Source organism: Carassius auratus, chromosome 39 (genome assembly GCF_003368295.1).
Source record: "Carassius auratus strain Wakin chromosome 39, ASM336829v1, whole genome shotgun sequence".
NCBI classification, from domain to species: domain Eukaryota; kingdom Metazoa; phylum Chordata; class Actinopteri; order Cypriniformes; family Cyprinidae; genus Carassius; species Carassius auratus.
Window position 1 is genome coordinate 9525174 of NC_039281.1, and position 61233 is coordinate 9586406.

The 61233-nt window shown below is 37.9% G+C and overlaps 3 protein-coding genes across 4 annotated transcripts; all 3 read left to right on the forward strand.

Moving 5' to 3' along the window:
• The first annotated feature begins 9517 nt into the window (after positions 1 to 9517).
• Positions 9518 to 17916, forward strand: fgf2 (fibroblast growth factor 2). The gene is made up of 3 exons (XM_026225790.1): positions 9518 to 9912; positions 12689 to 12792; positions 15652 to 17916. Exons 1-3 carry the CDS (start codon positions 9630 to 9632, stop codon positions 15835 to 15837), a joined length of 573 nt encoding a protein of 190 aa, XP_026081575.1. The 5' UTR covers positions 9518 to 9629; the 3' UTR covers positions 15838 to 17916.
• A 4448-nt stretch (positions 17917 to 22364) lies between these two features.
• afg2a (AFG2 AAA ATPase homolog A) lies at positions 22365 to 55647 on the forward strand. 2 transcript variants are annotated; one of them, XM_026225720.1, is made up of 16 exons: positions 22365 to 22574; positions 23185 to 23309; positions 23408 to 23565; positions 24268 to 24326; positions 24409 to 24915; positions 25377 to 25506; positions 25816 to 25872; positions 25958 to 26081; positions 27818 to 28073; positions 30775 to 30929; positions 31069 to 31278; positions 32750 to 32803; positions 33494 to 33573; positions 34355 to 34475; positions 53032 to 53196; positions 55391 to 55647. In XM_026225720.1, exons 1-16 carry the CDS (start codon positions 22436 to 22438, stop codon positions 55553 to 55555), a joined length of 2505 nt encoding a protein of 834 aa, XP_026081505.1. In that variant the 5' UTR covers positions 22365 to 22435; the 3' UTR covers positions 55556 to 55647. The 2 variants fall into 2 exon arrangements, with proteins under 2 accessions (XP_026081505.1, XP_026081506.1); XM_026225721.1 differs by having other exon boundaries at positions 22568 to 22673.
• Positions 55648 to 56674: 1027 nt separating this feature from the next.
• Positions 56675 to 60611, forward strand: spry1 (sprouty homolog 1, antagonist of FGF signaling (Drosophila)). Its single transcript, XM_026225774.1, has 2 exons — positions 56675 to 57143; positions 59064 to 60611. Exon 2 carries the CDS (start codon positions 59116 to 59118, stop codon positions 60010 to 60012), a length of 897 nt encoding a protein of 298 aa, XP_026081559.1. The 5' UTR covers positions 56675 to 57143; positions 59064 to 59115; the 3' UTR covers positions 60013 to 60611.
• The last annotated feature ends 622 nt before the right edge of the window (positions 60612 to 61233 follow it).

Genomic DNA, 61233 nt, shown 5'->3' on the forward strand with positions numbered 1-61233 from the left:
CATAACCGTATAATTGTGATAAACTTCAAACAAGCTAACTGACACAAACTTCAAACAAACTAACGGTCAATAGGGTAAAACTTTCTGTCAAAACCGCATGATCGATGCGTGAGGAGTCTTTCATATACCGTTTTAATTTAGAACTAACAGGTCAATAGGGTAAAACTTTCTGTCAAAACCGCATGATCGATGCGTGAGGAGTCTTTCATCTTACGTTTAAACTAGCCGTCAAAACCATGATTTAGAACTAATTAGGTCAATAGGGTAAAACTTTCTGTCAAAAGCACATGATCGATGCGGGGGAAGGTCATAGGTTAACCCTTGATCTCATTTGTTCCGCCCATCCATCATAAGGTTACCGGAAGTTCAACCTGTCAAAAGGTCAAAGGTCAAAGTCATAAATCATCATGATAGGTAGTGCAGTATATTAACTACTAGCTTATAAAAAGTAAATTACTCTTTAAAAAAGAATATTTCTCAAACTTACCACAACAATATTTCCGTCAGAACATCAATTTAAATCAGCAGACGGGGATCAATCTTTTCTCGACGGCTGGATTCAAAAACGTGCACTGCACTCGCGAGACAGCGCTGCGTGAATATGCTCGCGCAAATGCAAAGAAATGATTTACTTTGTAAAATTAATGAAAATAATGAGTTTATTACTTCTTTTTGTTTGTGTTTGGTGTTTAAAAAGGATTGCAAATTTAATCCATGAAGCAAAACTGTTAAATTGTGGTACATAATTTCACATAAATGACAAAGAATGAAATTAAAGAGCAGCAAAAAGTAAGGGGCCGTTCACATATCGCGTCTTTTGCGCTCTCAATGTGCTCCGGATGTGTGTTCACTGCTCCAGGTGTGTGTTCACTGCTCCAGGTGTGTGTTCACTGCTCCAGGTGTGTGTGTTTACTTGGATGGGTTAAATGCAGAGAACCAATTGCGAATATGGGTTACCATACTTGGCAAATATTACGACTTTCAAATAAAATGAACAAAACATATAATGATGATAAAACAAAAAATAATCATAAAATCAAGTAATAATAATAAAAAATATACCAGCTGCTGGACCTATACTGATGATCAATAAAATATATATATATATATTTTTTTTTTTTACTGATTACTAAATACAAAGTTTTTGAGGAGACAGTGTGCAGAATATACTATTAAAGACTGTGTGTTCCAAAAACTCTCAAATGGGAGCAGAGGGCTTTAGGCAGTAGATGTCATATACAAAGAAATATTTGAAGCATAGATCGACTGCTTGAATCATTTGAGTCAGTTCGAGAGTTCGGAGCGGGTTCGCGAATCATTTGAGTCAGTTAGGGGATCGCGAATCATTTGAGTCAGTTCGGGAGTTCGGAGCGGGATCGCGAGTCATTTGAATCAGTTCGGGAGTTCATAGCGGGTTCGCGAATCATTTGAGTCAGTTCGGGAGTTCGGAGCGGGATCGCGAATCATTTGAATCAGTTGAGTCAGTTTGGGGATCGCGAATCATTTGAGTCAGTTCGGGAGTTCATAGCGGGTTCGCGAATCATTTGAGTCAGTTTGGGAGTTTTGGCGTGTTTCCTATTCAAGTATCTGGGGCAGAGTTCGGAAGTTCGGAGCGCGATCGCGAATCATTTGAATCAAGTATGTGCAGCAGTCATGGCGAGTCAAGGCGAGAGCAACACGAGTTTCTCAAAGTGGAAATATGCTCATTATTTCACTTTAGTTGAGCATAAAGACAAAAACCTTTCAGTCGAAAGTAAGCTGTGTCTTTCTGGATCGAATGTCCTATCCTAGCCCACGAATTACCAATATGTGCGCTCAGATTTTGTAAACCATACCCTCGGTTTTTTAATCTGTACCCACGAAGTCATAATCTGCGCGCACACTTTCTCATACAGGTGAAACATTGTTGAAAACATGCACCTGTCTCTACTGTCGCAGGCTTTCAGTCAGCTCCTCAGCATGATAACATAGATTTCATTTTTAAACAGCATTTATATATATATATATATACATTTTTATATATTTTATATATTTATTTATATATATATATATATATATACACACACACACACACACACATACATATGTATATCTATGTATGTATGTATGTTTCTCGAAATTGATTCTGAATAATTCAGATTGCTTTCATTTATTTATTAAAAAAATTTGTGTTATGTTGTACATTGTTGATAGTTTTCATACTTAAGCTGTGAAAGGAACAAGGGCTCAACACAACAGCTTATTCAGGTGTTTTGTTATTTATTTCAGAAATCCTTGTGATATACAATATTCAGTTTGTGCTGGTCTGACTTCATCAAAATAGTGTTTAAAAATTACTTTCTGTTTTACTTTGTGTTTGTATAGACCATAACGCATAAAAGTGCATTAATGGGAACATTAAAGAAAGTTCTTTAAAAAAGTACCTAAAAAGTTACTTTTAACAGTAATGCATTACTTTTTGGTGAAAATGTTTCTTTTTTGAGACCCCAGGAGCCCAAATTCAGACCCAGAACAATAAAACCCACAGGAGAGGTGGGAGTTCAAAGGAGGAATCTTTATATTACCAAACTGCAGGGAGAGGAAGAGTAGATATAAGTCATGATCTGGAAGATTAACCACAATCTGATGTGATCCGACCACCTCAGAGAAAACCAGTGTTGAGCTGCTGCAAGAGCTTCTGAAGCACAGCAGCTGTGGTCAGAGAGTTCTCCTGTGTTCCCAAACTGACTCAAATGATTCACGAACCCGCTACGAAGTCCCAAACTGACTCAAATGATTCACAATCCGAAGTTCCCATCCAAATCAAATGACACTGCCAGCACTGCTGTTGGCGTAGTTCTCTAATTTCACAACATTTACTGAAATTAATGTACGAAAAGTATGTTGTTAACAAATAAAATATCAATATTTCCATTCCGAACTGCTTTCCACGTCGAAACATCCACGAACATAACCAGGTGAGCAGATCACTCTCTCACTATTTGATTGCTCTGGTCTTTCCCTCATCATCATCATCATCATCATCCACCAATCAGAACACAGGAGAACTCTCTGACCACAGCTGCTGTGCTTCTAAAGCTCTTGCAGCAGCTCAACACTGGTTTTCTCTGAGGTGGTCGGAGCACATCAGATTGTGGTTAATCTTCCAGATCATGACTTATATCTACTCTTCCTCTCCCTGCAGTTTGGTAATATAAAGATTCCTCCTTTGAACCAGGGGCATAGCCATCTTTTCTGAAGTGAGGGGGACAGAAATTGTATATATATAAATCTACAATATAATATAAAACATTACAATATAACATTTCTGTAATCTATATAGCCTACCAGTCAACAGTTTTTCAATGTGTTTAAAGTCTCAACTTTAAAAGTTTAAAGTCTCTTCTGCTCATCAAGCATTATTTGATCCAATGTACAACAAAAGCAGTAAAATAGTGAAATATTTTCATTAATTAAAATAACTTTTCTATTTGAATATATTTTCAAATGTAATTTATTCCTGTGATCAAAGGTGAATTTCCAGCACCAGTCTTCAGTGTTACATCCTTAAAAATCATTCTTATATCCTGATTTGCTGATTATTAATAATTAAAACTGATGAGTACATTTCTTTATTCTTTGATGAAAAAGAAGGATCCAAAGATTATTATTTGTGAAATAAAAAGCATTTGTACCATTATACACTATACTATTCAAATGCTTGTTTATAGTCAGTACAGTACAGCAGTCAGCAAGTCTTTAAATGGATCAAAAGTGATGATAAAGACATCATTATATTTCAGATAAATGCTGTTCCTCTTTATTTTCTATTCATCAAAGAATCCTGAAACAATTCTACTTTTCAACTATCATACGTTTGTTTTTTTGAGCATTTCTGAAGGATTTTGTGACTGGAGTGATGATGCTAAAAATTCATCTTTGAAATCTCAATAGATTACATTATGAAATATATTCAAATAGAAAAGTTATTTCAAAGAGGCTAGTAAAATATTTGAAAATTGTACTGTCTTGTTGTATTTTATGATCAAATAAATGCAGGCTTGGTGAACAGAAGAGACTTCTTTAAAAAACATGAACAAGCTTACTGTTTAAAAACTTCTGACTGGTAGTGGATACTATAGACAACACTTTATTTTCTAGCTTTTAATTGGCTTAGAAATCTACAACTGCTGGACAATAACAAATAATAATGATTTGTTTATATACTACAAACACTTTTTTATCACATAATAAGGCAGAATAGCTGTAATAAATGACGTCAATAGCACTGAATTGTTCATATAGTTTATATATCACCTGCTGCATGGAGATGACTTGAAAAACCATATATTGTTGTAATCATATACTAATGTCTTCATGTTTCCAAAAATGTCTTTCTGTGAAAACAACTTTTAGCGCTAGCTGGATGCTGCTGTCCATATTAGGAGTTTCCTGATGTGTCTTTCTGCACGAGAACGCCCTCCGTCTTCCAGTATGAATGAAACACGTGCATGAGGGTTTAGCACTCAGTGATGTTCATCTGGGGCCTCATGTACAAAGACTTGCGTTGAATTCATACTAAAACATTGCGTACGGACAAAGCTGTAAATGTGCGTACGCACAAAAAAAAAAAACAGATGTATGAATCTCTGCGTACGAAGGATTCCACGCATATTCTCTTTGTACATCCCAATTAACGTAAAATTGAGCGCACATGCACGAGCACAACGCCCCACCCAGTCTCCTCCCCTAATTAAATCAATTTAAATATGGTAATGAGTCCACTTTGGCAAAAGATAGCAGTAAGGAAATGGCTAAGGCAAGCGGCAAGAAACGAAACTTTACTGAAAGTGAATTGGAGGTGCTACTATCGGAGGTAGAGACTAGAAAACATATTTTATTTGGAACGTTGTCCTCTGGAATTAATAACAAAACAAAAAATATGAGTGGGAGAGTTTGGCTGAATCCGTCAATGCAGTGGGATCTGAAAGTCGCACTGTAAATGAGCTTAAAAAGAAATGGTCTGATATAAAGGTGGATGTTAAACGGAGAACTGCTGCGCACCGACAAAGTGTGGGCAGAACAGGCAGTGGTAAAGGGGTCGATGAACTTACACCCTTTGAGCAGAGAGTTGCCTCAATTATGGGTGACACTTTACTCTCTGGAGTAGTATCTTCTGCTGTGGGAGACTCCGATTTACAGGATTGCGACGAAGGTAACCAATTTCTCGTTTGTTTTTACTTTGGTACATATAGCGTACCTATATTTCATTGTCAAATGCATTCGGTGTAGCGAACCAAAAGTATACACCAGAGATTTTACGGATCCATTTCATTTATTGCAAATGTGTGTGCCCCTTAAAAATGGAACGTACTTAAATTACAGTTAACATTTGCCTTTTTATTTAGACCCATATGGCGCAACAGCCGAAACATCCACTTCCCAGGAGGGGCACTCGGAGTCCGCCCCTCCTGAGCAGGCAGCGCCCACTGTGCCCAGCGTTTCCAGTGCTCTCCCCAGTGCTGACGCCCGTCCGTCTGGTCGCGTCTTGACACATGCTGTTTTGGAGTCACAACAGCAAATCATTATGGCCATCGGGGAAATTAACAGTCACCTGAAAAATATCACTGACGCACTCACAGACATAAGCCACTCATTAAAGGAATTGGTCAAAAAGTGAACTTTTGTCTCTGATTACCATTTATATTGTCGCAATCACATGTTGGCGGGCATGAACGGCTTGTTGGTTGGGCTGCACATAAATTGGTCCTGGGTCGGGGTCATCTGGCGGTGCTGCCACCTCACCAAGTGGTATGCCATGCCTATGCGCGACATTGTGCAGCACACCACAGGCCAGCACAATGCGGCACACCTTGTCAGGGCGGTATAACAACATCCCCCCAGTCCTGTCAAGGCAGCGCCACCGACATTTCAGCTGCCCAATCGCCCGCTCTACAACTGAACGAGTGCGAGAATGGGCATTAGTGTATATGCGCTCTCGGTCAGTTTGTGGGTTGGTGAGGGGGGTTAAAAGCCACGTCTTTAGTGGATAACCGCGGTCTCCTGAAGGGTTCATTAATAATTATATGCAAAAAAAAAAAATTTTTTTACAGAAAAAATACAATTAGATAGGATCATAACTTTAAAGGCACTTACCAAGAAGCCACCCATCACGCACCCTGCCAGCTTGGAGCCTCATCCCAACCATGCTGTTTGTAAGGATGTATGAATCATGGGTTGACCCAGGCCACCTTGCCACAATATTTGTTAGGCGCATTTGTGCATCACATATTATCTGCACATTTATTGAATGGAAATGTTTCCGATTCACATATGCAAATTCTTCTTCAGATGGCGCCTTTATAGCAATGTGTGTGCAGTCGATCGCTCCGATAACATTAGGAAAACCGGCTATCGCTGCAAATTGCATTTTAATGTTTGGCTGGTCAAATGCATCATATGGGAACCTGATATACCTGGTAGACATGCGGATGATCCCGTCCCATACCACTGGCATTGCCCGGCTCAAAGACGACTGGCTTATTCCTGAGCGGTCTGCCAGTTCCCTTTGGAAAGAACCAGTTGCCAGGAAACCAAGTGTTGTCAGCACCTGCAAGGGAACGGGTATTGCGTGGCTCCTCATTGTCTCTCTCTCTAGATTCGGACCCAACTCAGCACAGAGCTCCAAGAGGACAGCCCTTGGAAATCTGAAACGGCTGATAAGCCAGTCATCATCCTGGGCCAGAAAATCATTGTGGTCCCTAAAAACTCGTTCTCTTCTGATTCTGCCATTAGCAATGTCCTCTAATAAGGCCAACGCTGCCATTGCCATAGACTAAGGGTTGTTTCAACCGTTATGCTTTTATATGTTCTTATTTAATTGCATAATTTATATAATTATAAAAAGGCTCGTGTGACAATATATGTCAATTATTTTATAAATTGCAAATTAATTGCAATGCTTCCCACAGGTGGTGGTGCGAGACTTGTAGAACAATTTGTTGTGTAATGTTTGCAACTTCACTTTATTGCCTGTAAGAGTCGCCAACGGACAAAAACAATGAGAAATGAACGTACGCCAGACATGAAATTGGCTTGGAGGAACGCACATTCTTGCGTTAATTTCACTGTTAGTACATCCGACCGTGAGCGTGAAAGCTGGCGTACGCAAAGTTTTTGTGCGTAGGCAAGGTTGATACATGAGACCCCTGGTCTTCTGGGTATGAAAAAAACATCAGGTCATGCTATATTTTATTTTTGTTCAAGAGTTCGGAGCTGGTTCGCAAATTATTTGAGTCAGTTCGAGAGTTTGTAGCGTGTTCACGAATCATTTGAATCAGTTCGAGAGTTCGGAGCGGGATCGCGAATCATTTGAATCAGTTCGAGAGTTCGTTGCGTGTTCGCGAATCATTTGAATCATTTTGGGGATCGCGAATCATAGCTGTATATGGATAGGCATTTTTAACTAATTTAGTAGCTAGTTCTAATTACGTTTTCCACGCGTGTTTAGGTGTGATATGTGAACTGGTATTTTTTGTTTTAATGATGTGCCTTTTAACAGTATCAAGTATTTTCAAAAACGAAACAAATCCTGCCTAAAAAGTGCACGCATCTAGGCTAATGTAAAGTTACGTGATGAAGTCATACTAGTGCGCGTGTGCATTTTGAGTGCGTTCTTTCACTGCATTATTCAGTGTATTCAAATGCATTTATGAATACATGAGAATGATCACAAAATTCAAGGTATGGGGTTAGAAAATGTATATATTTATATCATTTTATGTAGTTAATCAGTATCACACGAAGAGTGCCATTTCAGTTTTTCTCCAAAAATCAGTTACAACAAATAATTTAATTACAAATACAAAATATCGCAGAATATTGTAATATATGGATGAATAATGGGCTAAAGAAAATTTGTGCCAAAAGGGTTCTTTCTTGTCATTATAGAATCTTTTTAGCATAAAAGGTTTTTTGGAGTGGAGTAAAGAACCCTATGGTTCTATATAGTACCCAAATGAACCCTTTTTTCTAAGAGTGCAGCATCACTGTGGTTTGTCAAAGGGTTCTTCTTTAATTTTCATATATGTCATAAAAGCGGATGGAGCGAGAGCACAGCTGATGTGGTCAGTGATGGGGATCCCTCAAACGCTCCTCTGAACCCAAATGTTCCTCTCTCTATAACAGAAGATCTGATGAGAGAGGAAAGGGTTTTCTCATGTGAGGTCACCAGAGGTCGTATAACGAGAGCAGAATGATAAAAAGCTCCGATCTGAAGATGAGAAATGTTTGGGTTCATATTGAGATCTCTTCTGATCTCCACATGTCTGATCACTGCAGGAGAAACATCTGAGAGGCATTTCATCTCATCCTCTTCATTTAATTGCATGCCGTCTCGGAGAAACAACTGAGATAACAGAGAGATCTTACAGGAAGTGCTTGTGGGCTGTTGTGAGGATTGCAGCCACATGTTCACAGTGGACTCTTCATTTACTCGTACAAACAGAATCAGAATCAGTAAGATGTGCACTCAAGTTTAAATAAATTTAAAGAATATATATATGTTTGAAATTTTGAACTCCACTGTAGAAAAACATTTAAATTAATTTATTCTTTATTTATTATTAGCTTTATTTTTTACTCTGCTTACTTATTTATTTATTTATTTATTTTTTTTATTTTTTGCATTTTATTATTGTTTTCATACAGGGAATGTATAGGACTCATCTGTCAAATGAATAAAATATATTACTTTTGCTCCAGGTGTTTAGTACTTTAATGTATTTGATAATCATTTTACATTTTGAAAATTTGTCTTAGAAACTAACTGAAATAACTAACACTAAAACTTCAATAAAATACATAAAAAATAAAATAAAGAAAAGGAAAAAAAAACATTAAAATGACATACTTAAACTTTGAATAAAATTAGACATTTTGCACATAACAAAATTATTAAAGCAGAAGAGCTAAAATGACTAAAAGCTAAATACAAAATATATTAAAAATTACTAAAAGTGAAAAACGTTAACTTAAAAAAAACATTAAAATGTTCGGAATTTTGTGAGTATTACTTAAACTTTAACTATTTAAAAACATTGGTATTGAAAATAAGCTAAAATGAAATATAATGAAAAACAAAAACTTTTGCCTTGCAACAAACTAAAATAAAATAAAGTGATTTAGAAATATAACAACAACACAATAATAATAATAATAATAATAATACAGTTATAAAAACCTATAAATAGCAAAACCACATAACAAAATATCTATATTTGCATCTAAAGCATCTGGAAAAAGTGAAAATGTAGATGTAAATGTTAATCATTCTCTGCTCATCGGTGATGAACACATTTTTTTGTGTGTTTGGGAGTGAGATGACAGATGCTTTGGGACAGAACTAGTTTCCTCTCTCTCTCTCTCTCTCTCTCTCTCTCTCTCTCTCTCTGTGTGTGTGTGTGTGTTAATGCAGTATGTTGAGGAAATAATGCGGTCAGGGGCCCAACGGGGAGAGAGAGAGAGAGAGAGAGAGAGAGAGAGAGAGAGAGAGAGAGAGAGAGAGATCTCATCCTGCTCCAGTTCAGTCCAGATCATCATCTCCTTCTGCGCTCAGAGTCCAGCAGCTTGAGGAGTTTCTCCGCGGTGTGATGAGGCTCCGTGGCTCCGCGGAGCGCCGGAAGGAGACGGGAGAGACGGGGGAGACGGGGGAGGGGGCGCGCGGAGGGGCTCCGGAGATGCCGAGAGAGAGAGAGATGGCGGCGGGAGGAATCACCACACTCCCGGCCTCACCGGACGACGGGGCGAGCGGAGGCTTTCCTTCGGGGAACTTCAAGGAGCCCAAGCGGTTGTACTGCAAGAACGGCGGATTCTTCCTCCGGATCAACTCTGACGGGCGAGTGGACGGGATCCGCGAGAAGAGCGACCCGCACAGTGAGTTCTGTTCTTCCGTGGAAAAACAGAGCGTAGCCTAAAAACATCCTGTAATGCGTCCGGTGTGGAGCAGAGATGAAGATCAGGCCCTGATGATGATGATGATGATGATGATGATGATGATTTTACAGGTCCATCTTCAGTCTCTTAGAGTTCCTGGTTATTTTCAGAAAGTGCCTCTAATGTAATCTGGTCTTTTAACCCTCATATAAATGCATTCAAAATCTGAATACTTTTCACATTCAGGGACCATGCAGTCAAATCTAAACTATAACTATATTGTGGCTTAATGTAAAAAAAAAAAAAAGTTTCACAGATTTGAATGTTGCCATTTGAATCCTGCATCTAGGCCTATTTCATAAACATTTAAATTAAGAAATTGTCAATTATATTAAAAACTACGATGCAATTTATTTAAATTTTAATGTTCAATTGTATGAATATCTTATTTATAATACGATATAATCTGTGAATTACCAGTTTAAACCTCATTGCAATTAATTGAATTTAATTAAATTCCTTTGAATTTATAACTCCTGATTACTCAAAAACAGTCCAAATTTATGAAACGTACATATTTATTTCTAACAAAACAACAAATATGACTCTAAAAAGTTTTCAGACTAAATGAAGTCATTTTAATTGTGGAAACATTCACTTTCAGATGAAACAACTGATCGGTTTTTCATTCCTCAGTGGTTCGTCAGTAGATTATGTTCAACAAATTCTAGTCCCTAAAGTGTGTGCGATATGGGGAAAGGTGAAATATAGTTTATTAAAGCTTTTTACACTTATATAATTTATTAGGTGATGTTATAGAAAGTATTTCTGACACCTCCATATACCTGGCTTGGGTTTATGACCTGAAAGCAGAACGTGTAATGTGTGTGTGTTCAGTTTTTAAAAGTATTACATCATGTTTTTATAAAGTTTGTTATAAAGTCTGGTGAGTGTCTGTAAATGAAGAGTAAATGGTCTCCTTATTCCAAGCTCAGTTCAGTCAAAATAGAAACTGAAACAATGATCTCTTTAGTTTAGACTCATGGTCATAGTTAAAAATCCTGTTGCTAAGGGCAACCACTGAGTGACACTTCACAAACCCCGCCCACCTCACACTTCATTTATTCTGACCTGAACCTCTGTGTTTGTCGTTCTTTACATAGTTTGCATAGTTTCTGAGGACAATCAACCAGATTTGTTTCTGATAAAAGCTTTGCTGGTAACCATTTACATTAAGGTCCTATTAGTAAATGCATTAACTAACAATGAGCAATGCATTAGTTACAGTATTTATTAATCTCTGTCAGCTTTTATCAAAAATTCAACTATTCACTGTTAGTTCATGTCAGCTCAGGCCCAATTACAGATGAAACTTTTGATTTGTATGTGTAGTAAATGTCAAACATTAACAAACGCTTCAGAAGAATGTTTCACAGTTCTGTTTAATTGATGTCAACAAGTGTAACTTTACTCAGGAACACTTTAACACAGACTTTCATTGCAAATATGATGTCTATGAATTATTTACTTTATTTAAATGTGATTTTAGACAAGGTTTTCAAATAGAGGCTTGGGACAAATTTGTCTTTAGATGTGCAGTTGTTGGTATACAGGGAGAAGAACAGTGGGGAGAGGACATAACCCTGGGGGGCGCCAGTGCTGATACTCCACAGTCCTCTTTCAGGCCTTTCCATAATGAAGCAGGATCACTGGAAAATAACTGGTTCTTTAGCTTTCCAGTACAATTCCTCTTTGCCCCTCTGATCTCCTGTTTCAGTGTGTACTTGGCCTGTCCCCATTTGTGCAAGCATCTTCTTTGGCCTGAAGGAGCTGTCTGATTTTTGGAGTGAACCATGGTTTGTCATTGTTGTAGGTTAGATGAATCCTGGTAGGAATGCACATATCTTCACAGAAATTTGCACTTTCTGAGCTTGATGAGTGGCTGGCTCGCTCACCTATCTGCGCGTCCTGAAGCACTTGATCAGCGCAGCTGCTACACCAACTTCAACGTTCAGTAAAACATCTGAATATCCATGCAGATGGAGAAGAGAAGTTGTCCGAGGACTGAGCCCTGAGGCACCCCAGTATGGAAACTTTACTTTTAGGCCACGGGAGACAATTTATGAAGGGCAGTGAAGTGATGCACCTGATGCTGGTACAGTGTAGGTCATGTGACAGTAACAACATGGTGGATTCATTCATGCTACCCACAAACTGCCCACAGCTTTCATTTATGTAACGAAGGGGAAGGGGCTATCAGACTCCGATTATGACTGATAAAATAACCTTATAATTCAATGTGAACATTTGAAATGGAGGTGGGTCCGGACTTTGAGAAGAGCTGCGCTACATGGTTGAGTACATAGTGCATAAGTACCTAGTGTATAAGTACATAGTGCATCATTTGGGACGCAGCTAAAGTTGAGCATTCTGAATTAAACGCCTCTGATTGGCCACAAATACTTTTGTGGTTGGCTGCAGTGCTCAACATGGCAAAACACGCTGTGAATATAAACCTTTGAAGCTCTTCACGAAAACACAAAACAGCGGCTACTGGAACGAACCGGGAAGGCTGGTCTCATTAGTATTAGGGGTGAAACTGTTCAGATCATAGTTCACATGTAGTAAGACTACCACCACACTAATCGTGGCTGATGTATCGTGGTTTTTCGGCTTGGTTTGAATATCGTTACATCCATAATTAGTCTCAAGTTGCTAGCGGGGCACCAGTACCTTTGATAGCACTGATATTTTGTGTGTGTTTGTTCTCTCGCAGTTCGGCTGCAGCTCCAGGCCACGGCCGTCGGTGAGGTGTTGATTAAAGGGATCTGCGCGAACCGTTACCTCGCCATGAACTCGGACGGACGACTGATCGGAACGGTACTGATCTCTTGATCTCACAGCTCTTGGTCTTTACTTTATAATCTTTACCTGTATGCACATTTGGGTGCTGACATGAAGTCAAGTCAAGTATAGCGCTTTTCACAATACATAGAGCTTCAAAGCAGCTTTACAGAAATTCAGTAACTTAAAGGGATAGTTCACCTAAAAATGAAAATCACCCCATGATTTACTCACCCTCAAGCCATCCTAGCTGTAAATGACTTTCTTCTTTAAGACGAATCCAACTGGAGTTATATGAAAAAATATCCAAGCTTTATAATTGGAAGAGAGAGAATTTTAGTTTTTTTCAGTAGTCCAAAAGAAGTTCAATAAAGTGCAAAACAAAACACTGGTCACGAGTTAGTACAAAATTAAGATTTGTAAATGCAAATGTGGAAGGATTTCAATATAACCCAAGAGCAGACTGGTTTTCCTTTGCTGAAGTAAGGAAACTTTGCTTCCTTTGCTCCTGTAAGACAACATCACGCGATGAGTGTTTCAAAACCGCTACATCAGGCAATTTGCAGAAAGAGAAAGCTGAAAAGGTTTAGGGTAATGTGTTACAAATAAATCTAGCATAAAGCTTGAGATATTATTTTAACCCGGTGAAATGTAAATGACACAGTGCAAGAAACTATATTAATTTCTGTTTTTAAACTCCATCTGGACCATAAAATGGGACTCTCAAAGCCTTGACATCCCTGAGAGAAGTCAGTAAATTAGAGGCTACTCTTATCCCTTGCGAATGCACCACATGAAATTCAGATGTTGGGGGGTCCCTAGATAATACTTATCCTGGCTTTAATTTTCATTTTGCAACTATATAGTTGCTATAACTATATAGAATAAATAACACGTGTAATTTCTTATGACAATATATTAATTAAGAGATTGCATATATAATTATAATTTAATTTACAAAAATTAACTTCATTGACCTTCATATCCCTCTAAAGTAGTGGACCTCAACAAGGGGTCCGGGGGCCACTAAAGGGCCTTAGAAAACCTCTGACATAAAATGACTTCAAATAAGACTTGCAAATCAGTGTTATTTTAGCATAATTCATAATTTATTATTATGTATATTTTTTGGGTTAATATTTTGAATTCGATTTTTAAATCTAATTCTAGTTGTAGTTTTAGTTCTATTGTTGTGTTTTTGTCTTTAATTGGCTTTTTATTTCCATATATAAAGTTTTTTTATTACTCACACACACACACTCACACACAGAAGCTGTTTCCATTGATGTGGTTTGGGGAATCATAAGCTCATCTGTAAACCTCTTTCAGAGTTCGTCATAAAGCACAGATCAGTACGTCAGAAGAGTCTGACTCCTCTGAACTCATTCACATTTTACTGCGGTATCAAGATGCTTGAGATTGTTGTAATCGTTTGTTTGTATGACACTGAAAAACTGAATCATGCCACAAACAGCAACTGAGTGTAAAGATCCTGTGCCTGTGTTTGCTTTACATTTGAACACACACACACAAACACAAACACTTACATAAGTAAATCTGAATGGGGCATTTCATAGACATGTTATTTTTATTTTCGTTCACAAATTTGACCCCGGAATTTGGTTAAATAGACACAGACTCAGAGATGATTAGCGCTGTGAGAGTCTCTGTGCTCCTGAAACAATGCTTACATTGATGACGGAGGTGTTGCACAACAGCTCTCCTTCCTCAAAACTCCTGAGGAAACATCAGCGTCGGCTCTAGAATGAAGAGTAACTAAAGTTTTTAAAGTCTGACGCCATCAACCACCTTCATATATAGAAATAAAGTTGTTTTGACAGCACTGCTGAACCATTTTTGCACTACAGAAACGAATTTTAAATGTTTAGCTTAAAAATGACTGAAGAGCACCAAAGACTTAAGAATATTTGAATATTTGCACTGGAAAAGAGGACAAAAATACTACTTTTTTTGAATTTTGGTTTGGAACCCTCCAGTGATGTTTAGACTGTAAAGACCCTTGGAAAGCTTCCATGGATGTTAAAGGTGCTTCATTGATAATTATTATTAAGAGTGTAGAGACACATTAATTCTCATTTAAGAGCCTGTTTTAAACTGAAAGACGTCAGATAGTGTTGGCTTTAACACGAGCAGCATGTCAACATTACAAAGGTCGCTCAAAGCAGCCACATTGGCCTGAAGCGCTGGGTTGACTCTCACATTCCTGTCAGGAGACGTTTTCCAGACATCCGGCTAAAAGCTCAGGGAAAGAGAGGCAGTGTTTCACAAGCTGGTGCAGATAATAGATGACAAATGTGAATATTTCATCACAGTTTTACTGAAATAAGACTCGCTGAGGTTTGAGCTCGGAGGGATCCAAAAATCTGAGAGCACAGAAAAACTGGAAACAATGTTTCAGGATCAAATCAAGCTGGAGAACACGATCATTGGGTTTAGTTCACATAGCTGCTGCTATTTACTTTCTTAAAAGGCTAATTATTTTCACTTTTGGTGTCAAATGTTAAAGTTGGTAAAAAAAAAAAAATTGTATTAACAAACAAATAAGCCACGCCCAGCTCAGCTGACAAAAAGTAACGCACAAGTAATGCATTACTTTCAATCAAAAGTAACTAAGTAAAGCAACTAGTTACTTTTTAATTGAGTAACGCAATATCGTAATGCATTACTTTTAAAAATAACTTTCCACAACATTTGAACTTTTACAAATTATTATTCTGACTATATATTATAAAATGTATAAAAACAGTTAAATTTGAGTAACAATCATGTGTTCCAATGGAATTTGTTACGTTGTGTATATATTTTCATGGTATTTACTGCTTTAGATGATGCTGAGAGTGACGTGTGTCAATGTTGTCATTCTTTCTGTCCCAGAGGAGAACAACGGATGAATGTTATTTCCTGGAGCGCCTGGAGTCGAATAACTACAACACGTACCGATCCCGGAAGTATCCCGACTGGTACGTGGCTCTGAAGAGAACAGGCCAGTATAAAGCGGGATCGAAGACCAGCCCGGGCCAGAAGGCCATCCTGTTTCTGCCCATGTCAGCCAAGTGCTGATGGAGAGATGCTGTCCAACCTGAAGCGAGAGCGACAGAGCACTGACTCTTCAGAACGTCTTGGAAAACCACTTCTATCTAGGAACGCTTCCCACACAGATGTACTTGGAGAGCATTACAGGGTTTATTTGTTCGTGTTCGGTCATCCGAGATATCAGCAATATAGAGACTTTCGTCAATTCTGACAAGCGTGATATGATCTCAGATCCAACTTTCCAAAGTTGATTCCCTTGAGCAAAGACAGAAGGGTTGGTTCAGAGAGTTCACTTACAGTATCTGCTCCTATACGCTCTTGAATCCGTGACTGCATTTCTCGCAGGAATGTTTTTAGTTTGGCAAAATGTGAGTTTACTTTAAAGCTGCTCCTTTATGCAAAAGTCTCGTATATATGCAAAGATGATGAAGGGATTCTGAGTACATCATGAATGTTTTTTTAGTTTTTTTTTTTCCATGAAACTGTATTCTCTTTTTCATATATATATCATCTTAGCTCGAAAAAATAGATTTTATTTAGTTTAGTTACATTGTTGCTGCGAGTAACAGATTAACAGTAACATTGTATCATTTTTTTAAAGGTTACTGAGAAATCAGATTAAAAACGCTAAAACCTCTTTGTAGATTGGGCGAGGTAACATATTATAAAGTGTAGAAACTAAAACTGGTCCATCTCTTAAAAAATAACGGCTCTTCAGTGGAGCAAAGAAACTTTATTAATCATTTTGCTATTTAATCAGCTTTTTAAAAATACTCCATTCATTATAGCACATAAAGAAAAAAAAAGTCTATTAAGTTTATTTTAAGAGCCAAGTTTTCTTCTTGGTGTCATTACTGAGATGCTTTCTTCTTATATATTTCACAAAAGTACTTTAAAATATAAATAATACTGTAATAATAATGTTTGTTTTATTATAAAAGGTATTTTTTACACGGCAGAGTGAATGACGGAGAAATTAAAAAATTAAAAAAACGTATTTCTAAGATATGTGTTTAGAGATTTCAATCTTCATGAGATCCAATACGTTTTCAGTTCTAATTGCAATCTAATTTATTTTTAGAGTGCACTGCAACTTTTTTTTTTTTTTTGCCTTATTATTTTCTAGTAGAAATATAAATTTTATTTAAAAAATTTAATCGGGACATATTTCCTAGAGATGCAAAATGACTTAAAGATATTAAGTTCTGTTTTCTGAAAAGCATCTTTATGCTGAAAAAATATATATTCAAAAAAAAAATACGTTCAAACAATCAATTCGACTATATTTACTGTATCTTAATTGAGATTTAGAGAAACATAGAGTAGGATAAAACATAAATGTAATATTTTATTGTACACTTGTGAACACAATGTAACTTACTTGTAACTTTTATACAGAACATTTATTTTTCAGAAAGAGCATTGTGATGTAGGATGTAATCGATATTTAATAGTTATTTGTCATTAGTAAGTCAATGGAAATCTAATTAATATACCAGTCGATAATAAATATTGTTTTATTTGAATTAAAGAAGGGTACTTTTGTAATTGAATGTTTTAGATGATGTTCTTATAAAGCAGGTTAAGTTTCTTTCACTGCTTTTACTTTGTTGCAGAAGAACATTCAGTTGTGTTTACATTAGTTTTGATTCGGTTTAACATCAGTTCTGGATCTGAATCCGAATCTTACCGATGTTTTCTCCACCGGGAAACTTCCAAGCATTTGTAGTCTGAGAAGGAAAGAAAAGTCATGTTTAACACTTGCATGTTATTTTAGCTGAACACTTAGAAATATATATATTTTATGGAAATAAGTAATTTTATCTTTCTGCGACTGTATTGTTTTTGTTCCACGTTCACAGTTGAGCTAAACATTATTTATATCTATCAGTACCATATCAAATATTTTCATACAAATGTCTTCTTATAGGTTTTACATATTGAGTTATATAGAAAATGCTGCTAGTTATAAATGCAACTTTGTTTCTTACTTGAGTGGTTTTTGGACAATAATAAACAAAAATGCAATGTAAAGTAATAGCTTTAACGGTTTGTGATATGAGAATCTTTCTGTACTATCAATAAAAATCAATATTTTTGTGGGCAGTTATGTTTGAAAGTATGTGATTTCTATTATTAATATGAAGTATTTCACACTGCAAGCTGCATTGCAAATTAAAAACAAATTCAGTGTATCGACCGCAGCGAATACATTTTATTTATGTAAATAACTTAAAAGCTCATAATAGCTTGCATATAAATAGATTTGCTTTTTAAACAGGAAGTTTTAAAGTTATTTGCAGTTTGTACTCTGTTCCCGTTTTCTCTTGTTAACTCCTGATTGTTTTCACCTGTTCCTCGTTAGTCTCTTAGCCTGTGTTTCTTTAAACCCTTATGTTTTCACTGTTCTCCCTCGACTCTAAATGTAGCACTGCATCAGTGTCTCATCAATGGATGCTCTGCAGTGAATGGGTGCCGTCAGAATGAGAGTCTGATAAAAACATCACAATAATCCACAGCACTCCAGGCCATCAGTGAACATCTGGAGAAGACAAAAGATGAAACACATCCAACATTAAGATGTTTTTAACTCAAATACATAGAGTCTATAATCCATAAAAACACTTCCTCCCGTGAAAAATGCATCTCCTATTGTCTCTCACATCAAAAACCAGCCACATATTTGTTTAGAGCTGTTTAAACGCTGCTTGATCTGTGCAGATTTCTCTCCTGATTCAGACCAGAACACTTTTTCACTGGAGGAAGTGTTATTATGATTATAGACTCTATGTGTTTGAGTTAAAATCATCTTAATGCTGGATGTGTTTCATCTTTTGTCTTCTCCAGATGTTCACTGATGGACTGGAGGGCTGTGGATTATTGTGATGTTTTTATCATCTGTTTGGACTCTCATTCTGACGGCACCCATTCACTGCAGAGCATCTAATGCTGAGCAAATGATGCAATGTTACATTTCTCCAAACCTGATCTCACTGCATCAGAACACATTACTATGTGTCAGAGTTTTTCTACTGGTGAAAGATGAAATGCTTTGCAGGGGTTTTAATCATTTCGAAACTAGAGGAACTTCCCCATGGGATTGAATTTTAATAACACATTTTGTGCGCCCAGATGCAATCTGCTCCACGAAGATAAATAACTCAGTGAGCTTGACTAAAATGAGCTGCAATCCGACCTCTGATACTCCCAGAGATATTTTAAACCTGAACACGCAGGCCATTTTACCAGTAAATGACGCCCGAAACGGGCCGTGACGCAAGATAAAAGAGGAGGAAAGATGTTGGCGGCTGGATAAAACAATCCTTTGAGTTTCCATTCCAGAGCAGAGAGCCTCGAGCAAAACCCAACTGTTTATTTTACTGGGAAACGCTCTTAAAGACAGACTTGATCGAGGTTACACACAGAATCCATTAGAGTAGTTCAATCGCAGTCTCAGATTTACAGAAATAGATTCAGTCGTCATTTACTTTAAACGCCTGTTGTTTTCACCCTCTTTTATTTTCTTTCTTCCATGAAACAGAAAATGAAATGTTCAGCAGAATGTTCATGCTGCTCTTTTAATAATTTATGCACCAATCATCTGAATTTCAATGTCAGAATGATGAACTCCGTCCAGAAGCTGGCACGTTTGCATACCTATGTATTTAGTATTATAATTGTTACTTTATCTCATAATTGACTTTGAAACGGATATACTATATCTTAAATATTACACTCAATATTTTATTTCATAGTTGACAAGTTTAACTGTTTCGATTTAGTATAATTCGACTTATCTCATAATTGACTTTTTAGGCCAGAATTTTTACTTTATCTCATAATCATGACTAAGAGTGTCATAATAGAGACTTTTTATCTCATATTTTTGCCTCAATTTTTTATCTCATAATTATGACTTTTTTTCATAATTTAAATTCTTTTGTCAATTACAATGTTAAAATCATAATTTCTACTTATCACCGAAACATTATACTTTTTTTCTGATGTGGCTGAAATGGGCAAATGTCCATCAGCGGCGGAGGACGGTCAGCAGATCTTATATCAGACACATCAGCGACGCCAGACTGATTCTGTTCCTTAATTCTGTCCTGGACAACAAATACTTTGCCACTGGATTCGTCCACAACAGCACATTCAAACAAGACACAAATAATTAATGATTTTACAGATTCAATGAGAAAAACACAAGACGTGAATAACTGAGAGGCAATGTCTATAGTGTAGTAGGACTGTGTGAGTGTGTGTGTGTGTGTGTGTGTGTGTGTGTGGTTTTATATGACCCACTCCGGAACTCAACTTCCCCCTCGCGGTCACACACACACACACACACACACTTCAAACCACAGTCACAGACCAGCTGTTAACTTTATTAAACCCTGATTATTAAAGCTAATATTCAAAATGTGTTATATAATTTTTTTTTTTTTTTTTAAGAAATAAGTGCTGATCCTCAGGATCTTTTGAGGAGCATTTGTTTCCAGAAGCTTTACTTTCACTGTTCCTCAGCGGAGGAATGATCTTCACAAGCCTCCAGAACATCTCACATCTTCTGAGGAGCCTTGATTTCTTCAGCTGTCAAACTATAAAAAAGTGTTATATGTGTGGATCATTTACATCTCATCTCATTACTGGAGATATAGAGCACAGACTCTTATTTACATCAGTTTATATCAGTATCTGCTCTACTGTTAGAAATATCTCACTGATTTACATCACAAACAGAAGAATTTAATAATTTAAATATCAACGTCTGCAATAAAACAGAACTGTTTTTCCTCCAATGTGGTAGCCTACTTTACAAAAAAACGTTAAAACTGTGAAATAGTCCCATAACAATTAACCCAGCTATGATCTAAATAAACACACAGAGGATGCAGGTTTGGAAGTCGAACGGAAAGGAAATGTGGTCGGGTTATTCACTGCTAGAATATTCCAGATGTGGGATTTCACCTTCACTGCACTCGGGTTTAATCAAACACAAACACGCGTCTCGCAGCGGCTGCCAGACTGAGCTCATGCCGTCGCCCAGGGCATGTTTCCGGGCATGTTCGAACATGTCTGTCCGGTGCTCCGGAGCAGCGGCGCCGCCTGCTGGTCAAACAGAGCTCTGCTGATTCAGAACACAACTCGTTCTGAGCTCTCCAGCGACTCCTGCTTGATGTGTGGCGGTACAAAGAGGGAGATGTCAAAAAGTTCATGAAACATTCAAAAGTTTTTATTTTTACATTTTTTATTTTTATTAATCAAGGACGCATTAAATTGATCAAAGGTGACAGGAAAGACATTTATAATGTAAAAAAAAAAAAATTCTGTTGCAAATAAATGCTGTTTGATTTTTTTTTTTATTAATCTGTGAATCCTGAAAAATAAAATGCATCAGTTTCCACAAAAATGTTGCGCAGCACAACTAATTAATAATTATCAGAAATGTTTCTTGAGCAGTAAATCATCATATTTTCATGATTTCTGAAGATCATGTGACACTGAAGACTGCAGGAATGATGCTGAAAATACAGCGGAGCATCACAGAAATACATTACACTTTAACACAGATTCACACAGAAAACATGTTTTTCATTTTTAATTTTTACTGTATTTTTGGTCAAATAAAAGCAGCTCTGATGAGCAGAAGAGACTTAATTAAAACATTAAAATTAACAAAACATTAATTAACATTCTCTTCATGAGAGGGACCTCATACTAAAACTGAGAAGATTTATATATGCTTTCTTGAATAAAACCCGATTTATACGTGAAATATTAATAAAAAAAATATTATTATAATAAAATTTATAAAGATGTGAAAATATAGCTGTAGTATTACCTTTTCCCTTTATTACTTACAGTATTGTTATAATACTGTATTTATTAATTTACATTTTATTAACTGATTTATTTACTCATTCATTTGAATCTAATTTGAATTATTTTATTAACTCATTTGTTTGCTTATTTATTTTAATCTGTTTACTTATTTGTGTTTATTTACTCATTTATTTACTTATCTGCTTGTTTGTTTGTTTCAATTTGTTTATTACTTTTGATCTAATTTTATTTGTTTATTTTTTAGTTACTCATTTGTTTACTATTTCGTTTATTTCCATATGATTTAGTTTAATCTATTTTTATTGTATTTACTCATTGTTTTTTATTTTCAGTTACACGTTTATGTACTTTATTTAAATATTTATTTTGTTTTAATTTATTTAGTCATTTATTTTAATACATTTTATGTCTGTATTCTTATTTTTAATGTATTTCACTATTGTTTTTTTATTTTTATTTTTTACTTTATTTAGGCTACGTGTAATTATTTATTTTATTCGTATATTTGTTTGTTTGTTTGTTTATTTATTTATTTTAATATTTTGTCAATGGTTCAATTATGGCATCCGACTGCAATACCATGATACTTGAATAAATATATATATATATCAGGGATTTTGCGACTATAAAATGTGTTTTGTGTGACGCTGCGGTTTCTAAAGCCCCGTATATTGTGTGTTTTACGGTATGTGACGGGGAGGAGCTGAACTTTCACACCGGGAAGTTTTCGTTCACATGTGGACGGTGTGTGTGTTTAACACACATCTAATAACACATCATGTCATCAAGCAAAGGGAAAGGCAAAGGGAAAAAGAGACAGAGTGAAGGAGAAGGAGACAGATCCGCGTCAGTCTGTGATGAACCGGATTCGAGCGTCACGAGCAGCGGACTCACGGTCACGGACTTCATAGACAGAGGTAACGGGAGCGGGAGCGCGCTTCATTCATTACTGCGATAAACGAGTAACACACGATCAAGAGAATGGGTCGGAGGCGGCTCTTCTGATGAACTTAAAGGTGCACTCGAGTCATTCACTAAAACACACATGGATCATTACTATTAGAGGATCTTCTACTTTCAGGACTCGTGTCGCATCTGTGCATCATTTATTTACATCAGTGACACACTAGAGTTAAGAGTTACACACGTGTGTGTGTGTGTGTGTGTGTGTGTGTGTGTGTGTGTGTGTGTGTGTGTGTGTGTGTGTGTGTGTGTGTGTAGGTCTGGGGTCAGGGGTCAGGGGTGTTTCTGCTCTGCTGGACGAAATGATTGCCCCAATAGAGAGAGAAATAATAATACTACTAATAATAGAGGGAATATTGATTAATTTTTCAGGATTCACAGATGAGGAGAAAGTTCAGAAGAACAGTGTTTATATAAAATAGAAATCTTCTGTCGCATTATAAATGTTTAAATATGTTTTCTTACTAACCTCAAATGTCTGTGTGTCTCTCTCTCTCTCTCTCTGTCTGTGTATCTGTATCTGTATCTGTGTGTGTGTGTGTGTGTGTGTGTGTGTGTTTGCAGCTGAAGATAAAGCCCCTCAGCGCTGGCGTTCATATTTGGCTCAGATGAGTGTGAACACCATGAAGACTCTGAGCATCTGCATCGGATGCCCCGTCCTGATCTCCAGCAGCGCGGGACAGCAGCAGGTGTGTGTGTGTGTGTGTGTGTGTGTGTGTGAGATTATCACGGGTAATGGAGGTGATGAGTGTATTCACTCTCTCTCTGTCTGTGTGTGTGTGTGTAGGTGTGTGTGGCGTGGCCAGCGTCTCAGTTTCCGGGCAGACGTGTGGGTCTTCAGTCCGGTGCTCAGTCGGCTCTGAGAGTGTCGTCTGGGTCTCGTGTCTCAGTGGAGCCCATCACCGGAGCACTTCTGCCGGCCGAGCATCTGCGGCTGACGCTCAGGTAGAGACACACACCGAGATCAGAGAAACACCGTCAGCGAGGGAACGTCTCCATCTGCTGGAGAGCAGGAGTACACACTCAAACTGAGCAGTGATGGAGATAAGATCATAGTTCATTTCTCACATGCCGTTGATTAACAGAAATTAAACTCATCCCAGAAGTCATGTGGACAGTAACACTCGGATCAAGAGTCTTTGAAAGATCAGTGGTTTTTAGAAAGAAACGCTTCGACTCCAAAGCCTCTCGTTCTCAAGCTCCACAAGATTTCTTCTGTAATGACAACGCTGCTAAATCTCAAAACTGTATTTACAGACAGTTTGAACTAATTAAATAGCATGTTCTTTGGGGTTCACATGTTTATTTCTAATGAGTTTTCTAGCATTTTGTAACTGCAGCTTTATCATCTTTTTTAGATTTGACATTTTTTAGAGCTTTATATAAATAGTAAAATGCTCTTTATATAAATTACAATGACTTTCCAAGAGTTTTTCAACCACACTTTTAAAGTTCTCTTCGTATATCAAGGTTATCATAATTTAATTTGAGGTATTTTAGCTCATTTTGTAGCTTGTTTTGGTCTTATATTAAACTCTGGTTAATGACCACTGGTTATAAACACAGGGTTACTTCAGTGTCATTGAGATACTGTTATAACGTTTATCAATATTTGACATGATTGATGTACATGTGTGAATGTTCCAGGCCTGAAGACCGAGTGCTGAACACTGAAGAGTTCAGGAGTTATCTTCTGCGGACGCTGGGTAACACACACTTGATTTCTCCGATCCTCTGAATGATGATGGTGTTGTTCTGAGCGGCTCACAGACGTGGTTCTCTCTGCAGACGCTCGGGTTCTGCTGCCGGGCGGCTCGGTGTGCGTCTCGTATTTCGGGCGTCAGTGTGTTCTGGAGGTGGATTCGGTGACGGGTGTCGATGGAGAGACTCTGAGACGGATGGACGGAGTCGCTGTCGATCTCTCCTCACGGCTGGAGCAGCTGTCAGTCCAGGAGAGCACACCTGACCCCTCACCTCTGACCCCTGACGGGTCACAGGACCCCTCACCTCTGACCCCGGTCTCGACGCCGTGTAAACTCAGTGACCCGGCTCTCAGCCCGTCCGAGGCGTCGTTCACCGATCGGTCCGGACGCTCATCCACAGACACTTTCTACACCGTCTGCAGCTCCACCACACTGAGCCTGTGTGACCCCGGCGAGCAGGACGAGGCCGAGGAGGGGGGCGAGGGGTCAAAGGTCACGTACAGTATGATCGGCGGCCTCAGCGGTCAGCTGCAGGTCATCAGGGAGACCATCGAGCTGCCGCTCAAACACCCGGAGCTCTTCAGAAACTATGGTGAGTGAGGTCAAAGGTCAGATCCAGCCGGCCCGACCTCTGACCTTCAACCATTTAAACTTCACTTCTAACATCAGTCTTTGAATCCTAGTACGTAGTGATAGAGAGTCAGTGTTGTTACTGTTAGGAAGGTGTGGAATAAAAAAAAGAATAGTTTTGTTAATAAAAAAAAAAAAAAGATAAGGTAAAATACAATATAAATGTTAGATGGAAACAAAAATTGAATTAATAAACTGTTTTTAAATTATAATATTCTAGTTATAAATTATAATGTAAAAATGACAAAAGCACATAACAAAATTATTAAAATAATTAACTAAAGTTACTAACTGAAATACCACTAAAACTAAAATTAAATAAGCTATTTAAACAAAAAAAACAAAAAAACTATAAAATGCCAAAAGTGCATGAATAAATCACAAAAATGTGATGTGGTCATGTGACGAGTGTCTGTCGAACAGGGATCCCGCCTCCTCGAGGAGTGTTGCTGTACGGCCCACCCGGCACAGGGAAGACCATGATTGGACGAGCCATAGCCAATGAAGTGGGAGCTCACATGAGCGTCATCAACGGCCCTGAGATCATGAGCAAGTGTGTGAGAGACACCACACACAAGATTCACATTTATTCAGTGTATATACACACTTTGACTAAATCTGTAAGAAAAGTGATAACTAGATCAACGGCAACCAAACTCAGGAACAGTAAATCACTATCTCTAAATACATACATATATATAATTTTCTTTATTCAACTGAACTGAAATTGATAATCAAAACAATACCAACAAAGAACAATACTTTTTATTATATACATCATACAGTACAGTAGATTTAATATCTAATAGTATTTGTTTAATATTGATTGTCATAAGTGTGTAATATGTTTGTGTCTCTGCAGGTTTTATGGAGAAAGTGAAGGCAGACTACGGCAGATTTTCACTCAGGCCTCACAGAGGTATCTCTACTTCAGCTCACGGTGTGTGACACGGTCAGACCTTCATGACTGACCCGTGATCTCTCTGTGTGTGTGTGTGTGACAGGCAGCCTGCCATCATCTTCATCGATGAGCTGGACGCTCTGTGTCCAAAGAGAGAAGGAGCTCAGAATGAAGTGGAGAAGCGTCTCGTGGCCACTCTGCTGACGCTCATGGACGGGATCGGATCCGTGAGTATCTGACCGCTGCTGACCTCTAGTGATTGTCGGGATCTGACCTCCGTCTGTTTCTGGTGATCGTCGGGATCTGACCTCGGTCTGTTTCTGGTGACCGTCGGGATCTGACCTCCGTCTGTTTCTAATGATCGTCGGGATCTGACCTCCGTCTGTTTCTGGTGACCGTCGGGATCTGACCTCCGTCTGTTTCTGGTGAGCGTCGGGATCTGACCTCCGTCTGTTTCTGGTGACCGTCGGGATCTGACCTCCGTCTGTTTCTGGTGAGCGTCGGGATCTGACCTCCGTCTGTTTCTGGTGACCGTCGGGATCTGACCTCTGTCTGTTTCTTTTGATCGTCGGGATCTGACCTCCGTCTGTTTCTGGTGAGCGTCGGGATCTGACCTCCGTCTGTTTCTGGTGAGCGTCGGGATCTGACCTCCGTCTGTTTCTGGTGAGCGTCGGGATCTGACCTCCGTCTGTTTCTGGTGTGCGTCGGGATCTGACCTCCGTCTGTTTCTGGTGATCGTCGGGATCTGACCTCCGTCTGTTTCTGGTGATCGTCGGGATCTGACCTCCGTCTGTTTCTGGTGAGCGTCGGGATCTGACCTCCGTCTGTTTCTGGTGAGCGTCGGGATCTGACCTCCGTCTGTTTCTGGTGAGCGTCGGGATCTGACCTCCGTCTGTTTCTGGTGAGCGTCGGGATCTGACCTCCGTCTGTTTCTGGTGAGCGTCGGGATCTGACCTCCGTCTGTTTCTGGTGAGCGTCGGGATCTGACCTCCGTCTGTTTCTGGTGAGCGTCGGGATCTGACCTCCGTCTGTTTCTAATGATCGTCGGGATCTGACCTCCGTCTGTTTCTGGTGTGCGTCGGGATCTGACCTCCGTCTGTTTCTGGTGATCGTCGGGATCTGACCTCCGTCTGTTTCTGGTGAGCGTCGGGATCTGACCTCCGTCTGTTTCTGGTGAGCGTCGGGATCTGACCTCCGTCTGTTTCTGGTGAGCGTCGGGATCTGACCTCCGTCTGTTTCTGGTGAGCGTCGGGATCTGACCTCCGTCTGTTTCTGGTGAGCGTCGGGATCTGACCTCCGTCTGTTTCTGGTGAGCGTCGGGATCTGACCTCCGTCTGTTTCTGGTGAGCGTCCTTAAATACTTTAAATAATCACATTAACTCAGCTTAACATAGCTTTATTAAGGGAAATTAAATTACATTTTAAACTTAAGTAAAATTTTATTTAATAAAATAAAATAATGTTAGGTTAAGTCAAATTATAGTTAACAACAATAACCCTTGGTTTTATCTATTTTGTGTGTTTTTAGCATTTTAATTAACTTTTTAAATTTCAAAGGGAAACACAGCTTGAGTTATTTCATTATAATACACAGTTATGATATCATAAATATAGATATTTAACCACAGAATGCCACAATTGACCAATCACAGTAAATATATTCAAGAGAGATGTCTAATTAATATATATGTGGGAAAGTGTTTTGTTTTGCCATTATTTTTCATGTTTTTTTTTGTTTTTTTGCAGCGCATTTAAATAGTCCTGTGGTCTGAAAATGATTTCTTTCTTTGAATCAAATTATTATTTTTAGCTCAAATAGTAGTTACATTAATTGAAAAGTACAAATATTGCATGCATGTGCTTATAAACTGAATTTGTCGTTGTATGCATGTCATGCACCTGAACGCAGGTTATGGTGAATATTTAAAGTGTGTTGTTATTGTGATTTGTTTTCTGTGCTCAGGAGGGTCACAGCGGGCAGCTGCTGGTTCTGGGGGCCACCAATCGTCCTCATGCTCTGGATCCGGCGCTGCGGCGGCCCGGACGCTTCGATAAGGAGCTGGAGATCGGCGTTCCCGGCGTGGACGGGCGGATGGATATCCTGCAGAAGCTGCTGCGCTCCATGCCGTGTGACGTCTCCGCCGCTGAGCTCCGGGAACTAGCCGACGCGGCGCATGGATACGTTGGAGCAGACCTCGCCGCCGTCTGCAAGGAAGCTGGTGAGTGTTCTTATAAAACACAGCTGTTTAACATTTGGGCTCAACCGATATGTGTTTTTCAAGGCCGATGCGATACCGATTTAGTAGACCGATAACCGATATTTTTAACCGATATGTATATGTATATGTATATGTGTGTGTGTGTATATGTGTGTGTGTGTGTGTAAATGACTATATAATATCAGGCCTGCGCTTGACCTTTGACATCTGTGTTCCCAGTATGTATGGTATGTATGTTTCATCCTGAAGAGTACACTCAGAAATGCATGTGTTATTAAATGTAGCATTGCATCAGTGTGTCATCAATGGATGCTCTGCAGTGAATGGGTGCCGTCAGAATGAGAGTCCAAACAGCTTATAAAAACATCACAATAATCCACAGCACTCCAGTCCATCAGTGAACATCTGGAGAAGACAAAACCTGAAACAAATCCAGCATTAAGATTTTGTTGTAACTCAAATACATAGAGTCTATAATCCATAATAACACTTCCTCCAATGAAAAAAAAATTCTGGTCTGAATTAGGAGAGAAATCTGCACAGATCAAGCAATATGTGTCTATACAATAGTGTCAAAAAGTGTCCTTATGGATTATAGACTATACGTATTTGAGTTAAAATCATCTTAATGCTGGATGTGTTTCATCTTTTGTCTTCTCCAGATGTTAACCGATGGACTGGAGTGCTGTGGATTATTGTGTTGTTTTTATCAGCTGTTTGGACTCTCATTCTGACGGCACCCATTCACTGGAGAGCATCCATTGATGAGACACTGATGCAATGGTACATTTCTCCAAACCTGATGAAGAAACAAACTCCTCCTGATCTGGGATGAACACAGACGCTTCGGTCACGCAGGGAAGGTGATTTTTACTGTAGTATGTTTGTGTTGAGATTGTGTGAATATCTGAGATGTGTTTGTCTGGCTTTATCTCTGAAGAAGAGAAGCAGCTGGTTTAAATCAACTGAACGATCCTAAAGGAGAATAAACAGCTGTAGTGTGCATCAATCACGGTTTCTTCCTTATAAAGTCTTTCTCCTGTTCGCTCTTTCCTTTTACAGCCAGACGAGTTTCGGACACAAACTCCACGGTTTATACGAGCGTCCTGTTTATAAACCCGGAAGCGTTTGTGACGCCTGTGTGTCCTTGTTTCTCTCTGGAGTTTGTTCGCTGGTATTGTTCCTGTAATACAGAAACGAGAAAGATCTGAAACATCCCTGCTTTGCTCAGTTTCTCTGCAGTTTTCTTTCTTTCTTCAATCGTCTTTTAATAATTTTAATGTTTTGTCTGTGTCCTGCTTTCAAACTTAAATACCATCAAAAGCACAATTCACAAAGAAAGCATTCAGAAGTCTTTTTAAATATGCAATGTAATGCTTATATATTAGTCACAATATATGTAGTACAGGACTTAATTTTTCTTCATGATGAATCGAAGGAATAGTTAAAGGGATAGTTCATGATTTACACTATCCTATAGCTTTATTCTTTCAGATGAATACAATCAGATTTATATTAAAAAATATCCTGGTTCTTCCAAGCTTTATAATGGGTACTGAGAATTTGAAGCCCATTAAAACGTTGTCGATCCATCATGAAAAGTGTCCCACATGGCTCCTGTGGGTAAATAAAGGCCTCCTGAAGCGAAAGACAAAAAAAACATTTACAACTTTACAAACCATAATCTCTGATTGTCTGTTTTCTGACCCAGTGTTCATGATGATTTAAGCTGGTTTCCATGTGATCTGTTTTTAATTGGAAGCAGAGGCTCTTGGTCTCTAACGCTCCTCTCTGCTCCTCTTTGGTTTCTGTGTTTGGCCGGTGTTTGTGAGTCCTGTTCGTCTGAGGTCCAGAGAGAGCAGCAGGTCAGGCTTGATTCACATCCGATCAGCGCGGAGGATGTTTACTCCGTATCGGAGCGGAAGAAAGCCTGCGGGATGTTTGCTCTCAAATAAATCAACTCAAACAGAGATTAAACCTACGACTCTCACTGGATTCAGCAGAAGAAGCTGCTTCAGCTGTGTCTTATTATCCGTCCGGTGTGTGTGTGTGTTGCAGCGATTCCGTCGTTATTTACACGTGTTAAGCGTTTCTGCTTTTAGAGACCAAATAGATGAAACGAGAAATACACCACCTGACAAAAGTGTGGAAAAAATCGTATTTATTTAATGATTTTTTAAAGAAGCCACCCGAGTTGCATTTATTTGACCAAAAATAGAGTAAAAATTGTTAAATATTATTACAATCTAAAATAACTGTTTTCTATGTGAATGTATATTAAAGTGTAATTTATTTCTGTGATGCTCCGCTGTATTTTCAGCATCATTCCTCCAGTCTTCAGTGTCACATGATCTTCAGAAATCAGAATAATATGATGATTTACTGCTCAAGAAACATTTCTGATTATTATCAATGTTGAAAATAATGTTCTAGTAAAATTCAGCGTTGCATCACAGAAATAAATTATATTTTACCAGGTATTCACATAGAAAACATTTTAAGTTGTAACAATAATATAGTAATAATATGATATTTAACTTTACTGTATTTTTCTATATTTGTAATCATATGAACGTGGTTTTGATGAACATAAGAGACTTCTTTTGAAAACCGTAAATTGTAATTATTCCATATTTTTGGTTTTATTAATAATTGTCAATGTTGATCTGTGATGTTCTGTTCATGTTGTGTGTTTCTGCAGGTCTTCATGCGCTGAGGAGGGTTTTAGGACCCAAACCTGTTCTCTCTGATGTCCAGGTGATGAACAGTGTAAAGGTCACGACCTCTGACCTGAGACTGGCCATGACAGAGGTCAAACCCAGCGCGATGAGAGAGGTGGCCATCGATGTACCAAAGGTACAGTGTTCATCTGAAGACTTTCACATGCCGTGTTTATCAGATTGACCTATCAATATTCAGATTGATGGGCCAATCACAGCTCTGGATTTAGATCCTGTAATGCAAATGAATCAAACAGCTCTGTGTGTGTTTGTAGGTTCGGTGGAGTGACATCGGTGGGATGGCGGAGGTGAAGCTGGCTCTGAAGCAGGCGGTCGAATGGCCCCTGCGGCACCCCGAGGCCTTCAGCAGGTTGGGTATAACGCCACCTAAAGGCGTCCTGCTGTACGGACCGCCAGGATGCTCCAAAACCATGATCGCTAAAGCGCTAGCCAACGAGAGCCAGCTCAACTTCCTGTCCATCAAGGTACATATCAGTTGTGTGAGAATCTTTTGCAACTATTTTTATCAACTATGCATTCCGTTAGTTTTGCAAATTGGTATGTTTCATCAGGCCACAAAGAAATATAGAGCTGAGTATCATCAGCGTAACAGTGAAAGCTAACACCGTGTTTCTTGATGATATCTCCCAAGGGTAACACGTAAAGTGTGAAAAGCAACGGTCCTAGTACTGAGCCTTGTGGTACACCATACTGCACTTGTGATCAATATGATATCTCGTCATTCACTGCTACAAACTGATGATGGTCAGATAAGAAATAAAGCTTCACTAAACATTATTTGTAGCACCTGCCATCCAATAATCGCTATAAACTTTGTGACTTTCTGACTTTGATAAGAATTAAAGTCTCAGCTATCTAATTCTGGCAATTGAAAATTATTATATAATTCTGAGAATCATTTTTTTTAAGTCAGAATTGTAAGATGAAAAATGTGCAATTATTTGCAATTCAACAGAATTGCGCTATTTTAACTCAGAATTGGCACAATATAAACTCAGAATTGCGTGATATAAATGCAGAATTGTACGACATAAACTCAGAATTGCATGATATATGCTCAGAATTGCATGACATAAACTCAGAATTGCATGATATATGCTCAGAATTGCGCGATATAAACTTAGTTGCGTCAAATAAACTCAGAATTGTGTTGCAATAGCAATTACTTTTTTTTTTTTTTTTACATTTTTATGCCATAGCGGAAATGTGCTTTCATAGGACATCCTTCATTAGAAAATGATTGAAAAAGTAAATTATATTTCTTTAAATTCTCATTTAGGGTTTGTCTTCGTCTGTGGTCATTATAATTATCTTGACATCAAAATGAGAGTAGTATACTCGTTAATCTACACATCAGCTGTAACTGAAGCTCTGTATGTGTGAACTGAAGTTCATCTCGATCAGATCAGGTGTGTTTGGGAGTGAGTTCCCTCGCAGGAGGATGTTTAGTCTGAGAGACGCTCGCCGATATCAATCTCTCCAAAGCAAGTTACGGAAAACACACCCTCCGAGAGAAAACCCAGAGCCTTTGTGTGTGTGTGTGTGTGTCAGGAGGTGATGAAATGCATTGCAGGACGAGAGGAAGTGCACTTGACTTCAGAGAGAGTATTTATCAAGCTCTGGTCTTCAGTCTTTGTGCCAGTTAGTTGTTAATTGTCTCGAGTTCCTGTCCAGATTATCGTCTCATTAATCTCTCAGTGCTGCTGATGTTTAACAAGCCGTTTATTCTCACACGCTCAGATCTGTGTCGCTCGATTCTTATCGAAACATGCTTACTCGACTCGAGGATGCGAACACAGATGAGTGTGTCCTGTCACACACATTACATGCACCTTAGATGCTCAGTTTCATGTTTATGTGAATGTTATAGGTCTGTAATGCATTGGTGAGGTATTGATGATGCTGACGGTGAGTGTTTTAATTGTGTCTCTACAGGGTCCAGAGTTACTGAGTAAATACGTGGGTGAATCAGAGCGAGCGCTTCGAGAGGTGAGAGTCTGTATGCACCTGATCAATGTCTCAAAGTCACTGTTACTGATCACATCTGTATGACTTACCTTCTTTCTTTATGAATTATACTTGTTGCTCTTTGTCTTTACAATGGTGATGTTTTCCAGCTCCAATACAAGTTCAGCTCATGTCAGTTTCTGCAGAAAAACACTTCAACTATAAATAAAATGAAATTGCACATATTTCAAACATGCAAAAATTGCAGGTTACTTTTAAAATTTTGTAGGATTTAACATCAGAAATGTGAAGTTTATAATTTTTATAATTAAATTAACTTATTAAATTAACTCTTCTTTCAAAAGTTGTTTAATTTTAATTGTAAAGCTGTTTAAATCATTTTTTACAGTTTTTTTACAGATTTTTTTTTACAGAAATATGAAGCTTATTATTGTTTTAAATCACCTTTTATATAATTGTTGTATTTGAGTGTTAAAGCAGTTTAAATCTTAATTTTTTAAATCCTAAAGTAAAATTGCATATAATTTTACACATAAATCTTAGTAAAGGTTAAATGCATTATTGTTTTCTGAAGTCATATGATGCTTTGTGTGAGAAACCGACTCTTATTTGTTTAAAAAAAGTAAAATGACACTTTATTAGGGAAAGTGCACTCATTTTCTGTGTTTCTGAATGTTTCGTGTGTGTGTGTGTGTGTGTGTGTGTTTGTAGGTTTTCCGGAAGGCCAGGACAGTTGCTCCGTCTATCGTTTTCTTTGACGAGATCGACGCTTTAGCAGCGGCACGAGGAAGGTAACCAAAAAATCATCTATGACATTTCTAAAGCACAGTTCATACTGTCATAAACAACACACATCAGCCACATTATTATCTGATCATATGAGTTCAGTAGTGTTGAATGTGTGTCGTTCTGACATATAGGAAGCTGTTGATGCTCTACACACACACACACACACACACACACACACACAGAGGGACATCTGTGCTTTAGAGACACAAGCATGTCTTTGTCTCAATGAAAGCAGATGAAGAATTCTTCTGTACGTCAGTGTTCAGGGAAACACACACTGAACTTCAGAAGTCATGAAGTAAACCAGGATTCAGTGTGTAGTTGCTGGGCAGATGTTGTTTTAAATATTTGGTAATAAGTGTGATGTGTGTGTTAGTAAATGATGAGACTCGTTGTGTGTTTCCAGCTGCAGCTGATGGCTGTGTGTGTGAATCTGAAACACTGAGGTGTAAGAGATGGTTTTATTTGTTTGGCTCTTTGCTTGTTTAATTAATAAAGTGCCTAGTGTTTCAAGCTTCTGACAGGAATCACACACACACACACACACACACACACACACGGGTTTGTTCTGCTGAGTCAGAAATTAATTTACTGGATTGAATCCTGAGTGACACATTGATTTACTGATGAATGTGTTTACCTGTAATCAATCACACACCGCAGCCATCCGAAACGCACTAGAAACACTGCAGCAGAACTCTGTGTGCTTGCTAGGGTCAGTGTGTGTGTGTGTGTGTGTGTCTTGTGTCTGTAAGCTGCTGATGGAGGGTTTGTGTGGTTCAGTTCTGGTTCCGGCGTCGCTGATCGAGTGTTAGCTCAGCTGCTGACGGAGATGGATGGAATCGAACAACTAAAGGACGTCACGGTTCTCGCTGCAACCAACCGACCTGATATGATTGACAAGGTACGGCTGATCCCCACACACACACACACACACACACACACACACATCTCCTCCTGCTGGGCTTGAGAGCTTCTACTTCCTCCGGTCAGAGGCTCACAGCAGCTGTCACTCATCCTGATTGACAGGTCCTCCATCAGTCTTAGACCCCCTGCAGAATCCAGCCGTCCCACAGATCTGCTGATGTCACCACACACACACACACATACATACACACACACACACACACACACACACACACACACACAACTTCATTTGAATCTCACACAACCAAATGGACAAACACACTAAGTGACAAACACACTCCTGAACTCTCCTCAGCTGCTCTGTGTGTGTGTGTGTTTATTTTGCTGAAGTTTATAGTTTGGTGTCAAAACGCTCCCTTAAGTTAAAAAAAACCTTCTTTTGAGGACATTTGAGGAGCCTCAACTGAAAAAAAAATAAAAATAAATGCATTTTTGAGTATTTTTCTTTTTCTTTAGTTTATTATCATAATTAAATTGTAATCATTTTAAATTATTCTAATTTATTAAATTATAAAAAATATTATTAAGTGATTAATAATTACAAATTATTTTCTATCAAGTCTTACTCATAATTAATTCAATAAAATGCAGACATTCAGAATGAAAATCAGTTTTTCCTCACAGATGTGTGTGTTTGTTTGCAAAAGAGTGAACAATGAGCGAGAGATACAGAGACAGACTTAGAGAGAGAGAGAGATGGAAGGGTGAGCTGTGATCCTCTTCTGAACAGAAGGAGGCGCTAGACCAGATCAGATCAGATCAGTCCGGTTTACTGCTTTAACTTGAGAGCTTTTCAGATTTCAGCTGCCATTGCAAAACCTGATGTTCATCTTCAGCGTTCATGTCTTGTTTTTCAGTGCAGATATCTAAACATTCATAAATCAAGATACATTGAATCGAGAATCAAATTTTGGTTTTCTGAGAAATTAATAAAAAATAAGTGACTTTTTGCTTCAAACGAGAACAAAATATCTGCCAATAAAATCAGAAAAATAATGGCATTTTCCACTGCCAGATATTCTTACATATTTTAAGCATAAACTCACTTAATTTTGATTAAAAAAAAGATTGTAAAATAAAATATATTAAATGTAAAAAAAAAAAAAAAAAAAAAAAAAAGAATTACAAAATTACAAATAATTCAAATTAAGACAATTGTAAAATAAGAATAATACAATTATTTTCGGCTTTATGTTCACATTTGTTTCTGCTGAAGATTCGGCTGGATTACTAACAATAAAATATTTGCTTTTATCTTCAGATTCATTGTAAAATAAAATAAAATAAAAATAAAACAAATACTTAAAAATATCATTTAAAATAAAGAACTACGTAAAATCCAATTAAAGTATTTTTAAAGTAAAAATAGTGCAAATGAATCGAAAAATGCTATTGTAAAATAAAATTATAAAAATAAATACGAAACATCCGTTCGTATTAAGATTAAAACATTTGCATCAGTCTTCAATGAGTGACTGATAGATGCACTTTAAAAAATAAATGTTCGTACTCGTCAATAAAACAAAGTTAATTGAAATACGTCTTTCTACCTTTAAAAATTTCACATTTAATTCACTGTGTTTTCGTTGCCATTTCTTTGCAATTATTTGTGAAATTTACCAGAGATTAACAAAATGGGGTTATTTTTCTGACTCCTTTGGCAGACATTTGTTCTTGTTTTAAGCATGTAAAAACACAGTAAAGTCGCTCTGAGCCGTGTGTGAGCCGTCTGTCCGCTTGCGGTTTGAGGAAACCGTTCAGAAAAACAAGCAGCGCAGAATGTGAGACCTACAGCGCTCCGGCTCGGATCGGCCCACAATCCTCGGGAAAACCGGACAAAACAGGAAGCACTCAAAGCTCGCAACAGGAATGTGAAAATGTGTGTGTTTGTTCTGGCCAGTGCTGCGTGTTTCAGATGTTTTACAGGGTTTTTCTTTGAAGAAAGAGGAAAAACTGAGTGGATCGCAGCAGGGAGGAAGTGTTCGAGTTATTGGAAGGTTTATCAAGGCCTTTAAATAGCTCTGTGTGTGTGTGTGTGTGTGTGTGTGTGTGTGTGTGTGTGTCCTGGGGGACGCGGCTCAGTGTGGTGAACAGGTAACTGGATCTACAGAAGGAGGATGGGAGGATCCCGACAGATATCAGACTTCAAACACATCACAACCTCTTCTCAAACCTGACTGGAGGATATCAGGAGGAAATCAAAAACTATTTAGAAATTAAAATAATACAAATTAAGTCAGAGAGAAACAGATCAGAGAGAAACAGATCTAGTTTTCTGACCCCGTTGGCAGGTATTTGTTCTTCATTTAGCCATAAACTCATTTAATTTTGATTAATTGCGTGGTCATGTTTAATCTCTAGTGAATCTTGATTTATGAATGTTTCGATATTTGATCCTGTCTTTGTGTAATCAGGAGCTGTTGCATAATTTTCAATTGAGGGAAACATTCCCTTAGCGTTCAGCTTAACAAAACTGGATTAAGATCACAAAAGAACACACACACACACACGTTTGTTTTTGTGTAAAGTGTGTTCATCCCATAGGTGTAATGGTTTTTATTCTGTACAAACTGTATATTCTATCTCCTTCACCAACCCTACACCTAACCCTAACCCTCACAGGAAACTTTGTGCATTTTTACTTTCTCAAAAAAACTCATTCTGTATGATTTATAAGCGTTTTTTAAAATGGGGACATGGGTTATGTCCTCATAAGTCACCCTCTCCTTGTAATACCTGTGTCATACCCATGCCATTATACAGAGTTGTGTCCTGATATAACACAAAAACAAGAGCACACACACACACACACACACACACACTCGGTGCTTTAGAGAGACGACAGATCGAGTGAGGCAGGAAATGAAGGCTCTTTGTGAGTGAGATCTGGCAGGATTTGCAGCATGTGCAGTCTTGTCTTTCAGCTGATCAGACCACCACAGCTCTCTTCTGCTCTCACAAAGCCCTTCTGCAGCAGATAAAGCAATCGCACACATTCCAGATCAAGGGGAAACTTCTGGATGTATTGAATGTAAATGTTAAGACTAGTGCAGTATCACAATTGTAGGTTTGAAATAGTCAAGTCACCTTTATTTATATAGCGCTTTAAACAAAATACATTGAGTCAAAGCAACTGAACAACATTCATTTGGAAAACAGTGTGTCAATAATGCAAAATGATAGTTAAAGGAAGTTCATCATTGAATTCAGTTATGTCATCTCTGTACAGTTTAAATAGTGTCTGTGCATTTATTTCCAATCAAGTCTACGATATCGCTGTAGATGAAGTGTCCCCAACTAAGCAAGCCAGAGGCGACAGCGGCAAGATCAAGAAGACCTATATCAAAATAGCACACCTAGGTTACTAACTGATGACGAATAATTGACAGAGCACCCATCAAGTTTTAGACAGTGTTCTTGGTTATTACATGCAGAGTTTTTAAGTCCTATAATTAACACCTCTGTTTTCTAAGAATTTAGCAGTAAGAAATTACTCGTCATCCAGTTTTTTATATCGACTATGCATTCCATTAGTTTTTCAAATTGGTGTGTTTCACCGGGCCGCGAAGAAATATAGAGCTGAGTATCATCAGCATAACAGTGAAAGCTAACACCATGTTTCCTGATGATATCTCCCAAGGGTAACATATAAAGCGTGAAGAGTAGCGGCCCTAGTACTGAGCCTTGAGGTACTCCATACTGCACTTGTGATCGATATGATACATCTTCATTCACTGCTACGAACTGATGGCGGTCATATAAGTACGATTTAAACCATGCTAATGCACTTCCACTGATGCCAACAAAGTGTTCAAGTCTATGCAAAAGAATGTTGTGTTCAATTGTGTCAAACGCAGCACTAAGATCTAGGGATGCACCGAAATGAAAATTATTGGGCGAAACCGAAAACCAAAAAAGAGAAAACCAAGGCCGAAAACCGAAACCGAAACACCGAATGAAATTATGTCAATTATTAGTACCATTGCATTTATTGCTATGACCGTGTACTAACTTTACTAAAATTAAGACATTGCAATTGCATAAATTAATATTAAAGTTTCAAAGATAATTACAATTACATAATTATTAAAAAAAAAAAAACATTGAAATACATAATTACAAATGATGCAAATATTTATTAAGCACATTGCAACAATGCACAGTGTAAAATAAATTTCAAACCAAAAATGTATCCCACTCATGTGTATATTTAATAATAATGTACAGGACTACTGGCCTGCAGAAACGTTTTAAAATGAACAGTTCTCTCATAAAAACAAAGTGCATTTAGGTGAAGTGCATTTGAAAATTTTCTATGTAGGACTAGAAAGTGCATTACTTCTCCAGTAGGCAAGAGTGTTATCACTTCTGGGGATGGAGACTTAAGACAGATAACCATCTAGCTGTTGAGCAGTTGAGCTTGTCATCTGCCTGACATTTGAGAAATATTTGAGAGAGTGTATCTAAATAGGGCCAGGGCATAAATAAAACATTTTTATCAAATTAAAGCAGAAATCTAGCATAAATATGGCTACAATCTGATATTATGTATGTTTGTGTGTGTGTGTATATATATATATATATATATAGTAGCCTAAGAACAAAATAGCCAACGTATTATTATTATTTGAGGCACTTTCTTGCAGAATTCCACTGAACATATCAGACAACGATGGTGCATGCCACTCATCTGGTGCAGAGACCAGTCTTTTTTTCTGCGCACTGATCTATCTCAGTCTCCTGCGCTTGGCGCTTCTCCGTCTCCACGCGGGTTCTCCGCATCCAGCGCGGCCTGGATCATTTCTCGTGCGCGCTGCCTTATTTCCGCATCCAAGTAAAGGTCTTTATAACGCAGATCAAGAACACTAACAGACGCTATAAGACTGTACTTTTCTTTGTTTTTTACTTCGTGGTCAGTCTTAATCTCTTTGTTAGGAGACGCTTTAGTGCTGCGAATAAAGGAATAAGAAGAGAGAGAACGTTCTCACTGGTGTTAAGTGAATGTCGCGGGGAGCTCGTGGTCTGCGCTTTGCAGGTGCACGTGCAGGTCGTTGTTTCTGTATGCGTCATCACAACATTTCGGCCGTGTTGTTTCGGTGATAAAAGTCTATCGGCCGAAAACCAAAAAGGCCATTTTCGGCCGAAGATTTTCGGTGGCCGAAATTTCAGTGCATCCCTACTAAGATCCAATAAAACTAATAGAGAGATACACCCACGATCAGATGATGAGAGCAGATCATTTGTAACTCTAAGGAGAGCAGTCTCAGTACTATGATACGGTCTAAATCCTGACTGGAAATCCTCACATATACCATTTTTCTCTAAGAAGGAATATAATTATGAGGATACCACCTTTTTTAGTATCGTGGACAGAAAAGGGAGATTCGAGATTGGTCTATAATTAACTAGTTCTCTGGGGTCAAGTTGTGTTTTTTTTTTTTTTGACGAGAGGCTTAATAACAGCCAGTTTGAAGGTTTTGGGGACATATCCTAATGACAATGAGGAATTAATAATAGTCAGAAGAGGATCTATGACTTCTGGAAGCACCTCTTTTACGAGCTTAGATGGTATAGGGTCTAACATACATGTTGTTGGTTTAGATGATTTAACAAGTTTATACAATTCTTCCTCTTCTATAGTAGAGAATGAGTGGAACTGTTCCTCAGGGGGTCTATAGTGCACTGTCTGATGCGATACTGTAGCTGACGGCTGAATGGTTGCAATTTTATCTCTAATAGTATCGATTTTAGAAGTAAAGTAGTTCATAAAGTCATTACTGTTGTGATGTTGGGAAATGTCAACACTTGTTGAGGCTTTATTTTTCATTTATTTAGCCACTGTATTGAATAAATACCAGAGGTTATGTTTGTTTTCTTCTAAAAGAGAAGAAATGTAATCGGATCTAGCAGTTTTAATGCTTTTCTGTAGGATAGGTTACTCTCTCGCCAAGCAATACGAAATACCTCTAGTTTTGTTTTCCTCCAGCTGCGCTCCATTTTTCGGGCTGCTCTCTTTAGGGTGCGAGTATGCTCATTATACCATGGTGTCAAACTGTTTTCCTTAACCTTCCTTAATGGTAAAGGAGCAACTGTATTTAAAGTGCTAGAAAAGAGAGAGTCCATAGTTTCTGTTAAATCATCAAGGTTCTGGATATATTAAATAGACTTAATTTTTATATTTTCTCAATTTTCAGTTAATGTTTTAGTATTTCAGTTTAAGTTCTATAGTGTTTGTATAGTTTTTATTCAGCTCATTAGGCTTTCATTTTATTTATAGTTTTTGTTTATATTTTGATTCGATTTTATTTTATAGTTTATATTTTCAGTGAAATTTTTATGAATGTTTTAGTTATTTTTTAATTTATATTTTATCTTAGTTTTCTTTTTTATATTACATTTAACTTTGTGTGTGTTTTTTATATTTATATATTAAGTAATATATATATATATATATATATATATATATATATATATAAAAAGTATAAGTAACATTTTTAAGTTTCCATAATTTAGCTGTATTTTTATTAATTTCTTTTTAAATATGTCTATATAGATTTTATTAATTTTGATTTATTTATTTTAATTTATTTAGTTTTTGTTATCTTAGTATTTTGAGAAATGTAGTGGAAATAATTTTTTTATTGTTTTATATAATTTAGTTAACATTTACAACAAACATGTATTTAATATTTTTATACTATAATAACCCTGGTTTGAATGTGGTATCCTGATAAATAAATATACACCATTTAAAGTGAAAAAATGACATGTTTGTCTTGGTTTACTGCTGAAATTGAATTAATTTTGCAATTGAAATTGAAACTGTTTTTGAACTAAATATAAACAAACTTTGAATTAAATTCAGCTGAATAGTGACTATTGTTTTCTTTAGAGCTTCTTTACAGCTGAAATGCAATTTCTTTCATGATTAATGAACTTTGTAACATTCAACATCGTTACTTTTCTATTTGTTTATTTAGATTCTTGCTGTTGAAATATATTTTAACATGCTAAGTGATACTAAAACGTGAATAAAGCAGTGTAGAGAGAATGAGCGTCCCGTGAAATCCAACACCGATCCTCACACACGCTTGCGGTAACAGATGGAGCGCCTCATAAATCCACCCCTCGTGCCTCACCGGGGGCAGATTGCACTAATAATGCCCCCATTGTGGAGCATCGGGATCCTCCTCTGCTTCTCTCGCCTCCAAACAGCACATTAAACCCTCTTACAGGTGGATTAAAGAACAAATGTTTAGTTGATTCTGAATTGCATCGTTGCACTTTGTCATCAATCATTCCTCCAGTCTTCAGTGTTAAATTATCCTTCAGAAATCAAAAGATTTCTATTTCAAATAAATGCTGCCCTTACTGTCACTTTCTAGTCATCTGTGAATCCTGAAAAATGTATCACATTTTCCACAGAAATATTGCGAATCACAATGTTTCTTGAGCAGTAGATCATCATATTATTCTGATTTCTGAAGATCATGTGACACTGAAGACTGGAGGAATGATGCTGAAAATACAGCGGAGCATCACAGAAATAAATTACACTTTAACACAGATTCACACAGAAAACAGATGATTTACATTAGAATAATATTTCACTATTTTTACTGTATTTCTGATCAAATGGTGAGCAGAAGAGACTTCCATATATAGTTCTATAAATGTTTAAAAGCGCGATTCTTCTGTGCATGTGACTCGAGAGATGAATTGATCCCCCTCTCTCTCTCTCTGTCTCTCTCTCTCTCTCTCTCTCGTCCTCTGGCTGGCCTGTCTTTCCTTTGGCTCGTTTTCTCTGCTTCCTTCCTGTGTTAATTGCTCTCCTGTCTCAGCGAGGGACGAGGCTGCCAGCGCGCGGCTCATTGGATGAGCATTCATTATGTGCTCAGTAATTGTAAACAGACTCACACACACACACACACACACACACACACACACAGTTTGTCGATCAGTTTCTGTCAGTCATAATATCATTGTTTAGTCTCTGTACATTGCAAAAACTGTGTTCTCCCTCGCTATTTTTCTCTCATTTTTCAGTGCAAACATTAAACATTCTTCAATCGAGAGTCATTTACTGTAAAATGACTTTAGATATAAAGTCTTGTTTTTATGAAAAATGCAGTGTATCGTGCATTTTTTCCATCATGTAAGATGTAAATGGTTAGTTGTGTGGTTTGTTATAGTGTTACATTACCGCTTAAAGAAGAAAATAACACAAGTTAAGGAAAAAAACACTGCAGTTATTGTGGAACTAGTTAGAAGTTCTGCTATTTTGTGTTGGTCACTTTCTCAAAACATTGGATCAGTGAAAACTGCTGAATCTAACTGATTATCATTAAACTGTGTGTGTGTGTGTGTTGAATTCTGTTTCCAAGCGATACTTTGTAACAGCCCTCATATGAACAGTGTTTACTGCTTTGTCGTGGGCGGCAGACAGGAAGTCACACACACACACACACACACACACACACACACACACACACACACACACACTGGACTGTTTCGGTTTCTTTTTTTATAGATCTAAAAAACCCAAACACTCAAAAAGAGTTCACCTAGAAATTCACAGTTTTTTTTTTTTTTTTACTTCACATCATCTTAAACTTTATATAAATGCTCAGCTGAATATTCATGCTGCTCTTTTGCATTCAGAGAAAGTGAAGAAGTCTCTTCTGCTCAGCACGGCTGTGTTTATTAGTTCAGAAACACAGTAAAAATAGTGAAATATTATTCTAATGTAAATCATCTGTTTTCTGTGTGAATCTGTGTTAAAGTGTAATGTATTTCTGTGATGCTCCGCTGTATTTTCAGCATCATTCCTCCAGTCTTCAGTGTCACATGATCTTCAGAAATCATGACAATATGATGATTTAATGCTCAGAAACATTTCTGATTATCATCAATGTTGAAAAGTTTTGTGGAAACCGTCATGCTAATGTTTGCAAGATGCTTGTAAAGGCACCGTATCACAACAACACAAGTGCATTTGAGATTGGAGAGTTAAAGATTCTCAGTGAATGACTCAAGCTGGCGATCGCAAACACTTACAGCAGCTCAGAGTTTGTTTCTGTCCTTTATAACAGTCTGAGTTCCTCAAATGTGTTCAGCTATCGTGTCTCGAGGCTAGAGCACTAGGTTAGACCTTCAAACCCGTTACAGATGTCAAACACAGCAGGCCGGGACACCAGAGATTGTTTCTTCCGCACGGGGAGCCACAAAATTTGTCCCTTTTGCATCGCGGTAACGTTTGGAGCTAAGAAAAGATGTGGCGCTTCCCCTCGCGGCATTCATCTGGAGCTCTGATTACAGCCTTCTCTTCCCTCAAACACAAACACAGGCCTGGAAAAACCGAAAAGAGAGAACCAGAGCAATTAGAGCAGAGGAAGACGCTAATGAAGACGCTCTGATTTCCTCTGATTTTACTTCTGTATGTTCCTCATACTTTCATGATTTCTGAAGATCATGTGACACTGAAGACTGGAGGAATGATGCTGAAAATACAATTTCAATCACAGAAATAAATTACAGTTTAACAGAGATTCACACAGAAAACAGCTGTTTAAAATTGCAATAATTTTTTACAATTTTTACTGTATTTTTGATCAAATAAATGCAACTGCGGTGAGCAGAACAGACTTCTTTCAGAAAATCGTATTCTTCTTTTTAAAAATCCTATTATTTCAAACTTTTGAGCAGAAGTGTAGGTTTAAAGGAATTCTCCTGTGTAAAATTATATAATCTGATAGCTATATATCTTAAAATATTCATATCTGACAGTGGTCAAGTCTGACTGAACTCTTTTAGTCAGAGGTTGAAAAAAATATCAATTTTAAGACTGCGTTCTTTGCATTTACAGTAAAAGACTTTTACATATCACCAAATCAAGTGATATGCATGTGTGTGTGTGTGTGTGTGTGTGTGTGTGTGTGTGTGTGTGTGTCATCGAGCACTCGTAGATAAGTCTGAGTCCCGTCGGCTCTGATAACATCAGTTTCCATCCGCTGCTCTCGTTGGGTTTATTCAGCGGAAGCTGCTGGTTACTAAACAACCGAGCGTCTGGATTCGCCTCCAGACTTCCTGATGTCTGATAAGAGACCGAACAACAAGCAAAGCTTCATCCGACCTGCAGCTCATCTGCTTTATTATCTTACATTAGCAGCATTTGACTTTCTCAGTGAGGTTTCAGCTCATAAAAAAATACATTTGAAAAGTAGAGTGTACATTTTTACTGTATTTTTCAGCACTTTAAAACAGAACGGTTGATTTCAGTGGGATTTTCCATTGTATATCTTCATTTTTATATCTTCTATAACCAGAACCAACATTACAGACAGACTTCAATATTGAAAAATACTGAAGAAATCAGTTCTGGAAACTACCATTCAGAAAATTGTAATCTTTCCGAAATAAGTCTCTTTTGCTCACCAAGACTGCATTTATTTGATGAAAACTACAGTAAAAATTGTGAAATATTATGGTAATTTACAATAATTGTTTTCTATGTGAATAGACAGTAAAATATAATTTATTTCTGTGATTAATTACTCAATTACTCGCTATTTATTTCGAAGAAAAATCGAAGTGATATGAAACGGTGTGTTGTATGTGAAGTGTGTGTTTGTGCCGGGTCGTATAGTTCAGTAAACATCAGCTGTTTTGACCTCTGGGCTTCTCCTCTCTCTCTTTCTTCTGCCTCTTTCTTTATTTTTCTTTTTTTCCTCCAATCAAGGAGGAATTATCTTCTTTCCGGAAAGCGAGTTGGCCACTAATTTTAGCCGCTCTTGATTGAGGCTGGAGGCTCAGGCTGAGGCCACATCCGCCCGAACCAGAGAAGTTAATTCCTACCAGAACACACAACATGTGTTTAGTTCTCCAACACACACACAGAGTCCAGCCGCAGTCTGCTGCGTGTGTGTGTGTGAGCGAGAGAGAGAGAGAGAGAGTGTGTGTGTGTGTGTGTGCTGTATAGGTCATATTTTAGAGGCTGTGGATTTTCAATTGATCAATGGTATTGCATTAGGTTTTTTAAAACTTAATACAATTTTGGAAATAATATATATATATATATATATATATATATATATATATATATATATATATATATATATATATATATATATATACATTATTTCCAAAATTGTATGACTATATATATATATAATTTTATTGAAACTTTTTGTTCATTATAAGTTTTAAAAAAGCTAATGCAATATTTTACTGTGCAGTGTCCTTACATTGAGCTCTGGAGCTGAAGCTGTTTTCCGTCTGATCCTCATCTGGTTTATTTCATCGGTTTGTTTCTGTGTCTCTGGAACAATTCCTCCCAGAGACTCCGACACGCATCCCAGAATTCCTCTGAGATGGTGTGCAGGTGCGAGCAGCGTGTGTCTAACGTTAAACACATCTGTCTCTCTCTGACGGTAAATCTGTCATGCATCTGTGTATGTTGTGAGGTTAATGTGCAGGTGTGTGTGTGTGTTGTGATGAGGTCACTGTTAGACTGCGCTAATAAACCTTCCTTCAAATTTTACCCTTTTTAAAAAATATACTGCACTAGATTAAAAAAAATTAATCAAGATAAACTTTTGATTGACAAAGCTTAGCCTGAAAGTTTAAATATATAGACAAACATACATATATACATATATGGATAGCATGTTTTTAATATGTTTCTAACATGAATTAACACTATGCTAGCATAAATTAGCATGTTTTAGCAGATGACTAACATGTTTTAGCACACGTCTAACATGATTTAGCATGTTGTTAGCGTGTTTCTAACATGATTTAGCATGTTGTTAGCGTGTTTCTTACATGACTTAAAATGTTGGTATTGTGCTTTGGCATGTTCTTAACATGTTTCTAGTATGATATAACATTTTGCTAGCATATTTAACATGTTGTTAACATGTTTAAACACTATGCTAGCCTAAATTAACAAGTTGTTAGCATATTTTAGCACATGGCTAACATGTTTTAACATGTTGCTAGCATGTTTAGCATTTTTTAAAGTAAACATCAACTTTAACACTATGCTAGTCCAAATTAACAAGTTGTTAGCACAGGGCTAAAACGTTTTAACATGTTTCTAGTATGTTTATCACATTGCGAACTTGAAGTATCATGTTGATGACATGTTTCTAACATGTTTAACACATTGCTAGCATGCATAATCATGTATTTAGCACATGGCTATCATGTTTTAGCACGTTCAGCAATGCTAGCCTAAATTAACATGTTTTAGCATGTTACTAGCATGGATTAATGTATTTCTAGGATGTTTCTAAAATGTTTACCACATGGCTAGCATATTTTAACATATTTACATGTTTTAACACTATGCTAGCCTAAATCAACAAGCTTTTAGCACATTACATCACATGGCTAACAAGTTTTAACATGTTACTAGCATGTTTAACATTTGGTAATTAAAATTCAAGTTTAAAGCTATGCTAGCCCCAGTTAACAAGTTGTTAGCACGTGGCTAAAATGTTTTAACATGTTTCTAGCACATTAACATGTTTCTAGCATTTTTATCACACTGCGAACTTGAATTGCCGTGTTGATGACATGTTTCTAACATGTTTAACACATTGCATGAATAATCCTGTTGTTAGCAGCACATGGCTAGCATGTTTTAGCATGTTGCTAGCATTTTTAGCATGTTTTTAACACGAATTATGTTTAAACACTATACTATCTTAAATTAGCATGTTTAAGCACATGACTAACATGTTTTTGCATGTTGCTAGATAGATTAGAAATATAACATAGAATGGAAGGTAAAATGAGTAGAGTGTCAGTTTGTATGCGTTAGACGTTAGATCTGACGACTGAGATTCTTTCATTGTGATGCTGATGCTAACGGTTGGCGATGAGGTCATTTCCTGTGTTTACAGCTCTGGGTTAAAAATGGCCCCTGTGTGTGAAGGTCATGCTCTCTCTCTTTCCTGTGTGCGGTCGGTGCGTCTCGCTGTCTCTCTCTGAGAGGAAGTGCTCAGCGCTGGGAATCCCTGACTTCCTGTTTTGGAGGACAGACTTCACACCTGCCCACACAGGACTGCATCTGTCTGTCTGTCAGGAAGTGTGTGTCTGTCTCTGCTTGTGTTCAGATAATAGAGAGATGGGCAGTATTCTTATGAAATACAGTAGATGAGGACGCACACACGCACACACACACACACACACACGCACGTAGACATGCTCTTGGCCGTTTAGTAAACAGGAAGCTTAATTGTTGAGTAAAACCCTGAGGACACACAGACGACATCTGCCTATCAATACCATGAGCGAGCGAGCGAGAGTGTGTGTGTGTGTGTGTGTGTGTGTGTGTGTGTGTGTGTGTGTGTGTGTGTGTGTGTATGTGTGTGTGTGTGTGTGTGTGTGTTTGTGTGTGTGTGTGTGCGCGTGTGTGTGTGTGTTTGTGTGTGTGTTTCAGGGGGTTTCTGTATAGCCAGCAGCAATTCTCAGACTTCCTGAAGCACTTGTGTCTCTATTTACACACACACACACACACACACACACACTGGACATGTAGCTGCAGTTTTGGGCTGAATGGAGCTTCCTGCTCTGTGTAAACTGATATGTGCTTGAAAGAATGTTTGATATACCTGCATGAAAGCACTGAGAAAGTGTGTGTGTGTGTGTGTGTGTGTGTGTGTCCTGTCAGCATGTTTAATTGATGAAGAGCTGTTTATGAGCTGCTGTGTGTCTGTCTGCACTCATTGTGTAAAAATACCTGAAGAACAAAACACACACAGTGAGAGAGAGAGAGAGAGAGAGAGAGAGAGAGGTCTGATGCTGATGTAAAGTGTTTTGAGCTGCTGTAGGTCTGATAAACATGTTGTGATTACAACTGAATGCACTGACTGTGTGTGTGTGTGTGTGTGTGTGTGTGTGTGTGTGTGTGTGTGTGTGTGTGTGTGTGTGTGTGTGTGTGTGTGTGAGAGAGAGAGAGATTCCCACAAACAAAAACAGCTTAAACGGAGCATAAATATACATTTGCTGCAGATGCTGATATTTATTTAATTAAACTCTGCTGCTTGTAAATCAATGAGATGTTTCTAACAGTAGAGCAGATACTGATATAAACTGATGTAAATATGAGTCTGTGCTCTATATCTCCAGTAATAAGATGTAAATGATCCGCACATATAACACAGAGATCGAGAGCTGAAGAAATCAAGTCTCCTCAGAAGATGTGAGATGTTCTGGAGGCTTGTGAAGATCATTCCTCCGCTGAGGAACAGTGAAAGTAAAGCTTCTGGAAACAAACGCTCCTCAAAAGATCCTGAGGATCAGATTTGAGACTCTAAAACATGATTGATGGAGAATCAAGTAAAGCTGAGCTGCTTCAGTCCAGGAAGAGTTCATCTGGAGATATTACTGACCTTATTCTGACCTTTACTTGATCACAATCAGACAAGATTTGCATTGCATTCAAGCTGTAGATGTTTTCAGTTTTCCATTGTGCATGCTCTCCCCGGGAATCAGAACCATGCCTTTGTTAGGGATTGTAATGCTACAGTTAATTCATTATTGACTTGTTGTTCCAGTGTGTTTGTGTGTGTTTGAGCCGTTTCTCCTCACACACAAAGGCTCTGGCGCTTCATTGTGTCTCTGAGGGTTTGGTCTTTGCTTACAGTAAGAGGAACATCGGAGCGCTCTGGTTTTGTCTTTCAACTGAAGGTCACGCAGATGTAAGCGGATCCGTTTCTGGCTTTACGCGAGTATCTGTGTCTGCACTGATAGCAGAAACCACAGGAACACATTCAGACCGAGATCACTTCAGATACACAAGCCTTCATCACTACTTCAGGCTCTTCAGCTTCTTTACTGTTCCTTTAAACACAGTCACACTCAATAAATATTCAGACCTAAATTCAGGAACGATGTATTAGGTATTATATGTATAAATCAAACAGCTCAGCTTTTTGTAATAATACTAATAAACTCAATGTGTTGAGTTGATTGAATAATCAGGTTTATATATTATTCACTATCAATAATCCAGTTTACATTGTATCTTGTAGAGAGAGAGAGTGTGTGTGTGTGTGTGTCAAACTCATAAGAAGTTATATGTTGCATGTGTTGCATATATTATTTCTGATATATTGCTTTCTATATATATATATATATATGTATATGTATAATGATCGTGATGCACATTTATGCAGATAGAAAAAGAAAAACATTTTGCACATTTTTTTAATTTTCTTACTCGTCCTCATGAATAAGTACATGCTTTACTCTCTTTATGCAAGATGCACTTCATTTATGTTTTCTTTTTTTGTTTGTTTTGGTGAAATATGAGCCGGACAGGTTTTTTCCTGCCAGACCCACCCGTCTTGAGCTGAGAAGTGTTTGTTTGATTCTTCTAAACAAATGAGTTGAATAGAATCTCTTCTGCTCTCAGACGAGCTTCTGTCCTGTAATTCTACTCAAGTTTCTTTATTCAGAGTTTGAAATGCTCCTTCAGCGCACACACACACACACACACACACACACGGCAATCATTCTGTCAACAAGCCAAGATCTCCGCTGAGGAGCGACAGCGTTATAAAAGCACCTTAAACACACACACAGAGCGGATCCTTCAGGACAGGAAGTGTGTGTGTGTGTGTGTGTGTGTGTGTGTGTGTCGCTGAGTGATGAATGACAGAGAAAGAGAAATAAAACATGTCGACTCCTGCAGTGAAACGGCCGGACGTCCGTCTGAATGAGTTGAGCAGACACAGATTCATGGTTTGCTGGAAGTGTAATCATGTCAGGGTTAGGCTGCATCTCTCTCTCTCTGTGTTAGTGGTCAAACAAGTCTGAGTCTCAAACTAAAGCTAGTAAACTGCTTTCATTAATTGCAATAAATGGAAAAAAATTTATGAACTTGATCTTAAAATTTTGAAATGAAATAACCTAAAAAAAAGTGGTTACATTACTATATATATATATATATATATATATATATAGTTTTCTTCTCATTCTATCCTGATGATCCGACGGTAGCTATTCCACCAGATCCTCCTATCAACCCTACTGGCAAATGGCATCTCAGGAACCACACTTCAATGGTTTGAGTCTTACCTATCAGATAGGTCCTTCAAAGTATCTTGGAGAGGTGAGGTATCCAAGTCACAACATCTAACTACTGGGGTGCCTCAGGGCTCGGTTCTTGGACCACTTCTCTTCTCTGTCTACATGGCATCATTAGGTTCTGTCATTCAGAAACATGGCTTTTCATACCACTGCTATGCTGATGACACTCAACTCTACCTCTCATTCCATCCTGATGATCCGACGGTAGCTATTCGCATCTCAGCTTGTCTAACAGACATTTCTTCCTGGATGATGGACCATCACCTTCAACTCAACCTTGCCAAGACAGAACTGCTTGTGATTCCAGCAAACCCATCGTTCCATCACAATTTCACCATCAAGTTAGACACATCAACCATAACTCCTTCAAAAACAGCGAGAAGCCTTGGAGTTATGATTGATGATCAGCTGACTTTCTCAGACCACATTGCTAAAACTGTCCGATCCTGCAGATTTGCTTTATTCAACATCAAGAATATCAAGATTCGGATAAAAGATATACAGTAAAAACATAAAAACAATAAAATATAATTATGAAAACTTACTGAAAGAAAAACTAAAAATTGAAATTAGCAATGAAATAAATCAAGAAATTAAGTTAACATACTAAAATAACTAAAACTATGAATTAAAACTAAGTTTAAAAATAAAAAAGTCAAAATATATGCTTAAATTAAAATGAAACATATATTTAAGCATATTTATAAATAATATAGTAGTAAATAAATAACAGTAAAATATAACTGGAAATGAGACATTGTAGCATTATACCATACAGTAGAAAAAGTATTTAATAGTAGTTCATAAATGGATATATATATATATATATATATATATATATATATATATATATATATATATATATATATATATATATATATTTATTTTTTTTATTTTTATTTTTTTTTTTGTCTAGGCAACTAAATACAATATTTTTTAAGCCTTAAAATGACTATAAATCCAACTCAAATAAAAATACATTAAGCTACATTTAAATATTTTAACTAATAAAAATTACAAAAAATGCATAACAATATTCCTAAAAATGTAAATAGAAACTGCAAATAGAGAATCGCAGAGAAATAAGCTTTTAACTTAAGTAGCAGAATTGTTTCCATGGCTTCTTCAGATACGTCTTATTTCAGAAACGATGTGACTACTTTCTTTCGTTCAGTGTAGTGCATTGTTAAAGCTTGCAGTGTTTTTCATCATATGTTCTTCTGTTTGTCTTCAGAAGTGATGCACAAACTCTCTCTCTCTCTCTCTCACACACACACACACACACACACACACTGAGGATATCAGGAAGCAGTGTGCGGTGGATTGTGCTGCAGGTCACAGATGTGCAGCGATGACTTCCTGGAGTTGTTTTCTCTCTCTCTCTCTCTCTCTGTCTGTCTGTTTGCAGCTGCTGTTGTCCTCTGTTTCTCATCCTCTGGTGTGTGTGTGTGGTGTGTGTGGTGTGTGTAGCTTCTGTTCAGCTGCCTCTCAGGAGCTTTGACAGCACAATATATCCACAGACCCAGATCACATCAGTATCGGCCATGATCATTCATCATATCGGTCTGGAAGATAATATCAGTTCTGGTTATTATCTCCAGTTCAAACATCTATAATATTTTAGAGAAGTTACTATTAAATACTTTTTCTACTGTATGGTATAATGCTACAATGTCTCATTTCCAGTTATATTTTACTGTTATTTATTTACTACTATATTATTTATAAAAATGCTTAAATATGTTTTTTTTTCAGTTATATTTTAAGCATACATTTTGACTTTTTTATTTTTAAACTTAGTTTTGATTTATAGTTTCAGTTATTTTAGTATGTTAACTTAATTTCTTTATTTCATTTCTAACTTCATATATATATATAATAGTTATATATTATATATTTATATTATTTGTGATGAAATACCATTCAATTTTTTTTAACTGTTTTGTTTTTTAATAAAAATAAATGTATAGTTTTACACATTCATTTGATCAAAAGTGACAGTAAAGACATTTATAATGTTACAAAATATTTCTATTTCAAATAAATTATGTTCTTTTGATCTTTCTGTTCATCTGTGAATCCTGAAAAATAAAATGTATCAGTTTTCACAAAAATATCGTGCAGCACAACTGTGTTCAGCATTGATAATAATCAGAAATGTTTCTTGCCCAGTAAATCATCATATTATTCTGATTTCTGAAGATCATGTGACACTGAAGACTGGAGGAATGATGCTGAAAATACAGCGGAGCATCACAGAAATAAATTACACTTTAACACAGATTCACACAGAAAACAGATGATTTTAACTGTAATCATATTTTGCAACTTTTACTGTATTTTTGATCAAATATAAGCAGCCTTGAAGAGCAGAACTCATATTGCGTGTGTGTGTGTCTCTCTCTCTGTGTGTGTGTGTGTGTGTGTCTCAGGCTCTGATGCGTCCGGGGCGTCTGGACCGCATCATATTCGTCCCGCTGCCGGACGCAGACACTCGCAGAGAGATCTTCACGCTGCAGTTCCGGAACATGCCCATCCATCCCAGCGTGCACCTGGAGGACCTGGTGACCCGGACAGAGCGCTACTCGGGGGCAGAGGTGAGAGGTCACTGGGGGTCAGAGGTCACGCTGTCATTTGCTAAAGTGTTTTCACAAGGTGCAAGATGCTGTTTCTCTAAAGTCAGTGTGACTCTGAACTGCTGCACAGACGCTCGATTGTGTGTGTGTGTGTGTGTGTGTGTGTGAGAGAGAGAGAGAGTGTGTGTGTGTGTGCAGCAGTAAATATCAGCAGACAGATGTGTTGGTGTTTCACATGTTAAACTGTAAATAAACACGACTTAAAAAGAGAGCGCAACACGCTTACACTCATCTGAATAACGGGTGAAGACACACACACACACACACTCTTGATAGTTTGCGTCCTGCAGTGGTGGTGTGTGTGTAGTTCTGCAGCGGAGCTCGTCAAGCGTTTATTTGTGCGATGCGTGTTTGCTTTGGTGTTGTGACTGGTGAGAGCAGGGGCTTCTGGGTAATGTGATGTTTACAGCATGTGTGTTCAGCCTCAACGACACACACAACACACTCCAGCCGAGCTGCAGGGAATTATGGGGCTGAGCTTGCAATTAATAGTGCATTTGTGGTGAAATTGTGTGGTGAAGTGCAGCACTGTATTAATTCACCGAGAAATTATCTTCTGACATCTTTTCCTCAAACTCCTGCAGTTTTTACACAACATACAGTGACTTTAAAACATCTCATTTATCATATAAGCCAGTTTATTTATCAGTTTCACATTACAGTAATGATTTGGGGCTGGAATTAATTTAATTATCATAAAAATAACAATTCACAATGTAACAAAACAGTTTTACTTTATGGAAACTACTGTGTTACAGTATCCTAAAATCAAGCTTAATCTTAAAATTATAAAAATGAGTGTGAACTAAAACTAAAACTGAAAATGAATTAAAAAGGTATTAAAAAGGTTACTTTTAAAATAAACACTAACTGAAATACAATAAAACAATAAAACATAAATAAAAAAAACTTATTAAGAAAATGTTATGAAATAAGACACACCACCAAATGATTAAAAGTTTAACTAAAATTAAAATGAAAACACAAAATCTGAAAAACAAAAATAATAAATCAGAGCCTTATATTCAAGTTTTTTAAAAGTTAATATTCTGTTCACACCTTGATTTTCTATGCGTTTAAAAATAAACTGCAAAAAATTTAATAAAAAACAACAACTTTATTTAAAATGTTCAAAATCTCAAAATATCGATTACAAAATAAAAAGGAAATAATAATAACAATGTAAAATTTATAACAATTATTTTTGGGATTTCAGAAGTTTTTAAAAAGTAATTTTCTTTAATGAAAACAGTTGTTAAGAGTTTTTTAAGCATTTTAAACAATGTCATAGGAAAATACTTTATGAAATCAAGAAAGAAAAACACAACACTTTCCATAAAGTACAAAGTAACATATATTTGTTACATTATGACATTGAAAAAAAAAATTAAAGTAATTTCGAATAATATGATTAAATATAAATTCTTCTTTAAGGGCTCACTGTTATTTTCAGTCAAACAAGTTTGATTTATTAGTATGATAATTATTTTTGCAGTGAAATATTACAAAAAATGTTTTTTTTGTTTTTGTTGTTGTTTCTTTGTTATTTTTATATTTAATTTATAATCTATATAATTTAAAATAATGTCAGTATAATGATGGTAGGAAGTGCTTCATCTCTCCTGACTCCTGCTGGTTCTCTCAGCACACAGGAAGTCTCTGAGCATCACTTCCTGCTCTGGCTCTGGAGAGCGCTCTGCTGCTGCTCTGAGCAGTGGTTTGTTTGGTTAAAAATAGTTTTGTAATTATAGGAAATGATTTTTGCTGCGTGTTTCTCCTGAACGCTGTGCTAATTTGTGGTCAGGCGTTTTGCCATCAACCACTTCTGTGTGTTCAGAGCTGACGGCAACACACACACACACAGATAGACAGACAGTGCGAGAGAGAGAATGTGTGTGTATGTCTGTCTGTGTGTATAAGTGTATTTGTGTGTGTCTATGTCTGTGTGTGTGTGTGTGTGTGTGTGTTCATTTTTTCAAAAATCATATCCCCATGGCATGGAATATTAAATTAGAAATTAAATGTATGCATTTATCAGATGCTTTTATGCAAAGCGACTTACAGTGCATTCAGGCTATCTATGATGAATATATATATATAGTTATAGTTTCCATTCACGACTATCTATGTGTGTGTGTGTGTGTGTGTGTGTCAGATCACAGCTGTGTGCAGAGAAGCGGCTCTACAGGCGCTGCAGGAGGACATCACGGCTCAACACGTGAACGCCGGACACTTCGACTGCGCTCTGAACACCGTCAGACCCCGAATCCCTCAGACGCTCCTGCAGACGTACAGCAGCTACCAGCAGAAACACTTCTGACACGAGCAGAGCACCTGTGTGTGTGTGTGTGTGTGTGTGTGTGTGTGTGTGTGTGTGTGTGGGCATCTAAATAAAGGATTTATTTGATGACAGAGCAGTGTTTTATTCTTCTGTAGGAAAGAAAGATTGCATTCATTTATTTTAACTCAGACAATGTTTAAATGAAGACCCCTGAAAAAAAATTTTTTGAATGTTGGAAGTTTCATTAAATATTCTTCAATTTAGAAATCCTTCATTGCTGCACATTGATATCTAAAACTAGTAAAAATAGTTTTCTTTACTGAAATAGAGGGAATAAAATAAATTATAAACATCTGATGAAAAACTTTCAAGATTTAAAAACCTAAACAATATTAGAAAGTTTGCTTTTGCAACTAACTGAAAGAAAGAATCTACTAAATATTACTATAACTGAAATAAAAAATAAATTTAAAATACTACAAAGGACAAAAGCACAACTAAACTTTACTAATTAAACATTTAAATCAAAATATGAAAATAAAGGTTAATCCTATATTGTTATAATATCTACTAAAACAACACTGATGATATTAAAGTTGTTATTAATAATAATTTATAATATCATGTCTAATAGTCTATAATATAATATTTCAAAATGTTTTATTTATTTGCTTTTAAATATATAGCCTTCTTTGTAATTCTTATGTAAAAAAAAAAATACAGTAATTTAAAACTAAATGTCAAAACAGTTTTCATCGATACCTCTCAGGAGGAGTTGTGTGTGTGTGTGTGTGTGTGTGTGTGTGTGTGCCCGCGCGCGCGCGTGTGTGTGTGCGGCTCGTTTCCATTTGAATGCATGAAATGACTTTGTGCTGAACTTTCCTTTCTCATGTATCCGGATGCAGCACATCCGCCCCACACAAACACACACAAACACACACACACACACACGGGGAGGGGGTTTGAGCTCTTAAGGTCGCACCAGCGCTGCTCGTGTTTTTGATCTGATGTTTTCGAGATGTTTTACTGGACAAAAGCTTTGAAAACTTTTGATGACAACTGATTAAGTTATGTTTTCATCATCTAAAAGTTTAGTGCGCATCGCCCAACTGACAATCAGTAAAACCAAACACACTCAAGAGTGTTAAACATTACTAATACTGCATTTCTGAATCAGAAACTTAATGAGACACTTTATTACAACACACGCGGGTGTAACGGAGTGGAAATGTGGCAGATGTTGAGATGTTGAGCGCGTGCGCGACGTTCCGACGCAGATGCGCGTCTGTTTCACTCGATCCACCTTAAACCCAGAGCTCGTGCGCCCCTCCTGCATCTGCCCCATGATCCTCTTTCATTCATCAGTGTGTGTGTGTGTGTGTGTGTGAGAGCACGCATCTGATCCGACACACTCACGCAGGGTCGGGCGCGCGGAGAGCACTGCGCTAAACCAGCAGCGAACGCGCTTCACTCGTGGATTTACCCGGATTCCTCCCGCTTTCCCTCGGAGTCTCCTCTGGATGATATGATCGCAGTCATGCGCTGGTTTCTGACCTCGTTCTGGACATATTGATGGATGTTTGGAACATGGACTGATGGATTTGACATTAAGGGAGTCTGTCTGTAGGTACGTATCATGCCTCACACACACATCCGTGTTATTTAAAGCGGAATAAATCCGGTTTGGATGGAGATCGCGTGTGGATCTGTGAAACCCGCAGTTTTTGCATGTATTCAACACGCGTGTATTACACAAAACTCACGTTAATAATCATATAATGCGCTTCAGGCTGTGTGTGTATGAGTGTGTGCGTGCGTTTGAGCTTGAACACACACACACACACACACACACACCTCCCCCAGCAGGCTTGTTTTCATTCATAAGTTTGCTTTTTCTTGTAATTATGCCTTTTTTGAGGGGGTTTTTTTTTCCGCGTACACTTTTTTATGTATTAATATAGTTTTCAAAGAAACAATATATAAATAAACAAAATAACTAGGAAAAATATATTTGCATAAAAAATAATTCGCGCATTATTTTTATTGATATTAACGCATTAGTTGCGCATCACGCAAAACTTTGCGACTCCTCTCGGTTCTGAAGTCTCGGACTCGTCCCGCATCATGAAGCGCTTTGAGAAGCGTGTGAAGCTCTGTGTTTGATTTGAAGGCTTCCTGCTCTGTGTGGCTCTGCATTTTAATGTTAACCAGCCATACACATGCAAATCAGCACGGGAAGTATTTGTACTTTACTTCAGTTGTGTGCTTATTGAGGTCGGTACAAAGTCTTGTTAATAGTCAACTCTCTCTCTCTCTCTCTCTCTCTCTCTCTCTCTCTCTCTCTCTCTCTGTGCTCGGGGGTTAAATGGCTCTGTGAATAGAAGGAATAGAACTCGAGACCTTCATTTCCCTCACACACACACACACACACACACACACACACACACACTTCTGCGGTGTGATTTATGAGCTCTGTCTCTGAAAGTAGATCTGCACACGTCTAGTCCGGATCCGCGTGAAGCGCGTCACAGCTGAATGAAGCGCGCGTGAACGCGCATCTCGGAACACCGGGGTGTGAATTGTGTGTCCGAGGGGGTCTGACCCTCTAATTAAGGCTGGAAACCCCCAAAGGAAGTCAAAAACAAAAGCTTGGGGGTCTGACAGTGTGTGTGTGTGTGTGTGTGTGTGTGTGTTCCAGCAGGGTGCTTCAACGCTTCAGTGGCCACTAGTTAGATAAGTTTTTTTTTTACCAGTACGCGCTTCAAAACAAAGATTTTCGCAATCATTTTTGGAACCTGCTCACTTCAGTGCTCAAGAGATCAAAAGTTCTTTTCAAGCATCGATGGTTCCATGAAGAACCTTTAAAACATTCCATTCCACAGAAGATTCCATAAGTTCTTTAGATGTTCTTCTAACTAAGATAAAGTGGTTTGGTGGCACTTTATCTATAATGCATTGTAATCTATGTAACCAGCATTATGTGTTAAGTTAAAATGGATTATAATGTTTGCAGATCCTTTGTTAGATCTGAAAGCAGTTGTTTGTCATGTGTTTTAATGCTTTATTCTTTCTAAAGGTGATGAATGGTTACAATTATTTCCGAACCGCTTTATCATTGACTTTTATATAATATGGCTTCAAGAAAAGAGTTACAAACTATTTTTTTTTATTAGTGTAAAGAACATTTTAATTATCTACAGAACCTTTTGTTAGGTTTCATCTATGTTAAAGGTTCCTTATGGAACCAGTAGATGCCAATAATGAACCACTCTTGGCTTCCAAAAGAACCTGTCAGTGATCGGTTCTCAAAAGAACCATTTTTGTCCAAGAGTGGTTCCATGGACGTTAAAGGTTCTTCATGGAACCGTCGGATAAACTATTTGTGCTTTGTCAAAGAACCTCCATTTATGTTAAAAGTTCTCCAACCGACCACTAGAAGCAAAAAAAGAACTTTTATTTTTTTAAGAGTGAAGCTGCATCACACACAAAAAAAAGTGTGTATGTTGAGAATAACCCGTCTCTCTCTCTCTCTCTGCTTGTCTCTCAGGGTGTCAGATGAACGTTGCATCCGTGTTGTTTGGAGTTGCTGATCGTGTCTTATGGATCGCCACGGACAGCGCGGAGGGAGCGTCAGACATCCGGACATCTCCTCCGGTGCAATCCTGTCCCTGGACCAGATCAGAGCCATCCGCTCCCGCAACGAGTACACGGAGGGCCCGGCTGTACCACGCAGACCTTCCCTGGAGCCGCCTCGCGTGCCTCCACCACGCAACGCGGACAAGCAAGAGAGAACTCACGAGGTGATCCTAGTGAACGTCAATAACAACTACGAGCACCGAACGGGGCATCCTCCGGCGCTCAGCAGGTCCACGAGCACCGGGAGCGCCGCTAGCTCCGGGAGCAACAGCAGCCGCGGGTCGGAGCAAGGTCTGCTAGAGCCGTCGCATCATCGCAACCGCGCCATACGGACTCAGCCGAAAGCTCTGAATGCCTCCTCGCATCCGTTTCTCCCGCCGGACGTTCCGCTTAAACAAACGCAGTTGGAAACTCTCAACTCGCCGCATTTATACATCTGCGAGAGCTGCGGGAAATGCAAGTGTGGCGAATGCACGGCGCCCCGTCCGCTCCCGGCGTGCCTCGCGTGCAACGGACAGTGCCTGTGTTCGGCCGAGAGCGCGGTGGAGCACGGGACGTGCATGTGTTTGGTCAAAGGGATTTTCTATCATTGCTCGAAGGACGATGATGACGTGGGCGACCCGTGCGCGGACCGGCCGTGTTCACTGTCGCATCCGCACTGCTGCTCGCGCTTTCTGTGCATGGGCCTCATGTCGGCTCTCTTCCCGTGTCTGCTGTGCTACCTTCCCGCTAAGGGCTGCGTGAAAGCGTGCAACTCGTGCCACGACCGCGTGAACCGGCCTGGATGCCGCTGCAAGAACTCGAACACCGTTTACTGCAAGCTGCAGAACTGGAACCATACGCCCGGAAAACCGTCCTGAGAACTCACCCATACTTCTTTAGCTGAAGAAAGCTAATTTTGCTGCTGCAGGATGCGGAAATTGCGAACGAGGCGGAGCGAGGGGAGGAGTTATGTAATGAGCGCCTGATAAGCCACGCCCCCTCACGCAGCACAGAAGAACCACTTGTTTCTTTTCTGAACCAGTGTTGGCCTTACCTGACTTTGTACAGCTATTAACTAACACGCGCCGGTGCTTCGAAACGCCTCCGACCAAACCTGTGAAGGACTATGTAGAAATATGTAGCTGTTATCAGATCCACAGACGCAGTTTATACGAAACTGTCCGTTCGTTCTCATGTAAAGTTGTACGTTTAAATGCTTAAGAGGAATTTACGGCTATTTTTTAAAAGGAAATGTTAAAACTGTTAAATCTGTTTTTTTTTTTTTCTTTGTTGTTGATGTTGTAAACAAAATATATTTATTATGTGAAGCTCTATTATTTTATGATATTTATTGCAAAGGACAGATTTACCCATGTCTGAATATAACGAAATATCAACACTTACTGCACCATGACAGAATGGAGGAACAGATGGAACCATGTTAACTTTAATGCAAAAATATACAAATTAATGCAAACCGCTCTTGTCTAGTGTCTGATTTCATGTGAAGGAAACAGCTGAGAGTTGTAGAGTCAGAGTTACTTGAACTAAAGATGCGTTTATTTAGGATTTACTGATTACATCTGCATTGCAGAAGTTGGATTGTGTGCGTGATTCAGCAGGACAGAATCAGACGTGTGTGTGTGTGTGTGTGTGTGTGTTCACCTGGCCACCTGTGTCAGGCTCATAAAGTGTCTCTCTTTGTCTTCTTTTATTGTGTTTGCTGCGGTCAGGTGTTTGTTTGTGAGCTGCTGGGTTTCACTCGTCCCTCAGATCTGTCCTTCTCCTTCTGTGCTGCTCTCAGCTGTGGTTTCTGGCTTAAAATTGAATTTATATACATGGACTAAAAGATTTAAATACTTGCACAAGAGCACATGATTATCTGAATTTGTAGATTTTTTATCAGATTTCAGATTTTAAAGTGTTGGGAATCTCAGTTTGGTTCAGATTAAACCCCAAATGTTTTAAAGAAAGTTATCAATTATAACCCGTTTATAAATCAAAGTATTTGTTGTTGTGGATTTAATATAAGCTGTTTTTAATGAAGAAAAAAACATCTAAAATTTAAATGTCCTAAGATATGATGCGTTTTCTTGCCA

Bases quoted from the DNA above. Each gene is read 5' to 3' on its own strand.
- spry1 (XM_026225774.1), top strand. From the start codon at position 59,116: ATGGATCGCCACGGACAGCGCGGAGGGAGCGTCAGACATCCGGACATC.
- afg2a (XM_026225720.1), top strand. From the start codon at position 22,436: ATGTCATCAAGCAAAGGGAAAGGCAAAGGGAAAAAGAGACAGAGTGAA. The intron at 31,279-32,749 runs GTACATATCAGT...GTGTCTCTACAG, and splicing joins TCAACTTCCTGTCCATCAAG to GGTCCAGAGTTACTGAGTAA. The intron at 53,197-55,390 runs GTGAGAGGTCAC...TGTGTGTGTCAG, and splicing joins AGCGCTACTCGGGGGCAGAG to ATCACAGCTGTGTGCAGAGA.
- fgf2 (XM_026225790.1), top strand. From the start codon at position 9,630: ATGAGGCTCCGTGGCTCCGCGGAGCGCCGGAAGGAGACGGGAGAGACG. The intron at 9,913-12,688 runs GTGAGTTCTGTT...GTTCTCTCGCAG, and splicing joins CGAGAAGAGCGACCCGCACA to TTCGGCTGCAGCTCCAGGCC. The intron at 12,793-15,651 runs GTACTGATCTCT...TTTCTGTCCCAG, and splicing joins ACGGACGACTGATCGGAACG to AGGAGAACAACGGATGAATG.